The sequence below is a fragment of the Lactuca serriola genome, chromosome 5 (genome assembly GCF_051521515.1).
Source record: "Lactuca serriola cultivar US96UC23 chromosome 5, Lser_US96UC23_V15, whole genome shotgun sequence".
In the NCBI taxonomy this organism is placed as follows: domain Eukaryota; kingdom Viridiplantae; phylum Streptophyta; class Magnoliopsida; order Asterales; family Asteraceae; genus Lactuca; species Lactuca serriola.
Window position 1 is genome coordinate 165534805 of NC_136412.1, and position 72089 is coordinate 165606893.

Genomic DNA, 72089 nt, shown 5'->3' on the forward strand with positions numbered 1-72089 from the left:
CACCTAGTGATGTCTTTCCTACTATCGTATATGTAAGCGCACTCATGTAAACGTTTCTATGTATACATACTCATGTAAGCGTAATCATGTAAAAGTATATGAACGTATGCCTTTGCTACCCAAAGGTACTGAACTGACTGAAAGGAACTATTATGTCCATATATGTACACATGATATATAACTAATGTTTAAACGACCTTCGGACAGATACCTGATATCCCACCAGACCACATCTCAAGCGCGAAAAGGAAATAGGGTGGATAGCCTTCCTAAGTCCTTTAAACATTACTTATATAACTATACATATATAGGCATGCTTATAACAGGGTCTCTATGTAAATGTACTCGTGTAAATGTAATCATGAAAACGTACTCATGTAAATGTAATCATGTAAACGTACTCATGTAATTGTATAGTAATATATTATAATGTTCTGCGGGTGCTAGCTGTAATGTGTGTTCTCTCTCTCTATCTAGCATGTATAATAATGTACTGTGTGTACTAGCTGTAATGTATGTTCTCTCTATCTAGCAAGTATTGACTCATGAATGAACTGACTCATTGTATGATATCGCGTTCTAGTAATGGTTCTAATATCTTCCTAAACTACCCATATGGTAGCTTACTAGTAATGTAACTGGTACGTATGAACATGGATGTATACCCTTGCTACCCAAGGGTATTGAATGAAATCAAAGAACCTTTATGACTATATATGTACACATGATATATAACTAATATTTAAACGACCTTCGGACGGGTACCCGATATCCCACCAGACCACATCTCAAGCACGAAAAGGAAATAGGGTGGATAGCCTTCCTAAGTCCTTTCAACATTTCTTATATAACTATACATATATAGGCATGAAATTTACAATATAAAAGCATAAAATAAGTTTTATAAAACCTTTTGAACATGATTTCTATCTAAGAAAAGATCGACTTGATGTCAATCCATAAAACGGGTTGAAAGCATGTGTTTGATAAAACAGTTTAAGTATAAAGAAACATTTGTTTGAAACACAATTATAAATGAGTTTGAAATGAAACATACAGTGTATAATGAACAGTCACTATTAGAAAAACAGCCTTTTACGACGCTCATTGCGCGTCGTAAAAGGCTCAGACGACGCGCAAATGCGCGTCAAGGAAGGCCCTATCATAAAGAGAGACGACGCGCATTTACGACGCTCATTTACGACGCGCAATTACGACGCGCGTTTACGACACACAATGCGTATCAAGGAAGGCCCTGTCATAAAGGAAGACGACACGCATTCGTATGTCGTAACCTTACAACGCGCGTGTTAATGACACACAATGCGTATCATTAAAACCCCTGTCAAGAAAGGCCATGTCATAAATGAAGATGACACACATTTTTGCGTATCGTAAATTTAAATGTTTAAAAAAATATATTTATACATTTATTAATTTTTAAATTAAATTTGTATTTACTATCTCATAATAGAAATAAAATACCATATAAAAAAAATACAATCTATTGCATAAAATTTAATGTCATACAATTCTATTTCTTACAATATATAATGTTACAATAAACAAAATAAAGAAAGTAAATTGCTATTTTGAACATGTGAAGCATTATAACAACCTGCTCTGTGACAATTCCTTTGACCTGTCTACCAAGATCTACACGTGACTTGATGCCTCTTTCAGATTGTGGTGCTTTGTCATCAGCAGCCTCCTGACCCAAATAAAAATCATATAAAAAAATGGAAGTCAGAAAATATGACATCAACGAGTGAGGTTTTATTATGTTATAAAAAATGGAAGTCAGAAAAACTGTAAGCATGGTGACATATTTGACATAAAATGTTAATTTAGTGACTTAATAGGCAATAAAAATAGTTTTTTAGCCAAATTAATGAAAATGAGACATTTGGTTGCTATACTAGAGCATTGTACTTTCAAATAATAAATGAAAGTACATTGCTATTTCTTGCATATAGCCTACAGTATAACAGTGAGTAGGATGATATACTTACATTGTCATGGACCAACACTTCAATTCCTTCATCAATTATCTCCTTCATTGCAAAGAATTAGCCACCAATAATATTTCAAGCAAATCTGGGTTTCAGGACATGATCAATTATGGTTGTGATAGTTTGAATGAATTTATATGAAAATGATTCAATAGTTACGCACCTAGAGTGTATATGTATAAATCAGCAAGTTATGTTTTACCTAAATAACTGGAATACAAAGGACGTCACCTCCCAAAGCCATGATAAGAGAACTAACAACCATCGTTTCTACTACAAACCTCAGTAGCATCCCAAAGGCAGTTAGGGTCACACCACAATTAATTATCTTGGGTTGTAATGCTCTTGAAAAAGATCAAGTAAAGTTTGTAAAATAATTCATATAGAGTACTTAAAATGGTAAAAATGGAATTAATTAATTTATATTATAAAAAATTAATAATCACCTTATGTAAAGCTTCAACTAAAGTTGTTTTATATAAGGCTTCAACTTTGTAAAATAGTTCATATAAAGTTGTTTTATATAAGATCCTTCACGACCCTGTGCAAGCCCTTTCTCTATAGCTAATTTAGCATACCTTAAAAGTATAGGAATTGCTAAAAAAGAATCAATAAATAAAAAATAATAAGCATTTTTTATTAAAAATTGTAATGTTACTTGTGAACAGGATAGACAATAAACAATTAAACCTGAAACAACAGCTTTTCGAACTTCTTCATGAAAGTATCATCTTGATCACCCATCTCCTATCAGAAATAAAAAAAACGTTATTGAAAGATGGAGAAGATAAATAAAAACATCAGTTATTTTTTCCCAATAGAAAGGAAGAGGCTAAGTAAGAGCTACCTTACAAAATGTTACCTATGGCTCCAAGCTTGCTCGCTTTTTGGTGAATATGAAAGAACAAAACTTGAAAGTGAAAGCTCATCTTAACCATCTTTTTAAACTTGGGAGTTGGGATTTTTTAATTAAATAAAATTTATATGTTTAATATAAACAAAGTGTGTTCAAGCCCATAAACAACATGCGCCCACCTAAAAATTCCATGCAATCTCTAAAAAATCTCAAAATTAGGCATCCATGGACACATGTTTTGGATATGTAAATCAGCCCCTAGTTGACCAGTATTTTTTAAAATATGTTAATCTGAGTTTAAATCCCAGATTCTTTAGTGTGTATGGACTATGGACAATGACATGGTATAAAATCATGTCATGGCCTAATAATTCAAGAGCTTACTCATAGCTATAATGGGTAAAAAAATTAAAGTAAAACGCCCTAAAAAATATTTTGAAAATACAAAGTAGAATGCTATAAGGAAATAAATGGAAACTACAATGCTATCTTTCAGGGATATAAGAAAGAAGAGCAAATGATGTTATGAATCAGAGAAACAGAAAGAAACCTGCAGTTCCAAAATCACAACTCAGCAGAAAAAGTGCTCTGCTATGCTTCATTAGTTCGTTTTGAAGACCAGTTAGGGGAGATGAAGTGGCTGAGATATTATCCAGTTTCTTTGAATGTAAACCAATCAACATCTTATATTGTTGCTGTGAAGACATGAATGCATGTTTAGCAGCAGTGTATAATGGGTGGGTTGAATCAGTTGAGATGCCCAGTTTGTGATCTTTACTCCATAAATCCATATCCATATAAGAAGTATTAGCTTGTGAAATGTCACTCATGGCAGCAAATTGGGATGGATGAACAAACCACACTTCATCACTGTTTGCAGATGAAAAGTAGAAGATAAAGATATGATATTTTAATCATAAGATTTGGTATAGTAGTAGCGCATGGAAAACATACATTAAAGGATCTGATTCAAGAATGGACTCTAATTGATATAGAAGAAAAAAAGAGTCTGAGTAGCTGGATGGAATTGCTTCGGTCATGAATTGAAAGACTAACAACTTGGCTCTAATATTAGGCACACAGGGGCATTTTTGTCCGCAAAAAAAGTCTCATGATTTGAAGGACTAACAACAATAGTCTCTAATCGAGCATTCAATGATCTTTGACTTTTCTTCTCATCTTCTGATGGAATGTTGATAGCTTTATAACCTTCTAACATTTCTGCAAGGTTTGCCAACAGATATAAAACAAAATTTTAATCGAAATTAATGTTTAATTATAAAACCAAAATTAAGGTGCTAAAATATTTATTCTTACCTTGCTCATTATCCATGTCAAAGAAAGCTTGAAGCTTCAATGCACTTCTGTAGTACATCATCCCTCTAACTGAACTGGTGGATAAAGGAAAATGTGGTGTTTTACCTAGTGTGCCTATCAGATCCCACCACAACAGCTCCGCCGAGTTAATAGTACAATTAATCACTGTAGAGCACGATTCCAATATTTTTTTACATTCCATAATTAAATCAGTCAATATACTAGATGTTGCATGTGTTTTAAAGAGATACAAGAGAGATTGAAGTACATGTTTCTTGGGTTGCTTAAGATGTTGCATTGAGGGCCTGAGTTGTGCACTACATGGAAAACTACCTTTGACTGGCTTAGGTCAACTAGGGCCTTATAGTGCCCAACCGAAGCCATGCTTCCAAGATGCTTGTAAACAAAAGGATCTCCAAGATCAATGTCCTTTACAGAATAAGCCCTCCCTGCATTTTGCTTCCCAATCTTTTTATTAAACAGCTCCACCAGAAACTTCCCTTCTCTTTCAGCAACATGTTATATTCACATTAACAAATTGGAAATGAACACAAAAAACTACTCAAACCTCTCAACTTAATCAAAAAAACTTTTATTCACTTAGGAGAAATGAACATAAAAAAAACTGCTCAAACCTCTCAACTAATTCTCTCTATAACACTTTCCTGGAGATTAGTCTTTGGATCCACATGAGCTTTTTCCATGGCTATCATGTTATGTGCATATGGTTCACTATGCTTCACAAACAGAAAGGTATACAAGTAAATAATAAATAATGTGAAATTATTTAAATTATGGAAGTATAAAGACTTAAAGATAGTTACTGAAACATCTGTTGCCCAAACTCCAATAGAGTTTTGATAATATGAGCACCCTAAAAGCTTCCCATCATCAATACAAAGGTCACCCAATGTTGACCATCCTATATCAACAACATCATGAAAAATTATAGGCTCCCATGAATACACCTTAAAAAAGAATCAGAGTGAGAATTATAGTTTCCAAAACGCAAACTATAAAAACTAATGTAAAAAAGAAGAAAAAAGTTAGAACCTTTAAACTGTTGTCTAATCCACAAAAGAGTGTTCTTCCATCTGGATGAAATGCAACTGATCGTACCCCTTTTGCCTGTGTAAAATCAATAAACAAGTTATAAAAGAAAGATCATGGGCCCACATTGATACATAGAAGTTTCTAGAAGTATACCTCAGCCTGAGTTGTTCTAGACAATTCAAAGGTTTCCAAATCCTAAAATTTCATAGTTCTATCTGATGAACCTGAATTAACACATGTATCATCAATAAAAACATAAAAAAACTGAAAGAAAATAGAAGCTATTATTGGATGGATACAAACCTGTTGCTAGAAGAAACTCAATAGGATGGAAATCCACTGATTTAATGTGGCCTTCATGTAACTTGAACTCATGCAATAAACCCACAAGAGATATGAATCACTTTTGGAATCAGTTTCCATTTGTAAGAGGAGTATGACAGAAGGAAGACAATAAGGAAATTGATGCGGTGTGTTTTAGGGAAAGGGTTTGTGGTGTGTTTTAGGGAAAGGGTTGTTAGACATCAGAAAACTGGAAGAGAAGAAAAGATAAGGGTAAAACCATATTTAGGGTTTTTTTGATTTGGGGTGTGAAGAACACATGAGCCATCACCACCAAAAACCCTAGCACGTACTAAGTCGATAGAAAAATGAGAGATCGGGATTTTAGAAGAAAATAAAAGACCTCCCGCTACCTACTAAGAAGGAGAATCAATCTTTGCATTCCATACTTCATAGTGATAACTCATGGAATTCACAGAGTTTCATTAAGTCAAACCATGGAACAAAGTTTCATATAGCCAACGTTTTTCGTATTGGTCGTCGCTTTTGTTTTGATTTGAAGATCATAATGGGTAAGACATGTCGTAGTTAGGGCTACAATTAGGGTTTCGATCTTTCAAGAATCTGATTCTAGAGGGAGGGGGAGAGAGAGAGAGAGAGAGAGAGAGAGAGAGAGACGAACTACTTAAAGGATTATTAGGGTTTTTTGGGAGAGGATTTTACAAGGAGAAGAAGGAGATGATAGGTGGGTGTAACGCCCGCGAATCCGGGCTAGTCAATTTAAAGGCAATAGGGGTCGAAAACGACTTTTCGACAAAAGATTATTTAGAATAAATAATCTTAATCAAGTTGTAGAGTATGTCACAAGGTTTCCGTACATATAAGGAACGCTGAAATCCGAGTTATAACGAAGAAGTTATGACCCGTTGAAGTTTCGCGACGGAACCGGCACGATACCGGAAAGCGTAAATAGTGAATTTACGATAGAGTGAGATTTAGCTTTAGCAATCTAAACGAAAGTCGTAGAATATGTTAAACTAAGAACATCGATAAAAAGAACGCCCAAATCTGACTTCGTATGAAGAAGTTATGATTTTTCGAAGTTTCGGACTAGCAGTGTACAACCCGAAATTCGAATATTAGATCGAGCAGTTTTTAGCCGACACGACCTAAACGAGAATCAAAGATCTCGTTGAGAGTAGCGTAACGAGAAAAAGATGGGCGAAAACGGATGTCGGATGAAGAAGTTATGAGGATTTAACGGACCAAATCGTGTCCCGGCCCGTTAATAATATAATATTTAAAATCGAGCCAAAATTAGCCGACGAAGTCTAAACGAAAGTTGTAGAGTACGTTCCCACCTTCGCGTGGATATAAAGAACGTCGAAAACGGAGCTCGTATGCGAAAGTTATGATTTTTAGAAGTCGAGAATGCAATTTGCGAAGGCTGATAAGGAGCTGATGACGTGGCGCATTGTGGGCCGTCCATCGCTGATCAGATCTCGCTTCGGATGAAGAACACGTCGCCCTCGCTTACGCCCCGCGTCCGAAGCCAGTACGCGCCGCGTACCCTCGCCCTGATCCACTCCGAGTGTTAGACAGCTGGACCCTCGCTGGCACTCTTATCCGATGACTACGCCCCGCGTAGGTCCGAGGTACGCCCAGCGTACCGAGGCCTCGCAGGGCTATAAAAGGGGCCTGATTTTTCCTTCATTTTCACACCTTTCTTCACTCTCTCTCTAACTTCTTTCTCTCTCTAAGTGTTCTAAACACCCCTAAGCCCTAGTTAAACCCCTAGCACCCTAAGGAAGCCCCGAGGCTCCCGGAGTCCCGAGAAAAATGAGTTTTTCGGTTTCGAAACGCTGCTCCAATTAAGTCCCGGTTTTCGATAAAATTCGCTGTAAGTGTGCTACGCTTACGCAATTTTTTATATAGCTTTCAAATAATTATAGGAATGTTATTAGGTTCTTAAAATAATTATTTGAGCTATTATTATGAGTTATATTGAGCGTTATTAACGCTTAATAATAGTCAGACTAATTAATTTGTCGCGGTTATTGTTAAACTAAACCCTAGTGGTATCGGTACTAGGTTTTATCGAAGGAATATCGTTTTGAGAGTATCGAAGCGCTGTCCGAGTACTGAGTCACCACCTACTCAGGTGAGTGCATAGTTACTTTCAGCTTACACATAGATATGAAGTATTTTACGTGCTGTGTGTGTATATTATCTGTATACTTGCTATCTATATTGGAAGAACGTTTTATACATGTTTTCAGTGATTCAAACTGTATAAGTATTTTATATCTACATAATGTGCGGGGTAAAACACGGGTAGATATAATAGTTGCTGTGTGACAAAATAAAATAATGAGAGGCCTCGTTATAGCTGTTCTTGATGATCTAGTCATCTAGCGGAGTATAGATGACAACCACGGACTATTCTAGACAGTCCAGTGGAACACTAGCAGGCTCGCAACCTGTAGGTGTTTATTCGAACTGTGTGTTTAACCGAACTGTGTGTTTATTCGAACTGTGTGTTTATTCGAACTGTGTGAACTGTGTGCTCACCAGGTATACTCCATCCCAATGATAGTCCTTTGACTAGGTCCCTTGTGTTAGATGTTTTAGGGACGTAATGTGAGGATAACGGGAATGAGTAATTGGGTTGAGTGTTTGATGTTTAACAATAATAATTATATTATTGTGGGTTGAAAACCCTATGTACTCACCAGGTTTCCCAACCTGACCCACTCAGTTTATTTACATCACAGGTGATGATATGAAGTGACATTACACTGAGAGATTTAAAGAGATGTAGATCACTAGTGTAAATAATTGTAAGTTCTGTTTATGCTTATGTTTCTGTATTAACAATGACATCCCAAACGTTTTAAAATGAAATAGATACGTTTCTTCGAAAATGTTTTAATAACGTATTTACCATGTTTTTCTGGGAACAAATTCCGCAACATTTTTATAAAATGAAGTACTCTGATTTTTATAAAGCATAAACAAACCGGTCTTTTCTGGCCGTGATTTTGGGGATGTCACAGCGGGTGTTTAATTTTTTGGGATTTCATTTCCCCCCCCCCCCATCGCAGGTAGAGAACGCGTCTTCCTAAAAAAAATATAAAACGACACAGTTACACGACACGCTCTTTATTATTGGTGCCCTCCGTGTTTTTCTTTTGGACACTAATTTTAGGGCGCGCAAAAAATGCGTGCCCTCTATCCTTCAAATTTTAGAAAACTGACATTATTTTTTACCACACGCACAAATGCGTGTCCTCTATCAGCGCGTGTCATTGTTTGAGTGTCATTAAAGGGTTGTTTTCTAGTAGTGAGTATAATAAAGAGTTTTAAACATATAAAACGTTTATGAAAATCATGTGAAGAAAACTGTTTGGTAAAACGGCTAATGAGTAGCAAATCATTTAAATGCTGCTTATTAATCACATGTGATTGATATAATAACTAGCATGATTCTACTTGTATCCCCCCATAAAACATTTAAAACATTGATTAAGGGTTATGAACTCACCTGTTGTGAGTGGTACTGAAGAACTGAAGAGGTAGGATTGCTAGGTGTCAAGTGAAGTCTTGAACACACTCTATGATCCTAGTTAACATATAATATCACATATATGTATCAAATTAGTCTATAAACAACTAATAAACAAGTCAAGACACCCTAGGACATGCTAAACACCTTTATCAAATGTTATTAGCCTCTAGGATTGCATCTAAGTGTTGTAGGGAAAAGCTATTGTGTGTAGGGTTCAAGGAAAACTCCATCATGGAGTTCACGACCCTAATGACACTACCCAAATGAGTTTACGGTTGTAAACTCATGAGTTTATGGCCGTAAGCTCATACTTACATGACCATTTGTTGTTTTGAGGCTTTTCAAGACCCTAGGAAGCAATTCTACTTAATGGCAAGGTCTTTGGAAGAGTTTAGGGCATTATATAACTCCTTTTAGGAGTTTACGGCCCTGGGACCAAACCCCATGGAGATTACGACCGTAATCTCCCTTGGAAGGGTGTTTTTGGTGTTTTCAAGTCCCTAATTTAACTAGGAACTAAACTAGGCTAGTGTACAAGGCTTTAGAAGAGTTTATAGCACCTTTTGGCCCTATTGTTTGGAGTTTACGGCCCTGGAACTTCTTGGGTCGTGAACACCTTACTCTTGGTGTTCTAATGGTGTTTGCTAGTCCTAAACACATTAGGGTACATGTCTAAACTAGTTGCATTGCAAGAGGATGGGACTAGGGCGTCATTTGTCCCCTAAAGAAGGGTTTACGGTCCACGATTTCTTGGGCGGTAAACTCTTAAATCTTAGTGTTTTCCTATGAATTCTAGTGTTTTAAGCACATAATAAGCTTTACAACAACACTAGATAGTAGTATTCACTTTCCGAGACGAAATTCTGAAGATCCTTGAGAGAGAATTCGGCTTTTCTCTAGTTGGAAATGTAACTAATGAATAAATATGGTTCAGAATCCTATATATAGTCCTGGGATTTTTGGCTGAAAATATTTTATTCATGAAATGAACTCTAATATCATAGAGTTTTGAAATAACAGTGTTGCACAAAACCCTAGTGCATCCACTCTCCTGATAGCTCCTTAAGTGTAAATTCTGAAATACTCAAACTTATACCCAAAAGTTTGGAAATTCACTGTAACTGTTCTAACTTCTATTGACTTGATATGGTTTGTACATAATGGAAATTTCGGGTTGTCACATCATCCCCCTGTTAAAGGGAATTTCGTCCCGAAATTAGAATTTAGGTAAGGAAGTAGGTATGAGGAAACTTCCTAATCGATTGGTTCTCGCGCTCCTAAGTGAAATCGGGTCCTTGGTTGGTATCCCAACGAACCTTCACTAACGGGCGATGGTGTTGCTTCGTCCGCTTGACCTCTTGGTCGAGGGTCACCACGGTTCTAATACGAAGGCGAGGATCTCGACGAGTGGACTTACAAGAGTCCTAACGGAAAGTATGGTTTCAAAATCAAGACGCGAAGGGTAAAAATGTACGTTACTGAGTTCGCGGAGTAGGTCTAGTTTGTGAGGTACAGGACCGGTTCTGGTAAGAATCTCGGAGGTCCTAACTATCTTGGATTTAGTTTTCCATGCTTTACGAAGCGTATTAAGCCATTCCCAGAGTGAGACTTCCTAAAGTATTTGGTCTCTCACTTGGAATTCCAAAGGTTCTTTCTCTTGCTTATCTTCCCAGTCAAGGGCCACCCCTTGCTGGGTCAAAGTCGTAAGGGTTTCTGTAATTTGCGAGGAGTTCTGGATGAACTATGACAGTAGGTCCGTAAGACCTAGAATTTGGCGAATGCCTGTCGGCGTCTCTGGTGTCGACAAATTCTCAACGGTTTTGACAAATTGAAAGAGTACTCAAAATTCCCACATCACTAATAGTGTGTCTTAGGAATCCGACTCTTCAATTTCAAAACTCATGCTTAGAGAACTTCGTGAAAGTTCCTCCGAGGGTAATGTTTCCATGGGTTCCTTCTTACTACGAGGGTAGATAAGTAAGTCATTACATGGAGAAATGACGAACTGATCCAAGTAAGAAAGACGTACCCTACTCATTTAGCTCATGAATACTATGGGCGATGGGTCCTATCCGAGGGATATCACTACGGACTCGAAGTGTCCGCAGCGAGTTCGGAAGGTAGTCTTCCAGACATCCTTCCCTAACACTCGAACTGGTGATATTTGGATCTCAGATCCATTTCTGAAAGTAATTCTTTCCTTGCGTTTACTCAACCAATTCATCTATGCGAGGCAGAGATAACGATTTCTAATGGAATTCTTTGACGGAGTCCTCGATAGTCGAGGTACATACGATGCAATCCGTTGATCTCTGGAAGAATAAGACTGGAGTTCTCCAGGGTGAGAAGCCTAGTCTTCTATTTCTATTTCTGTGTAGTTTGCTAAGTTGTCCGGGCTGTTCTTGTATCTCCGTAGGTGTTTAGACTGTAGGGCAATCTGTTTACAGAATTCGTACTAGGTTCTAAATTTGTTCACATGACGATGCGATTACTCGTAGTCTTGGGCAGTCTCTGTCCTGAAGTTCATATTAGAATTCATACTTGGTTCAACGATCACAATCTTGTGTATACTAGTCGTATATAATTAAGATTGAAAAGGTAGTCGAATAACTGATTCTTCTTTAAGCTCACATCCCATCGAGGAAAAGAAGTTAAAGTGGAATCATCAAGTCTAAACCTGTAGAACCTTGATTATATATCACCCTTATGTATACATTCTTCAGTGATAGATCAACCGTATGAATCTTTGGATTGAACTTGACGTACTGTACGAGTGATACTGCGGGGATTTCCTCGGAAAGAAAAATAACTATGAGGTACTCCATGCATGAGTACTTCAGTGTTCTGATATGACTTCTTCGCTGGAAAAGCGATCTTGAAGAAAGAGATGTACGTACGAAGCTGATTGTTTCTTGATGACGACATGATTCTGTTAATACGAAAGATAAGGATTTTGTGAGCGATTCTGGTTGATCCTAGATGTACTTCGATTGCTCAAGAAAAGAGTAAGAGTATGTTCTCGAAAGTTTGACCTACATCCCTATGATGCAGTCCTAGTACTGGGTGGAAGTGTGTTTACGAAGGGTTGACCTATATCCCTATGATGCAGTCCTAGTACTGAGTGGAAGTAAGTTCGTAGAATGGTCTCAAGACGTTTGTCGTTCAAGCCGAGGTTGTTGGTTGGTGAATAACATGATCCAACCACTGAAAGAGGCTTGGAAACGTCTCCGGAGCTAACTTGCTATAGTCCAATGACTTGACTAAAGCATGTTTAAGATAAACTCTAATGAAAGTATGATAAGAGTACTTGAATAAAGAACGACACAGGAGTTAGCCGACTGTCAATATCTTTGATATTCATGACGTACAAGTTTGGGAAAATGACCTTGTAAAAAGGTCTTACATCATATCCAGAGAAGATAGTCCTTGACAGCATAAAAACCTAACCAAAAGTACTTACGGTACAAGATAATTTCATAGAAAATGTCACATCGGGCATAGACAGAAAAACGATTCCTTTTAACAAGGAAAATAAAGTAAGGCATCCACTACTGGCGACGGTCATCCCTCTAGTGAACTCTCAGTTCAGCTAGTTGACGTTCCACATCAAGTAGGTGTCTTTCGTACACCCTCTGGCGTACTCGGAGCTCTATGAATTCGGATCGTGATTCAGCCAGTGCTTGCAGCAGGGTTTCATGGTTTCTCTCAAATCTCTCGCGAGCATCTTCTAGACAAATGGTGCGGAGGGTATGCATTATCGCATCAGCGACAACCTCGGTGATCTGATGTAGGGCTGTCCTGCCTTGAATCTCATTTCGGGCCACTCTGCGGACCAAGATTGACAAGATTCTGTCTGCTGAGCCCCCATTGCTCAGGTCGTAAAAGCTTCGGTCACCATTAAATGGCATGGTCTGGTCTTGTCCTTGGCTCCATGTTTCTAAGCATTCCACCCACTCAGGCGTCGGGTCGTGAAAAGCCGGACGAGGGTTAGGAATTGGAAAGGGAGCTGCTTGGGGTAGGTTCTCAACCTCGGGTTCGGAGTTAGCATCATCCGAAAGGTCTTCATCATGGTGATCATTCACAGGGATAGGATGATCATTCTCTGGTTCTTCTTCAGACCATCCAACAATGACCTCATTCGGAAGGTACTGGTTGCCGTGGGGATGGAGTCCAGCCATGTTATCTACGCGAGAATTGGGGTAAGAAAATAATTATTAGATGAACTATCTAAATAATTATTTAGAAAATCTTCATTAGTTACATCGCTATTTGTGAATTGCATACTAGTTATATGTAATCGAAACAGGATAGGCCTTCGAATAAGTGACCTTAACTCCAAATTCACATAGAATAGGGGTAAAGTAAAATTTTCACAGATTCTAAGTCTATAACATCCTAATTACATATATCCATAGTGTATCCACTTAGCAACTATCAACTTAGTAATGAAGATCCCGTTTTAGTTCTCAAGTATAAAGTACTTATAGTAACAACAAATACTCCTATAGTATTTTAAGTTTAATGTTATGTTCTACTGTTCCCATTGTGGTATTGTTGGTAATATTTTAGACTTGTTGCAACCACACAACTACACTTAGGCACACACTAGTCAACCCTCGGATAATATAGTTGATCAGGCTATATCTTCCCAGTTTTGACCATATGTCTCTAAGTCCACTTGTGTTGCCCAACAATCGTAATTCTTTTGTACTGTCCTAGTGACACTGATTTTAGTATGAATGCAACACATATACTTAATTAAATATTTTATTATTTAAAGTATAAACTCTTGGTCAGAGTATTTTAATCCCATTGTATTTATAGTCTGTATATCTTTTATGGGTTGATATACTTAATTCACTATAAACAATGCTCTGATACCAATCTGTCACACCCCAAAACCATGAACGGTAGAAACATTCTGGGGCGGAGGACGTCATGTACAGTATCACAACAATGAAAAGTAGTAAACAAGCAACAACATCATCCATTGCATTAATAATATAATTTTAATACAAGAGTGTTCTGTCAAATTATAATAGACACTATGGTATAAATCAAAATGAAAGATGAGTCTTGAACGAGCACCATCTTCTCTGAACCTTGCATCGGTACCTGTTTATGGTTGAACTGAGGATACAAGTTATTTTGAAAGAGAGTATCAACTTTAAAGCTGGTGAGATCATAAGTATTTTAGTGTCTTAATTTGTATGTAAGTATTTGTATGTATATGAACTGTAAGTATTGAAAATGTAAATGAACTGTAAGTATGAAAATGTTTTAAATGATCCTAGGAAGCCCTATGTTTCCTACTAATCGTATTCTTCTACCAAGGCATCTAGTGTCTGTGTGTGTGTCTCTTGTAAGAGTGTGTATTTTCCCAAATCTAACTATCATTAACCAAAAATATAGTTTCTACATTACCGTACGTCATGTGAATGTTCACGAAGTGAGTGTAATGGGAAAATGAAATAGTACTATGGTGTAGTGTCGAACTACAACCCTACTAATTACCTTAAGTCTAGGGTAATTCTTATAAGTATTGTAGTATTTGTAATAAGTGACTACTTCTATACTCCTATGGCCGTATTTGAGGGATAAGGCATAATGTGATGGCTAGATCCCAGGCTAGACGCTCCCCTGTCAAAGGGATTTTGGGACCTTTACACGACCCCTGCATATTTGCACGCCGTGAACATCCACATTACTATGATTATGTATACCCAATATAACTATCACAATACGTTGCGATTCATTGGTATAGTTAGATCCTGGACTCGTTCCATGCTATAGCACCTAGTGATGTCTGTCCTACTATCGTATACGTAAGCGCACTCATGTAAACGTATCTATGTATACATACTCATGTAAGCGTAATCATGTAAAAGTATATGAACGTATGCCTTTGCTACCCAAAGGTACTGAACTGACTGAAAGGAACTATTATGTCCATATATGTACACATGATATATAACTAATGTTTAAACGACCTTCGGACGGATACCTGATATCCCACCAGACCACATCTCAAGCGCGAAAAGGAAATAGGGTAGATAGCCTTCCTAAGTCCTTTAAACATTACTTATATAACTATACATATATATATGCATGCTTATAACAGGGTCTCTATGTAAACGTATCTATGTAAATGTACTCGTGTAAATGTAATCATGAAAATGTACTCATGTAAATGTAATCATGTAAACGTACTCATGTAATTGTATAGTAATATACTATAATGTTCTGCGGGTGCTAGCTGTAATGTTTGTTCTCTCTCTCTATCTAGCATGTATAATAATGTACTGTGTGTACTAGCTGTAATGTATGTTCTCTCTATCTAGCAAGTATTGACTCATGAATGAACTGACTCATTGTATGATATCACGTTCTAGTAATGGTTCTAATATCTTCTTAAACTACCCATATGGTAGCTTACTAGTAATGTAACTGGTACGTATGAACATGGATGTATACCCTTGCTACCCAAGGGTATTGAATGAACTCGAAGAACCTTTATGACTATATATGTACACAGGATATATAACTAATATTTAAACGACCTTCGGACGGGTACCCGATATCCCACCAGACCACATCTCAAGCGCGAAAAGGAAATAGGGTGGATAGCCTTCCTAAGTCCTTTCAACATTTCTTATATAACTATACATATATAGGCATGAAATTTACAATATAAAAGCATAAAATAAGTTTTATAAAACCTTTTGAACATGATTTCTATCTAAGAAAAAATTGACTTGATGTCAATCCATAAAACGGGTTGAAAGCATGTGTTTGATAAAACAGTTTAAGTATAAAGAAACATTTGTTTGAAACACAATTATAAATGAGTTTGAAATGAAACATACAGTGTATAATGAACAGTTTAATAAGGAGTTTTAAACATATAAAACGTTTATGAAAATCATGTGAAGAAAACTGTTTGGTAAAACGGCTAATGAGTAGCAAATCATTTAAATGCTGCTTATTAATCACATGTGATTGATATAATAACTAGCATGATTCTACTTGTATCCCCCCATAAAACATTTAAAAACATTTAAAACATTGATTAAGGGGTATGAACTCACCTGTTGTGAGTGGTACTGAAGAACTGAAGAGGTAGGATTGTTAGGTGTCAAGTGAAGTCTTGAACACACTCTATGATCCTAGTTAACATATAATATCACATATATGTATCAAATTAGTCTATAAACAACTAATAAACAAGTCAAGACACCCTAGGACATGCTAAACACCTTTATCAAGTGTTATTAGCCTCTAGGATTGCATCTAAGTGTTGTAGGGAAAAGCTATTGTGTGTAGGGTTTAAGGAAAACTCCATCATGGAGTTCACGGACCTAATGACACTACCCAAATGAGTTTACGGTCGTAAACTCATGAGTTTACGGCCGTAAGCTCATACTTACATGACTATTTGTTGTTTTAAGGCTTTTCAAGACCTTAGGAAGCAATTCTACTTAATGGCAAGGTCTTTGGAAGAGTTTAGGGCATTATATAACTCCTTTTAGGAGTTTATGGCCCTGGGACCAAACCCCATGGAGATTACGGCCTTAATCTCCCTTGGAAGGGTGTTTTTGGTGTTTTCAAGTCCCTAATTTAACTAGGAACTAAACTAGGCTAGTGTACAAGGCTTTAGAAGAGTTTATAGCACCTTTTGGCCCTATTGTTTGGAGTTCATGGCCCTGGAACTTCTTGGGTCGTGAACACCTTACTCTTGGTGTTCTAATGGTGTTTGCTAGTCCTAAACACATTAAGGTACATGTCTAAACTAGTTGCATTGCAAGAGGAAGGGACTAGGGCGTCATTTGACCCCTAAAGAAGGGTTTACGGTCCAATATGTTCTTGGGCGGTAAACTCTTAAATCTTAGTGTTTTCCTATGAATTCTAGTGTTTTAAGCACATAATAAGCTTTACAACAACACTAGATAGTAGTATTCACTTTCCGGGACGAAAGTCCGAAGATCCTTAAGAGAGATTTCGACTTTTCTCTAGTTGGAAATGTAACTAATGAATAAATATGGTTCAGAATCCTATATATAGTCCTGGGATTTTTGGCAGAAAATATTTTATTCACGAAATAAACTCTAATATCATAGAGTTTTGAAATAACAGTGTTGCACAAAACCCTAGTGCATCCACTCTCCTGATATCTCCTTAAGTGTAAATCCTAAAATACTCAAACTTATACCCAAAAGTCTGGAAATTCACTGTAACTGTTCTAACTTCTATTGAATTGATATGGTTTGTACAGAATGGAAATTTTGGGTTGTCACAATATACTCTTCTTAAGTTGCAGAAAAGGATTGTCCTAAAGAAAAGACTATATGCTCTTAAATTTACAATATGTAAATTCAGGTGCATGATATACATCAGATGTTTTTAGAATATGATCATTATTATAGTTTTTTTTAATTTTTTTCCCATCAAACACAAAAGGTTGGATGTCTCTTTTAGCAATGTTTATTATTCTTATTAATGTGCAGTAAGGGGATGTACTAAGAAAGATTATTAAATTCAGAGTATTTTTTTGTCAGTGTTTACATTGTGTCTTGTATGATCAATTACATTATATAATACATTATTATGATGTATAATCACTCATAGACTTCATTTTCAGATCTTTGATTGTATCAATACTTGATTCTAACAATTATTTCATTTATGGTTGCAGATAGTTGTAACTACAAGAGTCAAGATTAATAAATATGTAATAGATTTTATATGTCACAAACATGTAATATTTTTTATGGTTTTTGGTGCATTGTTACCGATCAAACTATAACATTATTTTGTAAAAATATTCTATATATACATACAACATATTTTATTCTTTTAGAATATTCTAATTTTATATATGTTTGTAGTTAGCCTATAATTTTTTATAGCAAATAACACATAACATTATTCTATTAGAATAACATACATCTCCTTTTTATAATGACAAACATATAATATTATTTTACTATAATATTGTACATACGTACTTTAATTTTAAACTTATCTAATATGTGAAAGATATTACTAACATTATACGACATTAACTACAAATTTCATGTATTATTATTTATAGCATAACCGTTCTTGAACCATAATATCATTTTATTAAACATTCACCAATCTTTAAACCTTCATACCATAACTATTGTTTAGCAAAGATTCAACTGTTCATATTGTTTAAAATATAGAAAACATAGCTGCAATTAAAAAAAAGGATAACTTTTAAATATTTTATCAATTCAACAGTCGTCATTCCATTTCTTCCCTTTTTGCTCCAAGTTAAGATGTTTTGCTTGATCACATTTCTAAACTCCAAAAAAATTATTATACATGAACAATATTCCAAAAGAATTATTATATATGAACATACAACCTATAAAATTATTCTATCAGAATATTCTACATATACATAATAACTAAGTCTTATTAACATTACATATATCTATAAATTATAATATCATTTTTTTTTGTAAAAAGGTCATTACATATAAATCTATAAAAACCAACAAAATTTAACATTATTCTAATAGAATGTTCGAAATGTCAATTTTTTTGAGACAGCAAGACCATGAGACCATTTTTCTCTAGTAAAATATTCTAATATTTCAGTGTTCATAAAAATATAATATATGTAATATTCTAATATTCTAAAACACAGAACATTATTCACATACAATTATTATACATGAAAATACAACCTATAAAATTATTCTATTAGAATATTCCTTATATACATAGTAAGTAAGTTTTATTAACATTACATATATCTATAAATTCTAAAATATTATTGTAATGTAAAATCAACATTTAACATTATTCTAATAGAATATTATAAATGTACAGAAAACCTATAACATTACTCTATTAGAATATTGTACATGAACTATAACAAAAAATGAACATTTGATCATAAAAAGTATGATATTTCAAATTGGTCAAAGCATAACTATTTTTTAACCAGGACTATTATTTTGTGAAACATTCATTGGCCATTGAAACAACCATAGCTATTGTTCAAAACTAAAAAAGGATAACCAATATTTAAACGAACAAAACACTACCATGTCATTCATAATCAAAGACTTTCAAATATTCTAAAAAAATTATTCACGTCCTTCCAGTATGTTTCTTGCATTGATCCATTCCTTCATCATTTTTAATGACCATCCTTATCAACCCTTCCCTATTCCTTTGCTTCGTCAGTTACTTTCTTATGGAATTGGAATCTGATTGGTCAAAGCATAACTATTTTGTATGCTTCTGATTATGCAGAAAACCTTCTTTACCCAAGTCATTATTTCACATTTCCACATACTGTTCCAGAATAAATTTCCATCTGTCGCATTAAGAACACATCAGAATCTCATTAAGAACACATCAAAGTAAATTTCATTAGCTTTCAATGTGTATCAAACACTAATCCTAGCTACAGTAAATAATTTCAAAAGTATTTAACCGAAACTACAATAAAGAAGTTCATTTCTAGCCCAAGCTATAGTGAATCTGCATTAAACACTAACCATAGCTACAATATAAATTTCAGAAAAGTAATTCCTAAATTAGAATAAATTGTTTAACAACTTCCTAAAGCCTATTACAAGAGATGATTTAGAATCTACATTATGTAGAATCTAAATTTGAATATAATATTATCAAACTAAAACATAAATAGATGAATTCAATTATGTCAGGATAGAATAACAAATTCTAAAAATGTATTTTAGTTTTGACTTATCAGAGTAAGCAGCAACATCTGGTTAATCGATAAAATAACATCTTAAATCAAATTTATGAAGTAACACCTAACTTTACAAATCATAATACCTAGAATATTAAGTTACTAAAGACTATTTTACTAATATTTTTACTGGATCATCTAACTTATCAAACAAAGTAACGTCTGAGTCAAATTAAAAAGTACCATATTACTTATCAAACTAGAATACTTATAATATCAAATTATCAAACAACATTTCACTAAATATTTACTAGATAATCCAAATACTCAAACAAAATAACATATAAAATCAATTTAGGAAGCAAGTTATGTTTGCATAACATTCTATCATTTTCAATAAAAATTTTATTGCAGAAAATATGAAATCAATACAGAGTGCATTATGTCGAACACATAGCGGGCGATCACTAAATTTACCAAACACCTAACTGACACTAGAAGTATGAAACTAATAAGATAAACCAAACAAACTAAGATATTAAATCAAATTATAATTCAAATTCCAAGAACATCTCTACAGATTTTGTGAATAACTTCATTTATGCATAATAACATAGCTTGGATTGTAGATTTATTAACATTGAAATTGTTAACAGCCAAAAATGAGTCAATTGAATCATTTATTACCTGATGAGAAGAATCCTTCCTCAAATATGAATCATGAGAAGAAGTAGCAGTTGAAGGATTGGCAGAAACATGATTCAAGATCAGAATATGAATAAAAATGTTTAAAATCAAAATGACAGTGAATCAAAATCGATTTTTAGGGTTTTATTGGGGGTTTTGGAAGATCGGTGCAAAGTAGAATCAGAATGAGAAGAAATCTCATAGAAGACACAAACTTAGCGAAATTAACTCTTTTTGAGAAACATTGAGTTGATTTGGAGAATGGCTAAAAATGTGGATACGATCTAGGGTTTTGATTTGACCGACCAGGGTTTTCCAAATTAGAATATGTAGAACAAGAATTATTCAGCAGATTAATTACACAATCTGAACTCTAAAGGTTTGAATTAATACTTGTTTTGCAAAGTGAAGTAGTGTATAATCATAATATGCTTCTGTAGAATGAGGCATTTCCCTGATTGTTTCAATGTGTTTATCATGGTGAAGTGCAAACCATATTAAAATCAAAAACAAATTGTTGAATTTAGAAAGAGATTAAAGATTTATGAATCAGTTTCTAGGGTTTTGAATGCACAAATCTGAATCGAGATTAAATTTGAGTTCTTCTGTGAAGAGGTTTTTTTTTGGAGGAAGCAAGATGTAACATGAAGAGATATTGAATGACGGTGGATTATTTTGACGGATAAAAGGTATATTGTCAAAACTACCCCTCTGTGTCCTTCCTCTAATCCTGAAGTTTGATCAAATTGCAAAATCGCCACCGCCTCTATTGTTTTAATTTGAGTTAATTCTACCCATAGATTATTATAGATTAGTGGTTCAGATTCTGTCCCCACGTCAAACAAAATATCATTGTCTCACATGAACTCAACCCTATATATATATATATATATATATATATATATATATATATATATATATATAAATTGTAACAATTATTTATTTATTTATTATTATTAGTGGGACACGATTAAATTATAAATATCTACACAGGATAAAAAAAAAAAAAAAAGTTTACGAGCTAGTGCGCTTGGGAATTTCAAGAATCCAATCTGGCGAGAGATGCTGCTGCATTATATAACCAACACTCCGATTTCAGTTCCGCATTCTTATTCTGCATTCAGCTCTCATCAATCTCCATTCCATTTCCGCAAAACTCTTCCTCAATCATCTCATCATCCTTCTCCATTAGGACAATTACAGTAAGTAATCTCTCCCTCTATGCAATTGATTTTAGATTTCTGTATGTGTTTCCCCACGTTATTTTTTCCCTTGTGACGGGTTTCACTTGTGTATGACTTGATAAACCAATTCTTTCAATCTAGGTGGTTTTGTGGTTCGATTGAACTTGAATCTTACTAGTCTTCACTTAATCACTTCTTCGATTGAATCAAAGAATCAATTTTGACTTTAGAATATACATAACAAGTAATACAAATAGATGACCACTGGAACTTAAAACTACGTTCTTCTGTATTGGTTTTGACTGGATAACTGTGTTCTTGCTTTCAGTTTGTTTCCGTTTAGCTTTGTTTTTGCTTAATTGATAGGTTGATTGATATCGTGGCATTTGTGCCTATCTCTGCAATTTGTTTTCGTTTAATCTATTTAACTAGTGTTTATACACATGATTAAAGGAAAAGCTCTACGTTTCTTTGACTCTCAATTACATAAGAAACCATAGGAAGTTGCTGATAATGATTGTCTAGAGATCAAGGAACCCATCAATTAATAAAATATTGCATCAGATTGTTGAGGCTTATGGTTAAATGCAAGAAATAGCAGCTTATTTTCATTTGTTTGTTTATTATAACATCCTAATATCATTTACTATAATATCATTGATATTATAGTAAACATCTACACGTCTGCTCAGGAATGGATGCCATTGAAGTTAGCCCCAAAAAGGAAGTTGCTGTTGGTGTAGATGCTTCCATTGAGGAAGAATATGTTTCTCTATCTAAATTGTATAAAGAGTTCACAAACATGTCAACCATTGATAAAGCATGGACCTACAAGTCCCCTAATGGTATGCTTCATATTTTCTTTGTGCTAAGGTGTTTTAAACAACCAGTTTCTGTATACGCTATCTATTTTAGACAGAAGGGTAAAATGGTCATTTACTCTCATTCAAACGGTTCATTCAATCAAGAAAAGGAACAAGATTTGTTCATGTAACACTTACTTCCAACCGAAATCATTTATCCATTATGCTTTTTATCACTACAAGACTTGATAGATAAATAAAAATAATAATAATGCCAAAAGATTCTTCACTTCTTGTAACTTCAAAGTTTTACTTTTTTCTTATTAAAACATTATACTTTGAAAATTATACTCATTATAGAAATGAGGTAAAAAGTACATTGCTATTTCTTGCATTTAGCCTTTCTTCTTTTATTGTATTTTATAAAAGATGGTTGTGTAACGTGTGCCTAAAAAAATACAATGCAGGAAAAGGATCTCATGCTACATTTTCAATTGGTCAACCGAATCTTTTTGCAAACAAGAAGAAGAAACTTATGTTATCAAGTTTCATATCTGAAGATTCTAATGGCACTCTAAATGTTCAATGGTCACCATTTCCAATTGAAATCACAGGTGCATCTGTAATGGTTCCCTCTCCATCAGGGAAAAAGCTTCTTGTGATACGAAACCCTGAAAATGATTCACCCTCTCAGTTTGAAATTTGGGGCCCACTGCAATTAGAGAAGGAGATTCGTGTTCCTCAATCTGTTCATGGTTCTGTGTATGTGGATGGATGGTAAGTTATCAATTTTTAAACTGGTTATGTGATAATGAATCATATCATTAATGTATAATCAGTTGTAATAAGGGTATATAAGTTTTTTTTTTGTCATTATTGTTGGGTGTTTGAGATATTTAACAAAGGTTTAAATGCAATAAATAGTAACATAGTTTCATTGTAGTAGGATGCTATAATACACATATACAATTATAAATGAAAGTACGTTGCTATTTCTTGAATTATATCTTGTGATTGGATCAGGTTTGAGGGGATTTCATGGAGCTCAGATGAAAGTCTCATTGCTTATGTTGCAGAGGAACCGAGTCTCTGCAAACCAACATTTAATGATATGGGTTACAAAAAAGATGTGGGTCCCACAGATAAAGATTGTAATAGCTGGAAAGGTCAAGGGGATTGGGAAGAGGATTGGGGAGAAACCTATGCTGGAAAAAAGCAACCTGCTCTATTTGTCATTAATATTGACAGGTTAGAAGAAAATTACCTAATTTTATCATGATGATAAATTATAATTCTTGAAATATAAATTATTATCTTGTCCCCACATTCCGGGATGAGGGTATCTTTGTAGAAAGGGTTAAATGCAATAAACAACAACTTACTTTCGTTGATTTGTTTAGGGGTTTTGACATGAAAGTCCTTAAGTTTATCAAAATTTGTCGGTTTTATCCCTGTGACAATTTTTTGTAATAGCAGGTTTCCAGGGACAAAACGGACAAAATTTGACAAACTTAAGGACTTTCATGTCAAATTTGAAAAACATACTTAGGGTAAAAACATAAAACTTTTGTACACTTAAGGTTTTCTTTTTTTGAAAATTTGTAAACTTAAGGGCAAAAATGAAAAAAAACATAGCAAACTTTGGGCATTAACGAATGAAAAATCGTCACATGGACAAAACTGACAAAATTTGACAAACTTAAGGACTTTCATGTCAAAAGTCCATTTGTTTATTACAACATCATACTTTCATTTCTTCTTATGAGAGCATTATACATTGAAAAAATTGGCCAATAATACGAATTTCATCCTAATACAAAGCAATTTTCACTGCTATAATTGGGTACATTTTAAAACTATTGTCTTAATTAGGAAAATATTTGGAAGTACAATATTATAATTTAATAGTTTTTTTCAAAGTACAACGCCTTAAAATAAGAAAAAGATTAAAAGTACAATGTTGTAGTTGACACAGATAAATGAAAGTATGTTGCTATTTATTGCATTCAAGCCTTGTTATTAGCTCCATGTGGGCATTGGGCTCTTAAGCTAGCCACCTAGCGGGCCTATGTGTACCTTCTTTACATATCACATGATTCTCTGACACTGTGGGCCATCTCAGGAGAATAACCCTTTTACAGATATAAAAGGTTATCTGCTCTTTTGTACTTAGAGTTGCTTTGATATTTGTAGTGGAGATGTTCGTGCTGTAGATGGGATTGGGAGGTCTTTGAGTGTGGGACAAGTTGTATGGGCTCCAACAACAAAAGGGTCCCATCAATATCTAGTTTTTGTCGGGTGGCCCTCTGACACTCGAAAGCTTGGAATGATATACTGCTTCAATAGGCCATGTGCATTGTACGCAGTAAAGGCTCCATTATTTGGAACAGAAATCAAAGAAAATGCTATAAATGATGTTTCCGTCATCAATCTTAGTCAAAACACAAGCAGTGCTTTCCTCCCACGGTTCACGTAAGTATGCACACAGGAACCGTTCATCAATCCAGACCAGTCTGGACGACTCTGACCGTTGGGACCGGTCTGGTCTAGTTTGTGAACACCACTAATTTACATAATTGGTCCAATAACTTTATGTTTTTCACTTTTCAGTCCAGATGGAAAGTTTCTTGTGTTTTTATCTGCTGAAAGTGCTGTAGATTCTGGAGCACATAATGCTACAAACTCTCTTCATAAAATTGAATGGAACAGTGAAGGAGAACCAAGTCCAGCCAAGGTCCTTGATGTGGTGAGTTTGATATACAATGAATCTCTAAACTCTTGATTTTTTACAAGGTTAAATGCAAGAAATAGCAACATGGTTTTCATTTCTTTGTGTATTATAGCAGTTGTAAGATTTGATATCATAAATGTGAAACTTACACACGATTAATTTCTCTAGGTTCCTGTGGTGATGTGTCATGAAGATGGTTGTTTCCCTGGGATCTACTCTCATAATGCTCTGAGTAAACCATGGCTTTCAGATGGATCCACAATGATTATATCCTCCATTTGGGGAAGCAAGGAAGTAATAATTTCTGTGAATGTGTTAAGGTAATAATTAATATCATCACATTGTTTCTTACAGAGTGGACCAAGCTTTCTAGGGTTATTTTCAATGATGAGGGCATTTACGTCTTTTACATCTTTTATGGTGGAACTTTTCTAATTGGTAAATTCACTTGTTTATTTGCAGTGGGAAAGTTTCAAGAATCACTCCTAGCGATTCAAATCAATCATGGAGTTTACTTGCAGTTGATGATGACAACAAAATTCTTGCTGGTAATTCATGAAGTTTATCAATGATATATTTTATTTTTATTTTTTCACTTTAGGACATTATACATTGAAATATTCATCCAAGTATATCAGTGAAAATTGCTTTGTATTCACATAACATTGCTATAATTTGCCTTAACTTTATAGAAAATTTTCAGTAAAAAATGGAGAAAGTGTTCTCAATAAGTTATGAGTTTTATAATTTAATTAGAGATCTTCACTAAACTAATATATATTCGGTTTCTTGTTCCCTACTTCTGAAGTATGTAGCAGCCTAATAGACATCCCTCAGATCAAATATGGTAGTCTAGCTAAGGACGAATCACAAGACGCCACCTGGCATTGGCAGGATGTTTCAACCCCAACATCTGAAAGTCATGAGAAAGTATGTTTGTTGTACTTCCTATTTCTTGCACCGAGACTAAGACTGATGTCAATAGGACAAAAGTTGTACTTTTTGTCCCACATCAAAAAGATGGAACATGGACTTGCTCTTAAATCTCTCATCTGTGCAAAAGACAAAAATGCCCTCCTCATCCTCATCATTAAAAATAGCCCTAGAAAGGGGAGAAGTAGATGTGTTTCTTTCTTCTACAAGCTGTTTAAGAAAGGTACTTTGATATGATGTGAACAGGTCAAATCTTTACTTTCATCTCTTCAATTTGACATACTGAAGATTCCTGTCAAGAATGTCCAAGAAAATCTCACAAAAGGTATCCTACTAAATCTTTCAATATATCAATTGCTAAAGTAAAAAAGTGTTTTTTTTTTTTTTTTTTTTTTTTTTTTTTTGGATTCTTGAAGGTGTTTTGTATCTTTTACATTCTTGTTAAAGAATCTGCATAGATTCTAATTATTTTGTAACTTGATCCAATTTTATTAGGTGCCAATAAACCTTTTGAAGCAATATTTGTATCCTCAAAATCAAAGCATGAGGCTTGTGACCCAATGATTGTAATCCTTCATGGGGGCCCACACACTTCTTTGTTGTCAAGCTTCTCAAAGTCCTCTGGTTTTCTTGCTTCATTAGGATACAGTTTGTTGATTGTAAATTACAGGCAAGTCTTAATTTCTATATATATATTTTCATTGATGAGGATGAGAAGGGCATTTTCGTCTTTTGGAAGCATTCCCTTAATAGCAATGTTCTTACAGAGGTTCACTTGGATTTGGTGAAGAAGCACTACAATCACTTCCAGGGAAAGCCGGATTGCAGGTGCCCTTTCTTTACATCTATTAAATCCATAAAAAAAATATTTTTTTTTTCCCGTAATTTATCCATACAACAATATCTGGAAAATAAAAACAAATAAATTTCACATTAACTTGTTCTGCTTGTAATTGTATGAAGGATGTAAACGATGTCCTCACAGCAATAGATCATGCCATTGACATGGGGCTTGCGGACCCCTCGAAAATAACTGTTGTTGGTGGGTCCCACGGTGGTTTCTTAACATCTCACTTGATTGGCCAGGTATTATAAAAAACTCCATTTCCTTTTTTTTTTACTACTAATATTTATATATACATATTTGTAGTAGACAGTGTTGAGTTTATTATTTATTTGTGCTATGAATTGTTCAGGCACCCGATAGATTTGTTGCAGCTGCTGTGAGGAACCCTGTGTGTAATCTTGCTTTAATGGTGGGCACAACAGATATTCCTGAATGGTGTTTTGTGGAGTCGTTTGGAAGCAAAGGGCTTTCTACCTATACAGAAGCCCCATCACCTCAACTCCTCAAATTATTTCATGATAAATCCCCTATTTCACATCTTCCAAAGGTACGACTATTTTTTTATGATGAGGGCATTTAAAGTCTTTTTACACATGACTACAAGTGATGTGACAAAAAATTGCAAATTATGTCCCATTCACATCCGTAACAGTTTTGTTTTCCTGTCATGTCATGTCATGTCATGTCAGGTTTTACTGATGATTTGATATTTGTAGGTGAAAACTCCAACACTTTTCCTATTAGGTGCTAAAGATCTTCGTGTCCCCGTTTCAAATGGATTGCAAGTGAGTATTTGAATTTTATTCATTTATTACACACACACACACACACACACACACACATATATATATATATATATATATATATATATATATATATATATATATTAATCATATTGTATGCCCATACTAATGTAAAAAAAATTATATTTTATGCAAAGTTTGCAAGGGCATTGAAGGAAAAAGGAGTTGAAGTGAAAGTAATTGTTTTTCCTGAAGATACACATGCTATTAGCCGGTAAATATTTCCTGACCCCTAAACCCTAAACCCTAACCTGTTGCATTTTACATCAGACTGGACAAACTTTCTAAGGCTATTTTCAATGATGAGGATGAGGGACAGTCATGTCTTTTGTACACACGAGATTAATAGTGATTCCCTATCCCACCATGTTCCATATTTTTGGTGGGACAAAAAGTTGCAATTCTTGTCTCATTGACATCTGTCCTTGTGGACAGTACAATGCATGTCAAACACAGTATAAGGTTGTTATGATCTGTCTGGTTTGATTTGTGTTTTGTGTGTTGCAGACCACAATCGGATTTCGAAAGCTTTGTTAATATTGGAGTTTGGTTCAAGAAGTATTGCAAGAAATAAGGTGGGGTTTCATTGGAGGACAATTGCTATGTAATGATATATTTTTGTTTTGAAAAAAAAAAACCCATTTTAAAAATAATTTAAAGGCAAATTTGATGAAAATGATACTCATTGGAAAGTTGGGTGGTTTTTTTTATTACACTTTATATACGGCATTAGAAATCATCACCTGTTAAGTTTGTCTAGTTTTATGCATTAGCAATGTTTTTTAGTGCATAATGATCGGTTAACACATCCAAAGCAAATACTTATTTTACTTTCATAATATAACAAGATTGGAAACTATATAACAATTGTTAATAAGACATCAAAATTTAGGCTTGTAAGGAGAATTTTTTTTTTCCTTTCAATTATTTGGGGATACCGGTTGGCAATAATCCAAGAGAGATGTTTGGTTATAACTTATTAATTTCCTCAAAAATTTAATCATAAACTTTCAAGATGGAAAGTCGAAGCGTTATATATTGGTGGGTTTCTTAGTATGTAATTTTTTACGTTTTTGGTTGTCATTGGCAATTTTGAAGGTGCTGAAAAGTGCATGTTATTGATACTTTATTTGCTTCTAATAGGGATCTACTTTTTAGTTTTTAAATGGTGTTTGACGTTTCTTATGAACAATAACGTTTTTTCGGTGAAAATCATCAAATCTATCTATGGTTATGTGGTGGGTATAAATATAATCTAAGGATGACTGAAACAGATATGATGTCTTTAAGCCAATTACTTGATGGGGCTATTCTCAATGATACAACTGACAAATAAGTTTGGGATCTTAATATCTCGGAGATTTTTTAGTTGTTTTCTTTCATCGATTTATAAACAATCCAACTTTAGGCTATACGGGTAACTTCACTTGGTGCAACAATTTTGTCCCTTTAAAGTTTATCATTTTAGTTTGGAGAACTGATTTGGATTGATTACCATTCTACTATTTGTCCAATTTAGCATTAAGTTAATGAAGCACCTTTTCATCCATTGTTCCATATCTAAGGAGATATGGGATAAAATACTTTGATGGTGGGACGTCACACTGATATCGTCATATATAGTCATATTTTATGCAATATCTTAGTATTTTTAGCTACATTTAATCTTAATTGAAGATATTTGATGCTTATAATGTTTAAATTCTATTTTGCAACAACAAAGACATGTTCGAGATAAAATCATCAAAGACGTTGTGCTGGAAGTGGGATTGCTGAAAAGAGTCAACAAAAGTCGAATTATGGAGTAATCTGAAACTGGTACCGCAACGTGGTGAAGAGTCCTGAACCGATAAACTCATCTAGATGATGTATAAGTCGGATACATTGGAGGGCACATGAAGGAACCGATATTGCGACGTGGTCATAGCTTCACAACGATGTGGTGACACGATTTATGGAAACTAAAAAATATACGACATTCTTTGATTATCTTACTTATGCAACAAGTATCATTCAACTATTGACGACCAAAGAACCCTCTTACAGTCTTTGGAGATCAAAGATCGATTGTGGAGCAAGATTCGAAGAGATCGAGAGCATGTACACGATCAATCATTCGGTTTGCTTTGTTCTAATCATGTTTAACAAAGTCTACTATGTTTTTTTTTTTTTTTTTTTTTTTTTTTTTTTTTTTTTTGCTTTAGTTATGGAGTAAAAACCATTACTTTCGTTTAAAGTAGAGGAACCTTGAACTTATGCATTGATTTTGAGGATTTCAGATTTAATCTAGTGATTTATTTATTATGTTTGCTTGATAAAGATCTTTATGTGTTAAAGTTTCAATATTTTTTATTGTTGAGTATTGTTAGGATTAAATGTTCAGTCTATCTTGATGTGCTTAAATCATATGATTTTATGAACTATAGAATTATTTGACTAGAGTTTTGACAAAAAACCTATGGTTAAATAGAAAAGTTGGTAACTTTAATGTGTGAAATTATATGTGATGATCATTCATGTATAGATAATTGGAATTCATTATAATTGATATCAATTTAAAATTCAAGTCTTTCATTTTTCGATCTGAATACTGATTTGTAAGAATATTAGTTCAATTAATCACTGCAATTGATAATATTATTAAATCAAAGGATTAATAATTAGATCACAATACTAGTCATATTAGGAATCGGTAAACGATGAAATTGAATCTATTGCACTATCAATGAATCAACCATAAGGAATATGTGAATCGAATCTAAACGGAAGTACCCTTTAAATTTTGTCTTAAAATCGTTATCTGCTTCGTTTTTAGTTTAAATAATTGTTTGCTTTCTAGTTATTTAAAAGTTGATGATAAGAAGTTTTCTAAACTTTAAAATTAGACACCCCCTCAATCCGTTATAATTTTTTTAGTTTAATTAGTAGTAGATATTTTAATCTTAAATCATACACTGTAGCACCTGGTTCCTGGTACGTAAATCTTATTTGAGTATCCTCTTTTTTTTTAGCCTTGGACTCGGCGAGTCATAGGTCCGACTCGCCGAGTAGATACGGGACCCGGGACACGTTTAAGTTGGCGACTCGGCAAGTCCATATCTTGGACTCGGCGAGTCACCGCTGTTGGATGAAACCCTAAGTTTCAGGGGTTTGCACCCTATTTAAACATCATATCCGCCCCAGGCCAGCCCCCATTCACCCTCAGAGCTCCCAACCCTCGTTCTAATCTTGTTCATTGAAAGTTTGAAGCAATTGTTGTGTGTTCTTGAAGGTTTTGAGGCAAAAGGGGAGTAGATCAAGAGGAAGGGAATCCAAGCATCTTTGTGCTCTCTCAGCAGTTCCTTTGAGGTATAACCCGTTTTCCCCCTGTTTCTATGCTTATTACTTCATTTAAGTCATTCTTGAGCCAATCCCCAAGCTTGTATGTGCAATATAAGTCGTAATAGGTTGATTGGCCTTTAGATCTAGGCGAGATTGAGCTCCAGGAGCTCAGATCTGTTACCTTTATGGACCCATGTTGCTTGTTCACCCTAGATCTACCCTTTTGAGGCATTTTGAGCCCCAAATCCCTCATTGGTGAGTATCTACACGTAAAGTTGGAAACTTTACGTGTCATTCATGCTCTAGGAACCCAGATCTGTAAATGGCATGGACTGGAATCGAGCAAAATCGCATATTCAGTGATTGCATGGCAACGACTCGGCGAGTCGTTCATCAGACTCGGCGAGTCTTCGAGTTGTCCCCTTTTCGTAGAGTCGAGTGTGAGCAGTGGGTCACGGGGTGTGACTCAGTGAGTTGGAAGCTGAACTCATCCATGGAGGAACTCGGCGAGTCAATGCCCTGACTCGGCGAGTTCAAGGCAATCTCCTTAGATCAAGAACAGACTCGGCGAGTTGTTCATACAACTCGGCGAGTCGCAGCACAAGTGTTCATCGGATGAAGATGAATTCGACGAGTTGTTCATACAACTCAGCGAGTGGGATGAAGGACTTGAATATCAGTTTAGAAGGAGAACTCGTCGAGTCATCGCCTAACTCGACGAGTAGAAACGGGATTCAGGTCAATCGTCTGGGTAGGGACTCGACGAGTTGGAGAGCCAACTCGGCGAGTCGAGTCAACTGAAAGTTGACTCTGACTTTGACTTATGACATGGTCAGGGGTAAAATGGTCATTTTACCCAGAGGTCAGTTAGCAGTGATTGATTGAGTATGTTGTGGAAATTGCAGCCGGAGGATTTCCGGAGCAGCAGCAGCAGCAGTAGACAGTCAGTTCCCGATCAGATCAGCAGCTACTTCGAGGTGAGTTACCTTCCAGTAGCGGTGGGTCTACGGCCACAATGCCGGCCCACCAGTAGGAGTCGTATGTTAGATGATTGTCTTTGTGATATCATCTAGGTTTACTACTACCTAATATGTTATATGCTAGCATGATATGTTATATGTGATAGAAGTAGAGATCGGTTGTTAGGACCGAAGGGTAGTTCAGACACCCCAAAAATGTCTGATAGTACGTGATGATATGTTTGCATGCTGGCTTGTTATGTTATATGCGTTAGAGGTAGTAGGAGGGGAGCAGTCCCTGAGTTCGGTTTGTAACATCCCAAAAATACAGGCCAAAAATTTCATTTTTAAATACGTCATTATAAAACCAATAGTGTAATAAAACATCCGTAATATCATGTCATGTCAAAACCAAAGTAGAAATAATCAAACGTGTTATCATAAAATAATATCAGAGTGTAATCCCAAAGATCTCATGTGCGGAAAACCATAGTGTGATGCGCTGCGATCAAGCCGGCTCCTTTCCTTTAAACACGAAGTACCTGAAACCAAAACTGAAAACCGTAAGCACGAATCTTAGTGAGTTCCCCCATCATACTACATACCATACAATCACATATCATACATACTGCCGGGCAATTCTGGGGTGCCCGACCTACCCGTGTCAAGCCATTCTGGGGTGCTGACCTACCCGTGTCAAGCCATTCTGGGGTGCTGACCTACCCATGTCAAGCCATTCTGGCGTGTCAAGCCATTCTAGGGTGTTGACCTACCCATGTCAAGCCATTCTGGGGTGCTGACCTACCCATGTCAAGCCATTCTGGGGTGCTGACATACCCGTCGGTCCTAACAACCGACCCTCGGGGACTATTCCACCCCTACTGCTACTATCACATATATCATAACATAAACATACTATCAGACATATCTGGGTTGCCTGAACTACCCTTCGGTCCTAACAACCGAACACGGGGACTGGTCCCCTCATACTACCTCTATCGCATATAACATTAACAAGCCAGCATGCAAACATATCATCACATACTGTCAGACGTATCTAGGGTGTTTGACTACCTTTCGGTCCTAACAACCGAACACAACTACTATCACATACAACATTTCATGCTAGCATATAACATATCGGGTAGTAGCAAACCTAGATGATATCACCAAGACAATCATCTATCATACGTCTCCTATTGGTAGGCCGACATTGTGGCCTTAGACCCACCGCTACTGGAAGGTAACTCACCTCACACTGCTGAAGTCCCGAAGACATAATCACACATTTGCTGAAGTCCCGCAGACTCGACCCCAGCTGCTGGCTGACAGATTCCCAAACTGTCAACACCAAAATAACACCCAATTAATAATTGGGTCCCAATACATAACCATAAGTACATTCTTTGGGTAATTACTACATTACCCCTAGTTTGGCTTATTCAAGCCCAAGGCCCAATCCAAATATTAGCCAATTTATCACATTGTTGGGATTTTAGGTCCATTAGGGCTTTATTGGGCCTATCAAGCCCACTAAAATATTATTATTAAATAATTCATTGACCATAACATACTTCTAAACCCCATCATAAACATTGTCATGCACAAAGCTCGTGTGACTATTAGTTAAATTAATGGTTATGTAATTTTCTCAACTCTATAAAAATATAGTTAAACCCAAAAGTATTTCAAATTAGCTTTCATGACATAAATTTGGTTGACCTTTAAAGATTCACTAAGCTCCATTTATTTTCTTCAAAATATCATTTAATCGTAGAACACGAATAAGTTTCATCAACCCATAGATTATGATCCAGATTAAATTAAGTCCAACTAATTCTTATAAGGAAGCCCAATTCATTTAAATCAGTTAGTTGCATAAGCCCATACTAGTTTACCTTAATGGATAGTAGCTCTAAAAGGGAAGTAGCTGATGAATACCTCCCACATAGATACGAGAAGGACCCCTATTCATTCGGCAATCGAAGCCCTTCTTCAATCCCGACAATTTAAGCTTCTCCGGTGACAACCCCTCTAGCGCCGTCTAATATGACGACCGCAGAATGAGAGAACCGACCTACTAGAGTTGCTTTCTCAGTTCTCTCTCCCCACTCTCCTCTCTAGCTGAAAAGGTGCTTAAACCTCGCCATTGGAGTTGCTTACAAATTGGACTGTTAACAGATCGCTAGTCACAACCGGTTATCGCATTTACTCTCCACAGATTCGCTTGAGCCTCCCTTCGACTGGAACAAAATCTCATCAAGAAACTTAGTGTGAACGCCTAGAGTGAATACGATACTCAACATAGCTTCTAAAACCCATCGAAAACCTGCTGTCGGAAGTCAACTTCTCGTTAAACATCCTCCCAAGTCGTCGGACTTCATATCCCCTGCCACCCATTCCTAGCGATGCACTTCCTCTCTCATACCTTAATTTTATGAATGAAATAAATCACACTTGCTCACTCCACCAGAGATGATAGCAGTCATCGACTGTTAAGGGAGTGAGTCAAAGTTCACAAACACAACTACATGATGCAGCCTCTCAAGCGACACTCACTCATTCTTAACCCTAATCCTTGAAAAGTATGAATATATATGTGGAAGAAGGGTGTTGTGGTCTTTTGAAGCAATTCAGATTATTGGTCCTAAAATGAGTAAGAAATACTCCCAGCAGGAGCTGCATCCGATCAGGGAGAATGAGACAAGCCAAATTCTGAAATTGGCATAATTGGTCCTGAGGGTTTGATCAGGTGGCGATTTCTACCTTGATTTAAGATTCTTATGACAAAACAAGTTTTGGAATATACAATTTAACCCCTGGCCAGAAATCCCTTACAAATAAAGTCCAAAATTTACCAATCAGCCCCTCTTCTATAAATTGTTCTCAAATGAAGTCTATATGTTACCATTCAGCGCCTAAGCTTCCAAAATCTCTTCAATTTGAGTCCCAATAATTCACCACTTAGTCCATTCCTTCAATAATACTTACAAATTAAGTCCATATTTTACACTTCAATCCCCGAAACTCTAAATCATGTCATTCGACTCCCCGAAACCAACACCCCGATAAATATTATGGACTTTATGGCTATTATTCATCCATTAATTTTATCTGTTTATTTATTTAATAAACGGGGTGTTACACGGTTGCTAGGACCGAAGGGTAGTTCAGACACCCCAGATATGTCTGATAATATATTATGATATGTGATAGTAATAGCAGTAGGGGGTGAAATAGTCCACGAGGATCGGTTGTCAGGACCGACGGGTAGTCAGCACCCCAGAATGGCTTGACACGGGTAGTCAACACCCCAGAATGGCTTGACACGGGTAGTCAACACCCCAGAATGGCTTGACACGGGTAGTCAACACCCCAGAATGGCTTGACACGGGTAGGACGACACCCCAGAATGACCGCACGGGTAGTCGGCACCCCAGAATGGCCGTACCGGGTAGTCAGGCACCCCAGAATAGCCTGGCAGTATGTATGTTATGTGTTTGTATGGTATGTGGTACGATGGGGGAACTCACTAAGCTTTGTGCTTACAGTTTACAGTTTTGGTTTCAGGTACCTCTTCTTCAAAGGGGAAGGAGCCGGCGCGGTAGCGACACATCATGCACACACACTGGTTTCCGCATTTACGAGATTTCTCTGGGATTTATACTCTGATATTTCGATTGGTTGTATGATTTGGCTTTTAGACATAGTTTACGTTGTGTTGTGGTTTGATCAAACAATGTTTTTAATTATTAATGTTTTCTAAAGTAATGTTTTAAAACGAAATTTTTGGACGTGAAAATTGGGTCGTTACATACACGTTCCCCAAGTGTTCGACAACTCATGTTTACCATCTCTATACAATCAAACAAATAGGTTCACTTGCCTAATTGTGAACAAAACACGATTAACAAAATATGATAATAATAAAATAGATTTTAATTATATTTAAAGTGATGGTAAATAATATAAAATTTTAATCTATAATAATGGTTAAGAGAGTACCTGATCGTATATTTATTGAATGCTTGGTTGATTTTGCCTTGAGATGATCTTGATGGTATGCGTTGGATTCTTGGGTGATAATTATAATATGATATTCAGAAGTTAAAAACTTCAACAAATAAATTTGAAAGTAAACTTTTTCAAAAAGTTTCGCTCTATTTTATTTCATAAGTGGAACAAGCCTTATATAGACAAATATTTTACAAACGACAATTTAGACAAACTATTGTTAACCATACTAGACATTATTATAGTCATTATTGCTTTCATGAACTAACTATTGCTAGTCCATACACACACTTATTACATATACAAGTTTCACATAACTCTAGGACACATACATATTTTACTATTTACATGACAAAACGATATCACAATAGTTATTACATTTTTAACGGATTGTAGTTGCACTTGCTCTTATCTCTTTCCATCTTTATAGAATAGGTTCACTTGCCTAATTGTGTAGCCGTTCTAGTTGATAATAAGTAGAATTTTACAAATATAAACTAATGTGAAAAATAAGCATCGCACACATTTACGATTAACCTCGATTGGGGAGAGATTTAAGATTGCGGTATATGGTCCTGGAATGTCAAGCTACTTTTTATGCAATCACATTGACGTTTTTTAGATGCTTCGGACACATTGGAATGAGATTCTTTTTGCATCTTCTAAGCCAAGGAAATATGCAATTTTTCATATCATATTATATCTATTAGAATTGAAGAAATATGATGTGTTAGTTTGGCTTACAATAGAAACCCATTCTTTAGCTTTTCAAAAAGGGTTGACTTGACTTTGTATATTTATTTTCCACTAGATTTTTTGCCTGTAATGTATCTAGTTGTTAATCAAAACCAAAAAATAACAAAGACGCCATCCGTGGGACTCGAACCCACGACCACGTGGTTAAAAGCCACGCGCTCTACCAACTGAGCTAGAACGGCTTGATGTTACATTAACATAAAATGAATATTTAATCATAATTTAATATAATTTTATATTTAGCGAGCTGGGTTTGATTCATATTAAGGTTTTTGACATCTCTCATGAACAAAGGATTGAAGTCGGCAGATGCAGATACTGATTCACCAAAACCTTTTTCAACAAAAAATCAATGTTTGTCAAGCTTCAGCATTTAGATACAAATTGTATTCCAGTTCTCCATCCAGTCAAGACCTCAAATTCCAACATCAATGGCGGAGTTTCACTTCCTCTTCCATGCCACCGTACTGAAAGAGAATTTGAACAACTCATCAAGAAACACAAAATTCCACCTCAAAAACAATTAGATTTTGACAAAAGAACTGTTTTTCGTAAACCAAAGTCGAACCCAGATGGTTTAGTTCAAAACCCAGAGAGAAAAAAGGGTACAATTGAGAAGGATAAGGTCGTGAAGAGAAGAGTATGGTCAAGAAGGGATACGCTAGAGAAGGAGAAGTTGCAGAACAAGTGTACGACGGAATTGGTGAATGGGAATGAGGCGGTGAAAAAAGTGCACGCCAACTGTTCGACGAAAGTCGTGCCTGAGAATGGGGTGGTGAAGAAAGAGCACACCAAGTGTTCGGCGAAATGGGCAAGGTACGGAGGGTGTATTCCTGCTATGTTAGACACTCTGGAAAGAGTTACCAATTTGGACGAAGCCTTTATGCCATGGGAACTGAGTTTGAGCAACAAAGAAAGAACCATAATCTTAAAGGAGCAAAAATCTTGGCAAAGAGCCATGGAGATTTTCAACTGGTTCAAGAAGAAAGGCTGCTACGAGTTGAATGTAATCCATTACAACATAATGATCAGAATCCTCGGCAAAGCTGAAAGATGGGAAGAACTCGAAATCTTGCTGAACGAAATGGAGAAAAACAGAATCGAACCCATCAATTCAACATACGGAACTTTAATGGATGTTTACAGTAAAGGTGGGTTTCGGGAAAAAGCAATGCAATTCTTAGATATAATGAACAAGAAAGAAATAGAATCCGATGAAGTCACCATGGGAATCGTTCTTCAAATGTACAAAACCTCTGGACAATTTGAAAAAGCCATAGAATTCTTCAAAAAATGGTCAACTGGGAAAACTGTTTCTTTAAGCTCGTATACATACAACACTTTGATTGATATATATGGGAAAGCTGGAAGACTTCAAGATGCATCCCAAACGTTCGATGAAATGCTCAAAAGAGGTATTGTCCAAAATACTATAACCTTTAATTCAATGATTCATATGTTCGGTGACCATGGCCAATTAGATAAAGTTGAATCATTGATTCAAAAAATGGAACAGTTTCAATGCCTACCCGATACTAGAACGTATAATATCCTTATCTCAATGCATACAAAGCACGATAACATCGTTGTAGCAACCAAGTATTTCAAAAAGATGAAAGATTCATCTCTTATGCCCGATATTGTGAGTTATCGTACCCTTTTATATGCTTATTCCATAAGACAAATGGTCGATGAAGCCGAAAAACTCATGAGGGAAATGGATGATAGAGGTCTTGAAATCGATGAATACACACAATCTTCGATTACTAGAATGTATATAGAGTCGGGGATGCTTAAAAGGGCATGGTTATGGTTCAAACGGTTTCATATTTCGGGGAAAATGACTCCGGATTGTTACTCGGCAATTATCGATGCTTTTGGATCACGTGGGCATGTTCCCGAAGCCGAAGAAGTTTTCAAATGTTGTCAAGAACAAAGAAACCCTAAAGTTCTTGAGTATAATGTTATGATTAAAACATATGGTGTTAACAAAAGATATGATGATGTTTATCGGTTAATTGATCGTATGGAGGACCACGGTGTGACACCAGATATTTGCAGTTATAATTCGGTTATCCAAATGTTGGCGGCCGATGACCGTCCGAAAACCGCCGCTTTCTATTTAAGAAAAATGCGCGATTCCGGATTCGTAACCGACTGCGTACCGTATTGCGCGGTGATCTCGGGATTCGTGAAATTAGGCGAAGTGGGGCCCGCTATCGAAGTATATAATGAAATGATTCGATCGGGAATCGAACCGGATGTTGTCGTGTACGGTGTTTTGATAAACGCGTACGCGGATATCGGAAACGTTGATGAGGCGTTAAGGTACGTGAACGCGATGGAAAAACGCGGTTTGCAGATGAATTCGGTTATTTGTAATTCTTTGATTAAACTCTATACGAAAGTCGGGTGCTTAAGGGAAGCAGAAGAAGCGTATTTCACGCTTCTTCTGCTTTCCTCGGATTTAGATGTTTATACATCGAATTGTATGATCGATTTGTACACGGAACGGTCGATGGTGAAACCGGCGGAGGAAATTTTCGAGAAGTTACGAAAAAACGGGAACGCGAACGAGTTTTCGTACGCGATGATGTTGTGTATGTATAAAAAGATCGGGAATTTTGAGGAGGCGTTTGAGATTGCTAAAAAGATGAGGGAATTAGGGTTTTTGAATGATTTGTTGAGTTATAATCATGTTCTTGGATTGTATGCTTTGGATGGTAGGTTTAAGGAAGCGGTGATGATTTTTAAGGAGATGATTGAATCGGATGTTGAACCGAATGATTCGAGTTTTAAATATCTTGGAGTTGTTCTTATGAAACGTGGGGTCCCAAAAAACGCGATTTTGAAGCTTGAAAGTATGCGAAAAAATGATTATCAAAGTGGTTTGGAGGCGTGGCGGGTGACTATTGATTTGGTTTTTGGTATGGTTTATCATGATATTAGTGATTAATTATGATTTACTCGAGTTATTAGTTCAGAAATTAGATCATATCTCGTCTTTTGATCTGTCTGGATAAAGTGTTGTATGGATAAATGATGTTTAAAGTCAGATAAAATGAGAACAAAATTGTAAAAAGTTAGGGCTTATTTTGTATCTTTTGACTTTTTATTTTTAGTTATTCTGTTTTCACTAAAGATGTTTCTGTTTTGTAATTTTGAAAATTCTTATCTCAATGTTCATAACGTGTTAAATGTTTTTCTTGTTAACTACTAGAAAAGATGGTTGCATAAACTTTTATATAAATCAAATCTTGAATTTATAAATTAGGTTTAATAGACAACCACACATGCATTCATGAGTTCCACTTGATTGCATTGGGATCTAGTTTAGTTGATTTGGTTTTCGGATATCTCGATAGGTTGTTATGTAATGGTTATTAATAGCCACTTTACGTTTTTGTCAATGTTCTGACTTTAGCTTCTAACAAAGTCGGCATACAAATTAGGGATGCCAAAAATTCACGTGGACCCCGCTTTCAGTGTTATTTTCAGAAAATTTAAGTTACCATAGGCCCCTGGTATCAGCACATACTTGCTACAAGCATTTATTTTGCTACAGTCTATTTAGTTATTGAGCAACTACTGAGATTTGATTTATTCTCATTCTATTAAAATTGAGAATATATAGAGAGGATATGGTCCATGTATCAAGACTGAAATAAAATAACAATCTATTAAAAGCCTATATGTGCTAGAATGATATGCTTACAATTAACATTTAATAAGACCAATGTTAAGAATGTTAAATTTTAGTGAGTTTTTTTTTGTCTGATATTAACTTACCTTATGGTAAATTATAATCTAGTTTTTGAATACACATCTGGGAGTTGAGTTAATGTTATTTGCTGAAACTTGGTTCATTTGAGCGTATCTAATTAATAGATGTACATATAATTTGCACCCGCTTGAGACATATTACATGATCTAACTTTGATGCATAACATGTTTTTGAATTATTGACTCATTTGACGCATAGTGAACAATATCTAATAAATGTACATAATTTTACCCCCTTGAGACATGTTACATGATCTGACTTTGATGCATAACATATCTTTGAATTATTGACTTATCTGACTCATGTTGTCCACATGAGTTTGGACGCATATTACATCATTGAGTAGTGTATATTTATAGATATTTGACTAGATGCTGCATTTTAATGCATTTCGTTTCGTCCTCCCATGACCACCAACTACCCATACACCCCCCCCCCCCCCCCCCACCCCACCCCCTCAAAACTCACTCATAGATCCACTCCATGCATTTTCTTAGGTTATCCTTCAAACTTTCGCGTTTTTTGAGTGTCTCCATCTTTTCATACAAAAGATCATCATCACTACAAAAAAATGACCATTAGCAAATAGCAACGACAAAAAACGTCGCTAAAGCCACTATGAGTCGCCGCTAAAGGTAATGGCGGCGACAAATCACCGCTAATAACACATGTCGCCGATAATACCCTTTTTTATTTTAATTTTTTAAAACCAAATGATGCATTTGGGATCACGAAACGCATTTTTTTAAGACTTTGTATGAAATTATAACATTTTTGGTACGAAGATAGTACTTATTTTGGTACTTAAATTCAGGGGTGGACACAGTATAGGACACATGTTTGCCCGTGCAACCCCTGACTTTTTCGGATGCAGTGTAAAATTTTCCGAAAAGTTTCGAAATTTTTATTTTTCTACTATTGTGCAACCCCTGACCTTCCCGTAACAACCCTACTATGAAATCCTGCGTCCATCTTGCTTAAATTGACATGTCGTTATTATGGAATTATAGCAATTTTGGTACTTAAATTGATATTGACGTTATGCATTAGTATTTCTGCATTTAATGTTTCTGTTTTTGATATTCCGTATTTGTTTTTCTACGCAACATTTTTAAAAAATTATAACATTTTTGTATTATCGGTTTTTCTGTACAACGGTTTTAATTTTTGAGAAGTTACTAAAAGCTAGGAACATGAATGCGTTTTCTTACGCAATGATGTTGTGTGTATATAAGAAGATCAGAGTTTTGAGGATGTATTTGGGATCACGAAATGATGAGGAAATTAGGGTTTTTGAATGATTTAGAGAGTTATAATTATGTTCTTGGAGTGTATGCTTTGGAATTTGGATGGTAGGTTAAAGGAAGAGGTAATGATTTTTAAGGACATTATTGAATCGGATATTGAACCTAATATGATTCGAGTTTTATATATGTTGGAGTTGTTCTTACGAAACATGTGGTCCCGAAAAAAGGCGTTTTTGAAGCTTGAAAGTATGTGGAAACATGATTATCAAAGTGCTTTGGAGGTATATATGGTGGGTGACACTCGATTCGATTGTTGGCATGGTTTATCGTGATTAATGAACTGCTATTTACTTGAGAAAAATAACTTTTTATGAAGAAACTTAGAACTATATCGAACATTGGCATGGTTTGGGAGCTATTTAGATTATGCTGTATGTTTATAGATGTTTTGAACATTGAAGAAGATTTATATTATTACAAGATTTTTGTTTTTGACTATTACGTTATATTATTGCTCATTTCCAAACGCTCATGTGTAATTTCCTTCTAGTGAGTGGCAATGGCAATGGGTAAGTTGTAAAGATGCTAATTGTTAATCAATTGATGTTATTTTGTTGGGTTTAAAGCTTATAATACCTCTTCATTTATTGGATTGATAGATCCTACAGTCATTTTCAACTAAATTCGTGCAAAAATTGGCATTTGTTGCATGTATGTTTGAGTATACAACTGGGTGTTTGAGAAGGATATGTTGAGTGTATTTAAATGATTTGATGTACATATTTTTGCACCCTTTTGAGGCATATTACATGAATGACTTTTGAGGCATAACATATCTTTGAATTATTGACTCATTTGACGCATGTTGTCCACTTGACTTTGGACGCATATTACATTATGAAGTGTTGGACCACTTTCGTTTGTTGAAACTCGGACATACTAACGAGTTTTTAACTAAGGAATAGTGTTTTTGAAAAATAATTATCAACGAATCATACTTTAGAAATTATTTACTTATTCATTTTTATTATTACTTAAAGGGATCGATCTTTAGTGCTAACAAAAATTGGAGTTTTAATACTAACAACTAACCGGTCATGTTGCCGTTCAAAAAAAAAAGGAAAAAGAATATTGTTGATTACCCTCGCTTTTCTCGTATTTCCCTCACAAACATCTTCTTTGTCTTTCTCTCACGAGATCTTCTCCCTCCTTGTGGCTTTGTTGTTGCCTCACCGTTGATCATGGTTTCCTCACCGTTGATAGTGGTTGAGTGGGTGTGCTCTTTCCGTTTAATTTCGACTTGTCTATTATGTATGTGCCTCTCAACGGAGACCAACATTAGAGCATAGAGTGAAGGGGGGGGGGGGGGGGGGGAAGACTTGACTTTTGGCCATAACACTTGTTTGCCTTTCTCTTACGGGTAGGTGATGACATTCTCTGTTCAATGCATGCTCACATGTATGAAGCATCATGGTATATTAAAAATATTGATTTTGGGTTGTTTGAATATTTTACTCTACAAGCTTTCTCATTTAATGAGCTTCTAGAAACACTCAGATGGTTTTGAGAAAGTGAAAAACGTACATAAGGCTTGAAGGAGTGGACGCGATTAGACTGCACAAAAACCACGACGGCCAAAGGGAACACCGCCCCATGACCGCAGTTTCGACTGCGGTTTGACCGCACATGGTAGTAGATGGCCGCATTCAATTTTCAACTACTTTTCCTTTTTACCAGTTTTCAACGGTCAAAATTTTAATTTTATTTAGTACCTACATATATCACCTCATAAACATAATTTTACCACACCTTCATCAAATCATCTTTCAAATCTTTTCTTCCAAAACTTTGAAAATGTATTCTTCCAACAACCCAAACAATCAAAAAACACCTAGTACCCCAAGGCCTTCGTATGATCAACCGATTTATCGCCTCCGGTTTATCACTATGGTGGTATGCTACTGTATTATCGTCACCAATTCTCGCAACTACAATAATTCCCACCACAATATGCACAACAATACTCCCAAACACAACCATAACCGAAAGCACCAACACAACCACAAAACGATCCCGAGTTTAATTCGTTTGAATTTCTTTCCCAACCAGAATTTGTTCAACAAACTCAAATACCTATCTCTGATTTCGAACCCAAGTTTGTTTGAGAAACCCAACCCACTCAAGCACCAAATAATAGAAAAGAGAAGGTGGTGGCAAATGGATGGTTAGCCGAAGAAGTGTTATGTTTGGTATAATCATGGGTCGATATTATGCGAAGAGAGGAAAAGAACAAAAACATGACCGTTTTTTGATGCGAGTTACAAAAAGGTTCCACAAAGGATTGAAGCTTTCTTAGTATCATTCAAATTTACTCAAAATGGGGGAAGACAAATAAGAAAGTCATATTGTTTAATGATTTGTATACCGACATGAAACGTGAATGGAAAAGTAAAGAAAGCAGTGAAGTGATTTTGTCGAAAGATCTAAAAGTGTATCAAAAAGAAAACAAGAAGGCTTTCAAGTTTCTTGAAGTTTGGAATTGTAACACCTAAGTTTTCAAATAATTTTTCACATTTTAAAAACACACTTTCATTCATAATGGTTATAAAAATATCATTGTCTCACATAATCAGTTCATAACATCACATCCCAAGATCATAAAAATGTAAAAACTCCTCATGTGTGTACTGATTAAGCCGGCGCCTTCCCGCGATCCTCAAAGGTACCTGAAACACATAACACAACACTGTAAGCATAAATGCTTAGTTAGTTCCCCAAAATACCACACACAACACATATTAGCCACTTGAGGCTATAACTCTGTTTGACCCTCCGGTCAATATGTCTCAGTGGGACCATCTAGTCCCATAACTCTGTGGGCCCTCTGGCCCTAACTCTGTGGACCTTCCGGTCCTAACTCTGAAAACTCTGTAACATACATAACATAAAGCACATAGAAATCACATCATGCAAAAGCATACAAAATACTGTCACATAACTCTAATTACCACTCTAGGTAAAGTATAGCGAGAAGACTCACCTCGGGTAACTCGGTAAATCTCGAACTCTGTAAAATCGGGTCTAGCCTCCACCTAATCATATGAAATAAAACACTCTAAATCAATACATCTCTCAAGGCTAGACTATTCCTTCTCTTAGTACTCTCAGAAGGGTTAAAGACTATTTTACCCCTCTCATGGCTCAAAGACCCTAAAGTTGACCAAACCCTAAAAGTCAACAAAAGTCAACTCTCCGTGTTACGCTGCGTGTACCAAACATGCACGCTGGGTGTACCCGGCGTTCTCATAGAAACGGGGTGTATGACCCCTTACGCCGCGCGTACTAGGATTACCCCCCGCGTAACTCCCAGTTTCAGACTCTAAGCTCTTGAGGTCTTAAACAGTTAAGACTCACGTCCAACTTCTAGATCCGACAAATTCTAAGCTTCTTAATCCATAAAGTTGGTGACCTTAAGCGTTTGCATGGCTGGACAAGTCACTAACACCCATAACATTCCATTTCCCAACTCTAGAAACCTCATAACTCAAGCATGACCTCATAATAACGACCAATATGGAAACTTTATGGATCTATAACACAAATATCACTGAAATGGGACAGATCTAGGTCCATGGAGTACATTACACTCATAAAGTCTCCACCTTTGGGACTTTTAACCCTAGAAATGGTCCATGCAATCATCTAACCAAATAAAGAGGAAAGTTTTGAACTTCATACCTCTAGATGAAGCTCCTTTCTCTGTAGATCTCAGATCCAAACTTGCAATTCAAGCCCTAGCCTCCACAAACTCTTCTCCTTCTTCTTCACTAACACACCAAGACACTTTTAGCTCCAAAACACACACACACACACAAGCTAAGGATGATGGAAGGCTCTCTCTTAGGGTTTCACTCTATGATATGGAGGCTGAGAAATGAGCCTTAGTATCCTTTAAATAGTGCACAAGCCAAACATTTAGGGTTTGCATCTGGACCCGTTACGCCCAGCGTACCCAGGCGAGTCCGCATCCAAATTAAGCGCTTGAGTACGCGTAGCGTACTCATTTGCTACAAGAATTCTCTCAAGGGACCAATCTTGACAACTTGATAAAATGGAAGGGTTAAATAGCTTACCTGAATTTCGAGATCTTACAGGAATCTTGTGAAAGATAACAGAAAATGGAAAAACAACAAAACATCTGAAGAGCATATCAATAGTGGTTCAAAATGCTCAAGAACATCCGAATTTGACTACACTACATCTGATGCTCGTGTTGGTTTCAACCTCAATGATGATGAACCCGTTCAACTTTCACCATCATTCGAACCAATGGGAATGGACAAAGCAAAAAACAAAGGCAAAGACAAAGCAGAAGATTCAGATGATTTGAAAGAAATGGGGTACGATGTGAAGGGTCTAAAAGAGAAAATGGCCAAGTTTTTGCAAATTGCCTCTAACAGAGAGCTTAGGAAATAAAGAGACAGTGACATGAAAATACTAACACTAGACACAAGGAACATGAGTGGGAGGAGCTTGAAATTGCTTTAGCGATGAAAACCGATCTCAAAAAACATTATGCTAAGTAGATTTTGAGATTTCTAGTTTTTTTCTAAGTTTTTAATTGTTTGATGTGTGTTTTTTTTTTTTTTTTTTTTTAAGTTTTTGGGTTTAAGATTTCTAGTTTTTTTTTCTCTAAGTTTTTAGGATTTTTTTAAATGTCATGTTATGTTTTTTTTATTAAGTAATGCAATGTAATGGTTTTTAATTTTTAAATAATGAAGTTCATGTTTTTTTGTAATAAAAGTAAAGTTTTTATTTAAATTAAATTATAACAAAAAGTGTGGCACCATTCCTTGTGGGTGGAAAGAAATCACACTTTTACGGTAAAAACGGACATGACGCTTACATGGTAGTGAAAGGAATATGGTAAACGTGACACCACTCCCTCCATTCTGATTCACTGCTTATGGGAAACTCAATGTTGTCTAATGCCACCTGTACTACCCCGATGAGTTTTTTATTCTTATATATATATATATATATATATATATGAAAAAGTTCAATATAGAACCGTTATTAATTATACTTTTACAATGGACACGTATACAATAGATTATATCAAAACACACTTCCTTTTTTTTTTTTTTTTTTTAATTTAACTTTATAGGCCATGTTTTTTATCGAAAAAACGGAATATAATATTGTTCATGATTTTTCGTCCTGTTTCCATTGAGATCTATATTGGTATATAAAAATGAAGTTTGTTTTTTTTTTTTTCAAAAAAACCTACTTCATTTTATTTGTTTTTTGAAAAATTAAAAGTTTATTTTTTATCGAAAAAAATTAATAAATATATCAAAATTTATATTTTTTTGGTACTTTTTAAACACAGATTCATATTGACGTAAACAAAATCGAAATTTTTGTTCAGATTTATATTGCGAATCTGCTCAGATTTACAATGTGAATATAAAATTAATTATATATATATATATATATATATATATATATATATATATATATATATATATATAAAATCGAAACTTCTGTTCAGATTCATATTGTGAATCTGCTCATATTCACATTGTGAATAATAGTAAGTCAGATTCACACTGTGAATTCTAAAAACTAATTTAAGAGTAATCAAAACTTATAAAATTATAAAACTATATAGAAATATATTTCGATTCATATGTAATTTTCATTAAATTAATTTATGAATGATCGAAAATTGTGAATGTTAAAATTGAAATATTTACAGTTCAGTGATCGAGATTTGTTTTCAATATATGTTGATGTTTATTAATAAAATTAAAAAGATTTAATATTATGCTATAAAATAAAATAATAACAAAATAAAATTTATTATATAACAAATAATAAATTAAAAGTAATATTCCAATAAAAAGGAATTTATCCAAAAAAACAGGAGTTAATAAAATTTACTAAAAGAAATTAATATAATCTAATAATGTAATATTTATTACCATATATATATATATATATATATATATATATATATATATATATATATAATAAATTAAAAATAAATATCATTAATATATAATAATCCAATAAAAAAGAATTACTCCAACAAACAACATTAACTAAAATAAGTTAATAATCCAATATAATAATCTTTATTAATATATAAATATTATATTTTAAAAATAATATTTATTCATATATAATAATTCAATTAAAATATCTGATAACAAAGAAATTAATAATATATAATTAAAAAAAATTAATAATCTATTAAAATAATATTTATTAATATATAAATAGTATATATTAGAAATAACATTTATTAATATATAATAAAAATTGAAAAGAAGATATGTAGAAATGGTCGTTGTTGTTTGGTTGCAGAAATGGTCCCTGAGGGTAAAATAGTCATTTTAAAAAAGTTAATAGCCAACTTGTTGAAAAGGACCAAATCTACAATTTTTCAAAGGTTTGGACCTTAATCACATAAAATGAAAAAACCAGAGGGACAATTTTTTATAGTTTTGTCTCGATTTATAGTTTTTACTCTTTTAAGTAACATTTTCTTTTCTTGAACTTAAATTGTATTTTTTTTGTTATATCGTTTTACTTTTTAATATTATACTTTTTAGTTTTGTTATATTAACTATATAACTTTATTAACTAAAAAATATATAATTAAAATCTAAAATATTGTTTTCAATAAATTTTATCATTACAATGATTCCATCAATACTTTCAACTTGATATTAATATGGAATAGATTACAATGATAGAAAAAGACAAGTTCAACTATACATGAAATTTCAAGGAATAACGAACATAAAATTACAAAAGAAATACCAAACAAATTGAAGGGGAAATCATAAGATTGAGTAAACAACACACAGTTCACAATGCATTAAATTTTTGTTGAGAATTTGAACAACTTCTTTGGTTCTGACCAAGTTAATGACATAGTCCACATTTACGACTTTCGTCAAGATGACAATGGTACATCTCGTTATGAATACAGTTTTGAACGCCTCCGACCTCGACTAACATAAAGTTTTGAGTAATCTACTTCGATCATCTAATCATAATCCAAAAATAATCAACAAGAGAAAGTGGTGCAAAAGCAAAATTATATTGTTGTTTATATGTCGCGGTAGCGTAAACTCTATTGACAATGGAAATAGAGTTATCCCTTTTATATCGACAAACTGCAAGAGCACGTGAACATGGAATTATTTCCATCTATCACTTACCGCATGTGTGTTGATGTCGAAAATAATGCACACTATGTGTATTCCCTGCATTTCCATTTATCTTAAACTTAGTGACAATTATATAGACACTTTCATTGTAGTGAAGCTCGACTATCGTATGACTTTGTTGATGGATCTCAAGTTTAAGGAAGAGGCTCCACATACATGATGGTAGAGGTGTATTACAATTCATTACAACAGAACTATGCTTCTAAAATATTTGCACAGTTCTATTAAATGTAAGATCTATCGATGCCCTAATTGGTAACTTTCTTGCTCCTCGCAACGCATTATTTATACTCTCAGAGATATATGTTGTTAATAAACCCCATCGACAATTTTCATCATATAAAAAGGAACCAATGACTTTCAGGAATTTTTTTTAAATGCTCTCATGCTTCAAGATTGATTGCTTTTATTTCTCTTATACACTCCAAACACTTTTTTTTATGTCGTGCTTCCTATAACCCAACAAAATGTTTTAAGGCTCACATTATTGTACCTTTTCCTGAGATTCCTTCTAGTGTGTCGAAGACAAAAGCGATGGGATGCTAATGGATCTTTCCACTCCTCTAGATTTTTCATTGCATGAAATATTCCTTTCCTGTTTGAACTAACACACAATTGTCTATGTTGAGCAACATAATGTCAAAACTTATTGAAAAACCAACACCAATTGTGTGAAGTCTCTCCATTGACAATTGAAAAAACGACTGATAATATATAATTGTTGGCATCTTTGGTACCAAGGATAAGAAAATTTCCTTTGTCCGAACCCTTCAAATGACAACCATCAACACAAATAACAGGTCGACATAGATGAAATGCATAAATAGAACGTCCAAAATCCCAAAAAAAACATATTTTGAATGTTGCTACATCTGACTAACCATTTGTATTATGAAGCCAGTTAACAATTGCACTAGGATTGGAAGCCTGAAAAGCTACAATGTACTTGGGAAACTCCAAAAAGTTACTCAACCAAGTTACATATTTTTCACAATGGCTCTTCCTCTACCACATCTTGCCTTCCCATACAAAACACCAACATGCAAAAAAAATTAATATCTGCTTGTATATGTTTCACAGGATAAGAAAACATCTATTTCAATTGAGAGGATTATGTATGAGTTGATAGTTTTAAAGGTTAAAGTTTTGTTATTTTTACTTATACATGACCCAAAACAATTGTGAATGCCCACCCCACGTGCAATCTTTCACATATGATGATTTTTCATCTTAACAACATGAACATACCATGCATAATGTGGTGTATATGACGCACCGATAGAACTTTCTCCTTCACTTCCTAAAGTCCGACACTATGCTACCTATAATTTAATTTTACTTTCATACACTTTGAGCTCTCTATTTTGAGAGATCGGTTGGGATACATATTTTTATAGATGTGATGATGCATAATATCTACATTATACTTATATAGTTTATATACTCTTTGTAGACAGTCAACCTTATCTAAATAATTGTAAATAATATAATTAGACAAGCTGATCTGTCATAGTTTGTTTAGTTAGTTAAATATGAAGATATGCTGATGGAAGTTCATATGCCGAAGACTGAAGATCATCCCCTGATGAGCAAAAGACACTAAAGACATTATTAGCACCAAGGCACTGAAAGTATTATCAGCATGAAGATCATTCACTAAAGACATTATTAGTGTGTCCATACGTTGAAGTACTTGCAATGATAACATATTGATCATATGATACACTAATACACTAAATACTGATGTATATTGATGGTCATACACTATATGATGAAGCTAAAGCTGCTTTAGCTGAAGCTGAAGCTGATCAGCATGACTCCTTGATGCTGGTGCCCCTTGTAAGGTCACACCTTATGATCGGATGAGTCAACACAAAACACATTGTCCACCAACGCCAACAACAACATCAGCTTAATCAACGACAACGTGATCCCAATGACCCTATTCATCGTTTGTATATTAGGTAGATATACTATGTATATAGTGATGGGTTTTGGACATAAGAACTTTACCTATGTGCACATACAACCCTATAGCTTGGATCTAGGTTTCACTAATTGAACATGCAACATATCCAAGACTTTCATGGCTAGATCTAATGTATACTAACAATTAAAACATATGAAAACAGATCTAGAATGATACCTTGAGTTACTTTCTTGAAAACCTTCTTCTTCTTGGAGCTTAGAGTCACAAATGTCACTCCTCTAATGGCTTACAAACACCAACTAGCAAGAAGATGATTTGAGAGAGATGAGGAAGAGGGAAATCGGCTCTAGGGTTTCTCCAAACACAAGGGTGGCCGATTTCCTCAACCTTATGGGTCTATTTATACTGTGAGCTTCTAGGGTTTCACCCCAAAACCCTAATTGGATAACTTAGCCTCAAAGCAATCCAAATCCCTTCCTAGATAAGGCCTTGGACGATTTCTAGGTGATCCATATCCCTAAAATCATCCAACCCTATATCCATAAGGGTTATCAGCTCAAAATACAACTTTCACACATTTGACAGTTTATACCCCTTTATTAAATTAATCTCTTTAAGTCACCAAATTAATTCCTAATTAATTTATGACTTATATTAATCAAATAATATTATTATTCTTTTAACATATTATTCTTATAATATATTAATAATAATATCTCTTCTCTCTAAATCACCCTATCAAGTTGCTATGGTGAAGGCAACCCAAAAGGATCATGCACAATCGGGTCAAGTACTTACCAAATATAGTTACAGCCTTAGACACTAATCCAACATATAGAATAGATATATGATTCGTAATCTTAGTGATTAGGATCATACCTTTACATGGATTAGTATACATCCCAAAAATAGTGGGATATTTGTTTCCGTAATCGTATATATTATACTGTTAGGGTTAAACCCCATTAGAGCTTTATGCCTCGCTTTGTGCGACTATTCTCTTTGTGAGAACCTTTTCTCAGTGAAAGTATCTTTGTGATCATCCTTGTTCTTTTGTTTTTGTTTACTCTTTGTTATATTTTTTTGCTCTTTGTTATTCATAGTTGAGTGTATCTGATCGATACAAACCTTTAGTTGTATCAGAGCGAGTTTATGATACATTCAAGTTACCATGTCTTCCTCCTATAATCCAAAGTCGTCTGCTGTTAGCAAGATCCTTCCTTTCGATGAACACAACTTTGCTACATCAAATTTAAGGCTATGGACAATCTCGAGATCATGGACTATGATATGCTTGATGTCATAACAAGGGTCCCATCGTCTCTATGCATCGACCTTCTAATGATAATGCATCTTTCAGTGTAATAAAGCATAAGCATGTGTATGGATACAAAAAGGAAGAGCAAAGTGTTCTAAATCTTGATGTAAAGGCAAGGATTTCTATAAGAAACTCTCTTCCATATCATGTCTACCGATTGGTTCAAAGCTACACAATTGCACAAGAGATAATGAATACGTTATCATCCACCTTTGACAGAGAAGGGTTTTCTGATGATGAGATTAGAAACGGTAAGTGTCTCATGGCTCAAATTGACGAGTCTCATACTGAAGTATCAAGGGATACCATCAATACTTTTTACGTTGACCTCTCTCAAGCTGCAAAGGACTCTAAGTCTCAGGACATCGACTCAGCCTAAATGTATCAGGTAGAAAAATTCGTCAAGTACTCCTTTGTTGAAAAATCTGACATATTTGATTATTTACATCTTGATCTTTCAATATCTAACAAATAAAAACCCTCTCTCAAAATTGAAATGAAAAACCTTAAAGAAAAACTCTATTTCATTGTTAACTCCTTTTCTCTCTTGAATAAGGAAAATTCATGTATCTCACTAACCAATAATTTTTTTCACACTTAAAATGAAAAAGTTGTCGATCGTTCAAGAAGGATCCAACTTATCTTAAATAACTGGGCTTTTCTCACTTTAATGTCACTAAAATTATTAATTATCGAATTCGTGATCATTGTGAGAAAATTCTTGGTGGTGATATTGAAGGTGTTGTTTTCTTACTCAAAAGGTCAAGACTAAACAAACCTTTTATAACGTTGATGATATCGAGAAAGATTTTAAAACTTGATTTTTTAGTACATATTACACAAATCAAATGTTGATTGATACACATTGTATTACTGACTCAAATGGTACGACTAAATGTATACTCGCTTATCTGATCTTGACCCTTCTCACCAACCTCCTCATCGTGAGTATGTTTTTCCTTCAACTAAGACCTTGCCGAAGTTTCTCATCTCCAATGGAGAAGTTCACTCTGTAAATGAAATTCTCGTCATGTTTCTTCTATGCTCTGTTAGCAACATTGAATCTGGAGGTCAATCTAAACTCTCTCTTTCTGATGATTCTTCCATCTCCTCTGAGTCCCATGACAAGTTGTCATTTGAGTACACCATTGATGACACTCCTTGGTCCAAAACTAAAACAAGAGTTCTCAAATCAAATGATCGAGATTCCTTAATTTATATTATCAAAAGAAATCAAAGTTCTAATTTTAAAAGAAACAATTATGGAATCATGGTTTGTTATCGTTGTTGTGATGCTTCTCATAGTGTCGGCGAGTGTACTTTTGAAGAAAGCTCCAATCGTGCCAGCAACATCATTGCTCGAAATAAAAAACGGATTAAAAAGGGAAACTTGTTAAACTGTCTCCATGATGCTTGTTATCATATTTTCTCTTAGATGCCCCATTGCAAGATAGGTCAGTGTATACTAACTGTATATTTTAGTATTTTAGGGTAAAGAACCTATTTGTTATTTAGAAAATGGTTTCTCAAGACATATGACAAGGTTCCAGTCTCTTCAAGATGACTTTGTGAGAAAAGATGGTCCAAATGTTACATACTGAGACAATGGGAAAGGAGCTACAAAAGGATATGGCACTATCAAATGCAATTATGTTGTGTTCAAATATGTATCCTATATTAAAGGTCTTCAACACAATCCCATATCAACCAACCAACCATCTCACATAGAATGTCATTTATGTTCTTGACATATTTTGTAACGCCCGTAGATCCGGACTAGTCAATTTAGAGGCAATAGGGGTCGAAAACGACTTTTCGACAAAAGATTATTTATAATAAATAATCTTAACCAAGTTGTATAATATGTCACAAGGTTTCCGTACATATAAAGAACGCAGAAATCCGAGTTATAACGAAGAAGTTATGACCGTCGAAGTTTCGCGACAGAACGGGCACGACACCGGGAAGCGTAAATAGTGAATTTACGATAGAGCGAGATTTAGCCTTAGCAATCTAAACAAAAATCGTAAAGTATGTTAAACTAAGAACATCGATAAAAAGAACTCCCAAATCTGACTTCGTATGAAGAAGTTATGATTTTTCGAAGTTTCGGATTAGCGGTGTACAACCCGAAATTCGAATTTTAGTTCGAGCGGTTTTTGGCTTACGCGACCTAAATGAGAGTTGAAGATCTCATTAATAGGAACTCAACGGTAAAAATACAGACGAAAACGGAGTCCGTATGAAGGAGTTACGAATTCTTCGCGGTCATTTAGCAGTCTAATCTCCTCCTACTGTTAAATTTAAGATCGGTCAAGAATTAGCCGACAGAGTCTAAATGAAAGTTGTAGATCTTGTTTTTACCTACGCGTGGAAAAAACGAACGTCAAAAACGGAGCTCGTATGCGAGAGTTATGATTTTTCTAAGTCGAGAGGCTGCTGTGCGAAATCGGGTGACGTGGCGCAATCCTGGCCGTTGCTTCCTCCCCAAGGCTAGCCACCAGATGGTGACACCTGGCCATAAAACTCGACGAGTTTTGGTGATTTCCAGCCTATAAAAAGGGTGCCGGGGAATCCTCATTTCTCACACCTTCCAACTTCTCTTTCTCTCTCTAGAATCTCTCTCTAAGCCTCCTTAAGCCCCCTAAAGTCTAGGAAAACCCCCTAGCACCCGAAGGAAGCCCCGAAGCTCCCGGAGTCCCGAGAAAAGGGGTCTTTCAACTCGGGAACGCTGCTCCAGCGAAGCCCGATTTTCGAGAAAACCCGCTGTAAGTGAGCTACGCCTAACCTATCTTTAGTTTAGCTTACGTTTTAATATAGTAATGTTATTAGGACCTTATAATAAGTACTTGGGATATTATTATGGGTTATATAAGTATCGTTTAACACTTATATAATAATAATAATATCTAGACTATTAATTAATCGCGGTTATCGTTAGACTAAACCCTAGTGGCAATGATACTAGGTTTTGCCAAAGGAAAAGTGTGTTAAGAGTAACCAAGTGCTGTCCAAGCGCCGAGTCACCACCTTCTCAGGTGAGTGCATAGTTACTTTCAGCTTACACATAGATATGAAGTATTTTATATAAATTACGTGCTATGTGTGCATATTATCTGAATACTTGCTATCTATGCTGGATGAACATTGTTATACATGTTTTCAATGATTTAAACTGTATATGTATTTTATATCTACAAAATGTGTTGGGTAAAACATGGGTAGATGTAATAGTTGTTGTGTGACGAAATAAAATAATGAGAGGCCTCGTTATAGATGTTATTGATGAATTAGTCATCTAGCGGAGTATAGATGACGACCACAGACTATTCTAGACAGTCCAGTGGAACACTAGCAGGCTCGCAACCTGTAGGTGTTTATTCGAACTATGTGTTTATTTGAATTGTGTGCTCACCAGATGTACTCCACCCCCCACATGGTTGCCTCAAGGACAATTATTGCTGAGGAATCCTCTTAGCAGTTGTGTCTGTCCCGATGATAATCCTTAGGGTAGGTCCCTTATGATAGATGCTTAGGGACGTAATGTGAGGATAACGGGAATGGGTAATCGGGTTTGTTTAATTTAATGAAGTTAATAAACTTATTTATTGTGGGTTGAAAACCCTATGTGTTCACCAGGCTCCCAAGCCTGACCCACTCAGTTTCTTGTATTACAGGTAGTGGCGCATGAGCATAGATGTGATGTCTTGGGATGAGAGATTAATCGGATATAGGCCTGTAGATATGAAATAATGTAGTAAGGCTTATATTGTACTGTTTATGCTTTTGATCTGTATGAACATGACATCCCAAGTCTTTTAATGAAATACATTTCTATGGAAATGCTTTTGATAAATCTTTATCATATTTTGTTTTGGGACAAATCCGCAACACTTTTATTTAAAATGTTACTCTGATTTTTAAACAAAGCATAAACAAACCGGTCTTTTCTGGCCGTGATTTTGGGGATGTCACAGTTGGTATCTGAGCATTAGTTTAAGTGAACTAGGAATATGGATTTATTTCTAGACTTAAACTTAGAATGCTAAGCGATGATTGTGAGGTGTGAGCACTAGATTATTTTAGGAATTATGCCTAAAATGCTTTATGTGCTAAATGCTTTGTGCCTGATATGCTATTATTTGTTCGGATCTATGGTCTGTTGCCGACCGGATCTGGAAACCTTATTTGTTTAGGATTCTAAAAGTGCGACTACGATATTAGAACTAGCATATAAACGTTTTGGAGTGATAAGGATGATTTAACCGTCAATTCTAAGTAAAGATCTAGATTCACCTTATTCGGTGTATAGATCAAGATGGTAAGGACCCGTAGTGGAAACGCGAATGCGAATGGGAACCGAGATCAACCCCCAGTGATTGAGCAAATACCGGTTGTGGTAGCCGCTGCTGAGCCAATAACGATGGCCGGAGTGCAAGCGATGATCCATGCAATGTTGGATCGTCAAATGGAGGAAACCAGGCGTTTGCTCCAGAAAAATCGAGAGGAAGCGACCATTCAGATCGAACAGCCCGAGTTGAACGAAGGGCAGACTGAGGAAGGAAACTACAGTGGGACTGTTGGTCAAGTCAACCCACCAATAATTCGACAAAACAACCAAGATGACGAAGTCGAGAGGAATGGATGCAACTACAAGGATTTTCTGACTTGAAAGCCATCGACATTCACTGGAAAGGAGGATCCGATCAGGGTCATGGATTGGATCTTGGAAATGGAGTTAGCTTTCATGACATGCGGTTACAGAGGGAAGCTACAGACCACATTTGCAGCGCGTCAGTTTCGAGGAGGCGTTGTACGTTGGTGGAACACCTTGGGGAAGACTCTGAGCCCCAACCAGCCCCTGCAACTGACATGGGCAGAATTTCTGGTGCAATTCAAACGAAAGTACTGCTCAGCTCAAAACCTGCTCGAGCTAGAGAACCAGTTTCTAACCCTGAAGAAGGAGAGCATGTCAATCGATGAATACACGAACAAATTCACATAAAAGATGGAATTTGCCTTGTGTCTTGTTCCGGATGAGCTGACAAAAATTGATAAGTATGCAAAGGGATTGCCATGGGAGTACGCGGTGCCAGTGCGTCAGGCACCTACCTTGGAGGCAGCTATCTGGGCTGCCAAGTCCGTGGAGGATATGATCAAGGGAAGAGCTGCCAACAAGACCAAGGTTGGTGAAAAGAGGAAGTTTGAGGGGTCTGCAAAGCCCGATGAGAGAAGCAAGACCAGTACCAGGAAGTTTAGAGGAGGGAGTGAAGAAAGATGGTGCGAGAAGTGCAAAAAGAAACACTCTGGAAAATGCGGTGAGGAGGTGACTTGTTTCAAGTGTGGGAAGCATGGGAATTATGCCAACGAATGCAAATTCAACAAAAGGGTGTGTTACGAATGTAATGAGGAAGGGCACTTCAAGCAAGACTGCCCAAAGAGAGAGGGGGGCTACAAAGCCAAATGTGCCGCCAAAACCAAAGGCAAGAGCATTTCAAATGATCCTTGATGAAGCAGATGACAATGCGAGGATTCAGGAGTGAAGGCTTGACATCCGAAGGTCGAGTTATGAAGTAGCCATAGAATCATATGATGTAGTCTGTTAGAGGCATAGTCTAGGGTGAACTTGAACACCTATGTAATAGTTTGAAGGAATAATAAAAAAAAACCTTCGTCTTGATATTTGATGTGTTAAGCTGGTATGTGATTTTCTTGTGTGGTGACTTGGAAAACTATGGGACAATACTTGGGACAAGTATGAGTAGGTGTGAATGGTAGTAGAGGCCTATACTACCGGAAGCACAAGACTCACACTTGGATCAGGGAAAGTCACAAGGTTACTAAGAAGCTAGTAATTGATTTCGTTTTATTCAAGTATGTCGTTACCATTGTTTCGGTAATGACTAAGAATATTGTTGTTATCCCGACCCTAGTGGTCATATCCCATTGAGTCCGACTACGATGAGTAGGTTACGTGGTTCAGAGAACCAAGTTTGATGTAGCGTCCGACTTAAACCAAACGATTGAAATCAAAGCGATCAATAGAAGTATCGCGCTCGTTGTTAAAGAAGTTGGTAGCCAAAAAATGCCTAATGTTAAAGTGTGATTATATCACATTAGAACATGAAGGAAGGCATAGTTTGTTTTAGAATTTAACTCTAAAAGACCTGAGTCTAAGCGATGCAACATACGATAATAGGTCATTAGAATATGACACATCGATCTATAGTAGTAATAAAAGAACTCATCTCAAGTTTGTATCCAGTAAGGATCGAGATTGTGACTTAAAGGTCATAATTAGTCTAACCTGAGGTAGAGAGCAGATGTACGATCGAGTACTACTTACAGTCAATGAGTCTAAGAGATAGACTTGAAGGAATATAGAAGTTATAATTATTAACTAGGATGAAGAGATGATGTATGGGGTCATTATACGAGCCCTGTTTCGTTGATGATTCTGGGACGTAATCATCCTAAGGGGGAGATAATTGTAACGCCCGTAGATCCGGGCTAGTCAATTTAGAGGCAATAGGGGTCAAAAACGAATTTTCGACAAAAGATTATTTAGAATAAATAATCTTAACCAAGTTTTAGAATATGTCACAAGGTTTCCGTACATATAAAGAAGGCCGAAATCCGAGTTATAACGAAGAAGTTATGACCCGTCGAAGTTTCGCGACAGAACCGGCACGACACCGGGAAGCGTAAATAGTGAATTTACGATAGAGAGAGATTTAGCCTTAGCGATCTAAAAAAAAAAATCATAGAGTATGTTAAACTAAGAACACCGATAAAAAGAACTCCCAAATCTGACTTCGTATGAAGAAGTTATGATTTTTCGAAGTTTCGGATTAGCGGTGTACAACCCGAAATTCGAATTATAGTTCGAGCGGTTTTTGGCTTTCGCGACCTAAATGAGAGTTGAAGATCTCATTAATAGGAACTCAACGGTAAAAAGACAGACGAAAACGGAGTCCGTATGAAGGAGTTACGATTTCTTCGCGATCATTTAGCAGTCTAATCTCCTCCTACTGTTAAATTTAAGATCGGTCAAGAATTAGCTGACGGAGTCTAAATGAAAGTTGTAGATCTTGTTTTTACCTACGCGTAGAAAAAACGAACGTAAAAAACAGAGCTCGTATGCGAGAGTTATGATTTTTCTAAGTCGAGAGGCTGCTGTGCGAAATCGGGTGACTTGGCGCAATCCTGGCCGTTGCTTCCTCCCCAAGGCTAGCCACCAGTTGGTGACACCTGGCCATAAAACTCGATGAGTTTGAGGTATACTCAACGTGTTTTGGTGATTTCCAGCCTATAAAAAGGGTGCCGGGGCATCCTCATTTCTCACACCTTCCAACTTCTGTTTCTCTCTCTAGAATCTCTCTCTAAGCCTCCTTAAGCCCCCTAAAGTCTAGGAAAACCCCCAAGCACCTGAAGGAAGCCCCAAGGCTCCCGGAGTCACGAGAAAAGGGGTCTTTCGACTCGGGAACGCTGCTCCAGCGAAGCCCGGTTTTCGAGAAAACCCGCTGTAAGTGAGCTATGCCAAACCTATCTTTAGTTTAGCTTACGTTTTAATATAGTAATGTTATTAGGACCTTATAATAAGTACTTGGTCTATTATTATGGGTTATATAAGTATCGTTTAACACTTATATAATAATAATAGCTAGACTATTAATTAATCGCAGTTATTGTTAGACTAAACCCTAGTGGCAATGATACTAGGTTTTGCCAAAGGAAAAGTGTGTTAAGAGTAACCAAGTGCTGTCCAAGCACCGAGTCACCACCTACTCAGGTGAGTGCATAGTTACTTTCAGCTTACACATAGATATGAAGTATTTTATATAAATTAGGTGCTATGTGTGCATATTATCTGAATACTTGCTATCTATGCTAGATGAACATTGTTATACATGTTTTCAATGATTTAAACTGTATATGTATTTTATATCTATAAAATGTGTTGGGTAAAACATGGGTAGATGTAATAGTTGCTGTGTGACGAAATAAAATAATGAGAGGCCTTGTTATAGATGTTATTGATGAATCAGTCATCTAGCAGAGTATAGATGACGACCACGGACTATTCTAGACTGTCCAGTGGAACACTTGCAGGCTCACAATCTGTAGGTGTTTATTCGAACTGTGTGTTTATTTGAACTGTGTGCTCACCAGATGTACTCCATCCCCCACATGGTTGCCTCACGGACATTTATTGCTGAGGAATCCCTTAGCAGTAGTGTCCGTCCCGATGATAATCCTTAGGGTAGGTCCCTTGATAGATGCTTAGGGACGTAATGTGAGGATAACGGGAACGGGTAATCGGGTTTGTTTAATTTAATGAAGTTAATAAACTTATTTATTGTGGGTTGAAAACCCTATGTGTTCACCAGGCTCCCAAGCCTGACCCACTCAGTTTCTTGTATTACAGGTAGTGGCGCATGAGCATAGATGTGATGTCTTGGGATGATAGATTAATCGGATATAGGCCTATAGATATGAAATAATGTAGTAAGGCTTATATTGTACTGTTTATGCTTTTGATCTGTACGAACATGACATCCCAAGTCTTTTAATGAAATACATTTCTATGGAAATGCTTTTGATAAATCTTTATCATATTTTGTTTTGGGACAAATCCGCAACACTTTTATTTAAAATGTTACTCTGATTTTTAAACAAAGCATAAACAAACCGGTCTTTTCTGGCTGTGATTTTGGGGATGTCACATATTTTCTGATGACAACACTCTTCGGCGCTGCTTCTTCTCTGGTGCTCAATCTCATCCAAACTGGTTTTGGTATAAGAGACTATCTCACTTGAACTTCAAGAACATCTCAAAGATTTCTGGGAATTAGTTTATGTAAGGGATTCCTAAGATGCAGTTTGTTAAGGATAAATTATATTCACCGTGTGAAAAGGGAAAGAAGAATAAGTGATCCTTCAAGCTAAAGTCCTATTCCTGCATCACCAAACCCTTTCATCTCCTTCATATGGGCCTGTTTTGACCTGTCCCAATAAAGTGTCACACCCCCAAACCAGAACGGCGGAAACGTTCGAGGGCGGAGGACGTCATATTCAGTATCATAACAGTTCATAGAAAGGAAAGTACACACCGCCATAATATAAATATATTTGAAAAGTTTACATGATTGTAGATGTTACATGTTTGCAAAAGGAATCAAATACAAAATGGTGATCCAAAATATGTTACTAACGCCAGCGCGTTAGTCTTCAGAAGTAGTTGCTACCTGGTCTAGCGGTTTCCTGAGAATACAAGTTATTTCAAAGAAAAAGTGTCAACATTTAAGTTGGTGAGTTCATAAGTGGTGTTTTGAGAAGATGTATGCCATTCGAAAGTGTTTGTATGTTTTCCAGAAAATGTAGTATTTCAATTGAAAACGAGTTATGATTCGTGTATTGAAAATGAATGTATTAGATCCAGAAAATCCCATATTTTCCCTAATAGTTGAGATATGATTTGTTGTGTTTTCCAAGAAAAACCCTTATTTTCCTGACATAACTTGCAGTCTCTAAGACCGAAAATCGCAAACCAACGACGTGCTTGTAAGTTGTGTCATAGTTTTACATAGTAAAGCTATACGAAGATCGCACTTGTTAGATGAAGAATAGTTTTAATAGCTACTCGTTCATAAAAGCATAATACCATAATAATTGTATATCCGATGAGTTTTATAACCATACTAAACATAATATGCCTGTAGCGACGTTCTTCAGGCGTCGTAGTGTCACACCCCCGAACCAGACGGCGGAATCGTCCGGGGGCTGTCGTGACTCAATTGAATACCATAACATTGAATATATATGAAACAAAACAACATTCGTCACCATTCATCAACATAGTACAACCAGTAGTGTTTACATGTCATACATTGTTTGAGATATTACATTTCCAAAAATTAATATTGTTTGGTTCATTCGAAAATAAACTGCAACCGTCACTGAGCATGATTTCCCTTGACTCACTGGTTTCCTGAGAATACAAGTATTTTGAAAAAACGTCAACATATGAAATGTTGGTGAGTTCATAAGTAGTGTTTGAAATCGAATGTTTATATTGTTTGAAAAACCACCAGAAAATCCGATATTTTCTGAAAAGAAAAGCTTTCAAAAACGTTTGTGAAGATCCATAGGTATGCTTGTTTGTTTCTATACTTGCAAAAATTGTTCATTTAAGTTGTATGCGTTTAAAATCTGTATGTGATAAAAACCCTAGGGAAACCCGATGTTCCCCTAGTTCTTTTGAAATCCGTTGAGTTGCGTTGAAACCATTACAAAAATAGTAGTATCGGTCCCAAGCGACGTTGGAAGGTTCTCGAGCATTGATTATTTACTACAAACCCGCATTACACAAATGCCCGGTTTATAGATATACCAACGATTCCCGAAGGCGTCGTCAGTACTAATCACGTTATCCAATCGCCCGGACTATGAGTGGTCCCGCATCCGAAGAGAAAGAGGTCACGAAGACCCCGATAACTCTATTAACCGGCTGGGGAAAAATGTGTGCGAGGGGTCCCCGACCCGCCTCGTAAAATGTGTAGACTTTTCTAGCAATACCATGGCCCTTGGGGTCCAATGGTACAAGCCATTGAAAGTCACCCTACGTTGTGCCAAGTCGGTAAGACTAAACACTTCGTAGAAAAAAAATGTCTTCGGGCCTTAAGATCAGGTCATTGGGCTAGCTAGGCCCAACAAACAAGATTTTACACTTTTGGGGCCCGAAGATGGTGCGTAGACGTCTGTGCACACTCGTATGTATGTGTATTACCAATCGTTATTTGTATGTATCAAAGAGTTAGTAGTTGTAGGTTTCCATTGGCTCGAGACCGAGCCAATTCGTTTAACAACGACTTTTGGTATTGTAATGAGTTGTATTTCGTTGATAGTTGAGGTGTCATTATTTGATCACATTGTACATAATGAATCAGCCTTGAAATATTTCTGTTTTCAGCCCCTCATTATTTGTAAAATTTACATTTTTAACCCTTTTATTTAAATATTTCCCGGTTTGATCCTTAAACTATTTTTCTTGACATTTTAACACCAAAAATTATTGAAATTAATATTTTCCAGCATATTTTTCAAAGAAACAGTTTAAGTCCCTGAAAATGCAGTTTTTCTCGGGTTTAGCTCATCTTTTCGCAATTTTGACAATTTTGGCCCAAAATGGAAAATTTTTGCAACTTTGGTCCTTTTTAAATTTAAAAAGCATTTTAAACCTTTGAAAAGGGTTTGGGACACTTATAGCCCACTGTTTTACAGAATTTCACAGTTTTGGCCCTTCAAAACAGAAAAATTTACATAATGGGCCTTATTGGGCCGAAATTTTCATTTTTAGCCCAATAGGCTTGAAATTTATGTTTTTAATCCTCAAAATGAATAAAATTCCAGAAATAGCTTTATTGAAACTGTTTTAACACATTTCAACTATCAGAATCTGTAAAATGTCATTTTGGGCCCTTAATTTTGTATTTTTCACATTTTTGGCCCAAGATGTGTGTTTTTAGCTTAAAGAAAATTGTTGCTAACCACTTGGCTATTTATCTAGTATCACTTATTATGTAGTAACATATTTGAAGCTAATATCATAAAACATGAGTTATATTTCGGTTTTGAGGGGTTTAGTGGCTAGATCCAACATTAAAACACATATAAGCATACATATAAGCATGGAAATCATACAAGGCATACAAATACATATAGATCTACACTTTCACTTGTATTCCCCCCCACAAAAACTCTTAAAAACAGAAAATAGGGGTATGAATCTCACCTTGAGTGGGTAGTTTCGGTTCTTGAAGAAAAATTGGAAGAAATGAAGTGATTTTTGGCCCTTGCACTCCTTGATGAACTTTTCGAGATTATGGGGTTTCTAGAGTGCAAGATCACGGTTTTTACATGGATTAGGAAGAGATTTTGATAATAAAAGAAGTTAAACCATAGATCTATGCATAATCTTACCTTAGATGATGATTTACTTGCAAAATCCTCTTGGAAAGTCCCTAAATTTCGAGATTTTTGGAGAGGGGAGGGAAGGAGAGTTCTTTGAGTGTTCTAGAGAGAAAGTTGAGATATTTTGGTGTGTGTGATGATGCTTGGCCGAGAGTGAGAGAGGAGAGAAGAAGAGATGACTTTTGAAGTGATTTGCATGGAGGTATGTGATATGTGCCTAGAAATCCATTAGATAATAGTGAGGTGGCAACCAAAGTCAACCTCCCTTGGATTTGGGCCTTGGGCCGAGAATATGAAGGGGAAAGAGGAAAAATTTGGGCTTTTGCCCCTAAGCCCAACATTAGAGGTAGTTTAGGGTATTTATTGGACTTATAAAATAAAATTGTGATTTTTATGCTTTATTAAGCTAGGTTAGGTTAAATTATGGGTCAAACTTGTGTTTTAGTTCCTTCTAGGTTCTACCTAGCCCAAAATATTGGAATAAACGAATGTGGGTCCAATTAGAGCCCAATTAGGGTCCTAAGCCCATGATAGTCTAATTGGAAGCTTATTGGTTCATTTGGATCCAATAAGGAAGTCTTAGTCCAAAATGGACTTAACCAAAACTTCTAGGGTCTCCAATTGTTTGATGACTATTTATAGTACTTGTATCTTGTATTTGGTTAGAGTTTTTGATTCACATTAATTTGAATGTATAGATTACATAGCTTAAAATTCACAGTTGTGACATCATCCCCCCGTTAAAGGGAATTTCGTCCCGAAATTCTGTTTGAAAGCCAGATTTCAGAATGCTAGAATAGGTGGGGGTACTTCTGCTTCATTTGATCTTCGCGTTCCCATGTGAACTCTGGCCCACGCTTTGCGTTCCACCGTACCTTCACGATCGGGATGCGACTCTGCTTAGTACGCTTCACCTCTCTGTCCATGATTTCGATTGGCTCTTCGACGAACAGGAGATTCTCATTGATTTCGATTTCGTCAAGAGGAATGACGAGAGTTTCATCTGATAGGCACTTTTTCAGATTAGAAACATGAAACACGGGGTGTACACCGTTTAGCTTCGCGGGTAGTTGTAGTCTGTAGGCTACCGGACCTATTCGGGCGACGATTTCGAAAGGTCCAATGTACCGTGGGTTTAGCTTTCCTCGTTTTCCGAAACGTATAACCCCTTTCCAGGGTGAGACCTTCAACAATACACGATCACCGACCTGGAATTCTAAGGGCTTTCGCCGTTTATCAGCGTAGCTCTTTTGCCGGTCGCGCGATGCCTGTAATCGAGTTTTGATCTGGACAATCTTTTCTGTGGTCTCGCGAATGATTTCCGGTCCTGTCATTGCCCTATCCGACGTATGTGTTCTTGCTAGCTGGGTGTCACCTACTTCAGCCCAACATAACGGTGTTCTACATTTACGCCCGTACAGTGCTTCGAAAGGGGCCACCTTAATGCTCGAATGATAACTATTGTTATATGAAAACTCGATCAACGGTAGGTGGGTATCCCAAGACTTTCCGAAGTCTATCACACATGCACGAAGCATGTCTTCAAGCGTCTGAATAGTTCGTTCGCTTTGACCGTCCGTTTGTGGGTGATACGCGGTGCTCATATCAAGATGAGTTCCCATTGCCTTGTGGAGCGACTGCCAAAAGCGTGACGTGAACCTACTGTCCCTATCCGAAATGATGGATTTTGGCACTCCATGAAGTCTTACAATCTCTCGTAGGTACAAACGCGTCAGCCTCTCCATCTTGTAGGACTCTTTGATGGGCAGGAAATGGGCAGATTTCGTCAGTCGGTCGATTATTACCCATATGGTGTCCAATCCGTCCGACGTCTTGGGCAGCTTGGTCACGAAGTCCATAGAAATCCCCTCCCATTTCCACTCAGGGATTGCCGGTTGTTGTAACAATCCGGAAGGTTTCTGGTATTCCACTTTTACTTTGGCACACGTAAGGCACTTACTAACATAGGTTGCGATTTCCGCCTTCATGTTAGGCCACCAATAGTGCTGCTTAATGTCCAGATACATCTTGTCCGAACCAGGATGAATGGAGTATCGTGTCTTGTGGGCTTCCTTCATAACGATCTCCCTGAATCCTCCGATTTTTGGAACCCAAATACGGTTCATGAAGTAGTATACCCCATTCTCTTTGACTTCCAGGTTCTTCTCCATTCCGCGTAATGCCTCGCTAGTTCTGTTTTCCGTTTTCACAGCCTCTGCCTGGGCTGATGCAATTTGAGTGGTCAGATGAGACTGAATGGTTATCGAGTGCGTTTTCGTGCGGCGATTCGTGTATTCCTTCCGACTTAATGCGTCAGCTACCACGTTGGCCTTGCCTGGATGGTACTTGATCTCGCATTCGTAGTCGTTTAACAATTCCACCCATCTTCGTTGTCTCATGTTCAGCTCCTTCTGATTCAAGATGTGCTGGAGGCTCTTGTGGTCCGTAAAGATGGTGCACTTTGTACCGTACAGGTAGTGCCTCCAAATTTTTAGAGCGAAGACCACAGCTCCCAGTTCTAGGTCATGGGTTGTGTAATTTACTTCGTGCGTCTTTAGTTGACGGGACGCATATGCTATTACTCTTCCTCGTTGCATGAGAACGCAACCTAAGCCCTGATTTGACGCGTCACAGTATACTACAAAATCTTCTGTTCCTTCGGGTAGAGATAATACAGGAGCGCTACAAAGAGCTTGCTTCAAGGTTCGAAACGCAATCTCTTGCCTGTCTGTCCACTTGAATGGCACACTCTTTTGCGTAAGCAAGGTAAGTGGCTTGGCGATTTTTGAGAAGTTTTGGATGAATCTTCTATAGTAGCCTGCTAGGCCTAAGAACTGACGAATTTCCGTGGGCGTCGTCGGAGTTGTCCATCCTTCCACAGCTTTGACCTTGGAGGGATCCACATGAATTCCGTCTTGGCTAACTACGTGGCCTAAGAAATTCACACTCCGAAGCCAGAACTCGCACTTGGAGAGTTTGGCGTAAAGCTTTTCCGATCGCAGCGTTTCTAGGACTTGTCGAAGATGTTGGCCATGCTCCTCTTTGCTTCGAGAATAGACGAGGATGTCATCGATAAACACAATGACGAAGTTGTCCAAGAACGGTCGACAGATTCGGTTCATTAGGTCCATAAATGCGGCAGGTGCATTTGTTAGACCGAAGGGCATTACGACGAATTCATAATGTCCATAGCGGGTTCGGAAAGCGGTTTTAGGAATATCTTCTTCTCGGACCTTGAGTTGGTGGTATCCGGACCGTAAGTCTATTTTAGAAAAGTAGCTAGCTCCTTGGAGCTGGTCGAATAGATCATCGATTCGCGGGAGTGGGTAGCGGTTTTTGACAGTGAGTTTATTCAACTCTCTGTAATCGATGCACATTCTGAAGGATCCGTCCTTCTTTTTGACAAAGAGCACCGGAGCTCCCCATGGCGAGTAGCTAGGTCGGATAAATCCCTTGTCCAGAAGCTCACTGAGTTGGCTGGACAATTCCTGCATTTCAGCAGGAGCCAGTCGATATGGTGATTTAGCGAGGGGAGTTGCTCCTGGAACGAGGTCGATTCGGAACTCAACCTGTCTCTCTGGGGGTACTCCTGGAAGATCTTCGGGAAACACGTCCGGAAATTCACACGCTACCGGAATGTCTTGGATGTTAGTTTCTTCTTTTGTCTTGTCCACTATGTGGGCCAAGAACGCTAAGTTGTTCTTTCGCAGATGTTTTTGTGCCTTGATGCACGAGATAAGACGAAGATTCGTGCTAGGTTTGTCTCCGTAAATTACTAGGGTTTCGTGATTCGGGAGACGAAGGCGAACGGCCTTCTCGTGGCACATAATCTCAGCATGGTGGGGGCTTAACCAATCCATGCCGATAATCACATCAAAACTCCTAATTGATACTGGCATTAGATCTATTCGAAAGACGTGCTGGTTAAGGGTTAGGGTACATCCAGTGTAGATTTCCCTAGTGGATTCGGTCTTCCCATTGGCCATCTCCACCGTATAGGTTTCATTTAGCTTTTGGGGTTGTTGTTTTAATAAATGTTTAAACTTCTCGCTTACGAAACTTCGCTCCGCTCCGGTATCAAATAAGATGCATGCATAAGTGTGGTTTAGGAGAAACGTACCGGTCACAACTGCGGGATCTTGAACTGCATCACTCTGACCCATAGTCAGCATTCTTCCTGTTCCTCTGTTTTCGGAGTTGTTGTTGTTGTTAGGGCAATCTCGACGGAAATGTCCCGTCCTTCCACACCCGAAACAGGTGCGGCTAGGCCCTGTGTTGTTGCCGCCGGCATTGGCGTTGTTGGTATTGCGGTGATTGTTGTTGTTGTTCTGGTTGTTTCCCTGACTCTGGTTCTGAGAAGGATAAGTCCTGCAGAACTTTGCAGTGTGTCCCCTTCGGTTGCAACTGGTGCAATGGAACTCCCTACATTCTCCTTGGTGATGGAAACCGCACTTGTTGCATTTGGGATGAGTGCCGAAATAGGGTCTTGAAGTATTTGAAGCAGCTGAGGCTGGAGCATGTGATGTGACTGGTACCGGCGCAGTGACAGCGTGAACTGCCACCATTTGCTGCTTTTTAGAGGTCTCGGGACCTTGACGCCCCTTCCTCTTGTTGTTCCATCCTTTCTTACCATCGCTCTCCTTCTTCTTCTCAGTCTCTACCGGTTTCTCGCCCTTTTTGTGGTTATGATCATATAGCCTCTTTGCCAATCTCTTCGCACTGTCAAAAGTTTCAGGGTTCGCAGCTATCACATTCCCTTGAATGGGGGATGTCAATCCCCAAATGAATCGTTCAATCTTCTTCCCCTCTGATGTGATCATACCCGGGCACAACAGAGATAGTTCGCTGAATCTCGATATGTAAGCATCGATGTTCCCATTCTGCACCGTGAGATTCCATAGTTCCTGCTCCATCTTCTGTATTTCGCCTCGGGGGCAGTACTCAGCCGTCAACATCTCTTTCATCTCTGCCCAGGGAATAGAGTTGGCGACAGGGAGTGTCATAGCTTCCACATGACCATTCCACCAAGTGAGTGCTTGGTCCACAAAAGTGCAGGCCGCGAACTTCACTTTCATCTGCTCGGGGCACTCGCATATCTCGAATACCGACTCTACCTTCTCGATCCATCGCTTCAGGGCGATCACTCCTCCGGTACCGTTGAAAGTTCGGGGTTTAGCGTTCGCAAAATCCTTGTAGGTGCACGTTTTAGTGAGTCCTTGGTTCGTCCCGTTGTTCGAACTTCCGGATCCTTGTCCGTTACCTCCTCCGTTGTTCCCTCGGTGAAGTTGTGCCATAGCTGCTGTGACCGCAGCAGACACGGCTGCCTGGAAAGCAGTGGAGTCAACTTCCGGCGGGGTTGGTTCGGGATTTCCGCGAGTAGCTGGGCGAGGCATCTTTCTGTCATGAAACGGAAAGATGTTGAGTGTACGTGGTTTTGGTGAGGTTATGATCCTATTAACTAGGTGTAGGGTACGATCCTAAGCATTACTATCATCAAGCATGCAATCATAATGTCTCAACTCATAGCAACTGAGAATAATTTAGCAAAACACACAAAAGTTTATTAATATTATCCGCATTTCGTACAAGAAAATTTGCTCGTAGGAGCATACATAAGTAATGCTAATCCGACAGCATAACGGCTCCATGAGTAGTGTAGTCACTTAAACATAGAGCCGGAGTACATAACATAGTTACTAATATCCTACTACGATAGGTCTATCCCTAACCGCGATGAGCTGCGTCAGGAGGTGGTGCCGAAGTCATATGCCGAAATGTTGTGCCAGTAGCTGCGCCATCTCTGCCATGTCTCCTATAACCTCATCCCTCTCATGCTCTGCTTGCACTGCCCGAGCCTCCATAGCATACAGCTGTTGTCGCAGTGCAGCGATCTCAGCTTCGAGGGAACGGTTCTCTCTTGGGGGGGTTCACTGGTGGGGTAGGGTGATCTGGTTGTGCCTCGTCCTCGCATGGCGGGATGGGGTCCTGGTCCCCGACCCGGCCGTCTTCGTCGTCATCGTCGAGCTCTCCAATTTCGTAGTCAGTGTCTACATATTCGTCGGGTTCGACGTCGTGTGCTTCTCCTGGATTCTCTCCCGGTTCATCCACCAGCATCCCGTGAGCTACTAAGGCCTGATGAAACTGGATACCCTGCTGCTCCTCCTCGGGCTCCTCCTCCTCCTCTAGCCACCCGTTGTTTCCCTGATTAGGGAAGTAGGGGTCTCCAGGGTGATGAAAACCAGCCATGCTGTCTGCGCGAGTACGTAATTATGCTACATTATTCCTAGGGTACTATGACTATTACACAGACTAAGCAAATATTCTCTTTTTGGGTGATATAGGGTAAAATTTTTAGGTTCCCTGGCTATTCCGATCTCATCAAGACATGTGTTAGTTTTACCTTGGAGAGAATGTAGTTGATCAGGCTACATTCACTCCTTGGTATCGCTAAGAACAGTCCCGAATTAACCGAGATACCAGTATTATGGTGTTTGATTCAGTGTTAGGTCCTTACTCCTAATGCAGGCAAGTGTATTTTATTTATTTGTTTTGTTCAGAGTTATGTTAGTCCCTCTTTTTGGTTTATAGTTGCATATCAATGTATGGCTCGACATGCTAGTTCACTATAAACAAAGCTCTGATACCAACCTGTCACACCCCCGAACCAGACGGCGGAATCGTCCGGGGGCTGTCGTGACTCAATTGAATACCATAACATTGAATATATATGAAACAAAACAACATTCGTCACCATTCATCAACATAGTACAACCAGTAGTGTTTACATGTCATACATTGTTTGAGATATTACATTTCCAAAAATTAATATTGTTTGGTTCATTCGAAAATAAACTGCAACCGTCACTGAGCATGATTTCCCTTGACTCACTGGTTTCCTGAGAATACAAGTATTTTGAAAAAACGTCAACATATGAAATGTTGGTGAGTTCATAAGTAGTGTTTGAAATCGAATGTTTATATTGTTTGAAAAACCACCAGAAAATCCGATATTTTCTGAAAAGAAAAGCTTTCAAAAACGTTTGTGAAGATCCATAGGTATGCTTGTTTGTTTCTATACTTGCAAAAATTGTTCATTTAAGTTGTATGCGTTTAAAATCTGTATGTGATAAAAACCCTAGGGAAACCCGATGTTCCCCTAGTTCTTTTGAAATCCGTTGAGTTGCGTTGAAACCATTACAAAAATAGTAGTATCGGTCCCAAGCGACGTTGGAAGGTTCTCGAGCATTGATTATTTACTACAAACCCGCATTACACAAATGCCCGGTTTATAGATATACCAACGATTCCCGAAGGCGTCGTCAGTACTAATCACGTTATCCAATCGCCCGGACTATGAGTGGTCCCGCATCCGAAGAGAAAGAGGTCACGAAGACCCCGATAACTCTATTAACCGGCTGGGGAAAAATGTGTGCGAGGGGTCCCCGACCCGCCTCGTAAAATGTGTAGACTTTTCTAGCAATACCATGGCCCTTGGGGTCCAATGGTACAAGCCATTGAAAGTCACCCTACGTTGTGCCAAGTCGGTAAGACTAAACACTTCGTAGAAAAAAAATGTCTTCGGGCCTTAAGATCAGGTCATTGGGCTAGCTAGGCCCAACAAACAAGATTTTACACTTTTGGGGCCCGAAGATGGTGCGTAGACGTCTGTGCACACTCGTATGTATGTGTATTACCAATCGTTATTTGTATGTATCAAAGAGTTAGTAGTTGTAGGTTTCCATTGGCTCGAGACCGAGCCAATTCGTTTAAC

General features: G+C 36.7%; 3 protein-coding genes, 1 long non-coding RNA gene and 1 other non-coding gene across 5 annotated transcripts; 2 read left to right on the top strand and 3 right to left on the bottom strand.

The window, feature by feature from the left end:
- Positions 1-2728: 2728 nt before the first annotated feature.
- On the bottom strand, positions 2729-3908 carry LOC145049928 (uncharacterized). The gene is made up of 4 exons (XM_078998263.1): positions 3823-3908; positions 3419-3738; positions 2875-2941; positions 2729-2759 (listed from the first exon to the last, which is right to left on the bottom strand). Exons 1-4 carry the CDS (start codon positions 3906-3908, stop codon positions 2729-2731), a joined length of 504 nt encoding a protein of 167 aa, XP_078854389.1.
- Positions 3909-21489: 17581 nt separating this feature from the next.
- LOC145053227 (acylamino-acid-releasing enzyme-like) lies at positions 21490-28448 on the top strand. Its single transcript, XM_079001228.1, has 17 exons — positions 21490-21673; positions 22325-22500; positions 22926-23235; positions 23482-23706; positions 24652-24930; positions 25069-25204; positions 25358-25509; positions 25652-25737; positions 25998-26119; positions 26369-26447; positions 26618-26792; positions 26890-26950; positions 27086-27208; positions 27319-27516; positions 27686-27754; positions 27910-27986; positions 28280-28448. The coding sequence occupies exons 1-17, from the start codon at positions 21534-21536 to the stop codon at positions 28344-28346; spliced, it is 2475 nt and encodes an 824-aa protein (XP_078857354.1). The 5' UTR covers positions 21490-21533; the 3' UTR covers positions 28347-28448.
- A 3943-nt stretch (positions 28449-32391) lies between these two features.
- Positions 32392-34768, bottom strand: LOC145051307 (uncharacterized). The gene is made up of 3 exons (XR_013683526.1): positions 33994-34768; positions 33305-33393; positions 32392-32594 (listed from the first exon to the last, which is right to left on the bottom strand). It is a non-coding gene; the product is annotated as an uncharacterized LOC145051307 (long non-coding RNA).
- A 2163-nt stretch (positions 34769-36931) lies between these two features.
- On the bottom strand, positions 36932-37004 carry TRNAK-UUU (transfer RNA lysine (anticodon UUU)). Its single transcript has one exon. It is a non-coding gene; the product is annotated as a tRNA-Lys (tRNA).
- Positions 37005-37104: 100 nt separating this feature from the next.
- LOC145053228 (Tetratricopeptide repeat (TPR)-like superfamily protein) lies at positions 37105-40011 on the top strand. The gene has a single exon (XM_079001229.1). The coding sequence runs from the start codon at positions 37175-37177 to the stop codon at positions 39776-39778; it is 2604 nt and encodes an 867-aa protein (XP_078857355.1). The 5' UTR covers positions 37105-37174; the 3' UTR covers positions 39779-40011.
- The last annotated feature ends 32078 nt before the right edge of the window (positions 40012-72089 follow it).

Coding starts and splice junctions, on each gene's coding strand:
- LOC145049928 (XM_078998263.1), bottom strand. CDS start 3,908: ATGACCGAAGCAATTCCATCCAGCTACTCAGACTCTTTTTTTCTTCTA. Junction 3,739..3,822: donor CTTGAATCAGATCCTTTAAT/GTATGTTTTCCA, acceptor ATCTGCAAACAG/TGATGAAGTGTGGTTTGTTC. Junction 2,942..3,418: donor TTGTGATTTTGGAACTGCAG/GTTTCTTTCTGT, acceptor AAGATGGTTAAG/ATGAGCTTTCACTTTCAAGT.
- LOC145053227 (XM_079001228.1), top strand. CDS start 21,534: ATGCTGCTGCATTATATAACCAACACTCCGATTTCAGTTCCGCATTCT. Junction 25,205..25,357: donor CAGCCAAGGTCCTTGATGTG/GTGAGTTTGATA, acceptor TAATTTCTCTAG/GTTCCTGTGGTGATGTGTCA. Junction 27,517..27,685: donor CTATTTCACATCTTCCAAAG/GTACGACTATTT, acceptor TGATATTTGTAG/GTGAAAACTCCAACACTTTT.
- LOC145053228 (XM_079001229.1), top strand. CDS start 37,175: ATGTTTGTCAAGCTTCAGCATTTAGATACAAATTGTATTCCAGTTCTC.